The sequence below is a fragment of the Astatotilapia calliptera genome, chromosome 15 (genome assembly GCF_964374335.1).
Source record: "Astatotilapia calliptera chromosome 15, fAstCal68.1, whole genome shotgun sequence".
NCBI classification, from domain to species: Eukaryota; Metazoa; Chordata; class Actinopteri; order Cichliformes; family Cichlidae; genus Astatotilapia; species Astatotilapia calliptera.
Window position 1 is genome coordinate 8,592,411 of NC_137436.1, and position 71,456 is coordinate 8,663,866.

At 40.0% G+C, this 71,456-nt stretch overlaps 5 protein-coding genes across 6 annotated transcripts in view; 2 read left to right on the forward strand and 3 right to left on the reverse strand.

The window, feature by feature from the left end:
- Nucleotides 1-1,228: 1,228 nt before the first annotated feature.
- Nucleotides 1,229-10,047, reverse strand: sh3bgrl2 (SH3 domain binding glutamate-rich protein like 2). The gene is made up of 4 exons (XM_026143087.2): nt 9,687-10,047; nt 5,625-5,810; nt 3,723-3,803; nt 1,229-3,009 (listed from the first exon to the last, which is right to left on the reverse strand). The coding sequence occupies exons 1-4, from the start codon at nt 9,729-9,731 to the stop codon at nt 2,995-2,997; spliced, it is 327 nt and encodes a 108-aa protein (XP_025998872.2). The 5' UTR covers nt 9,732-10,047; the 3' UTR covers nt 1,229-2,994.
- Nucleotides 10,048-10,588: 541 nt separating this feature from the next.
- Nucleotides 10,589-16,598, forward strand: lca5 (lebercilin LCA5). The gene is made up of 9 exons (XM_026142882.2): nt 10,589-10,874; nt 12,146-12,551; nt 12,760-13,001; nt 13,175-13,480; nt 13,787-13,924; nt 14,063-14,159; nt 14,482-14,618; nt 14,711-14,885; nt 14,995-16,598. The coding sequence occupies exons 2-9, from the start codon at nt 12,164-12,166 to the stop codon at nt 15,897-15,899; spliced, it is 2,388 nt and encodes a 795-aa protein (XP_025998667.1). The 5' UTR covers nt 10,589-10,874; nt 12,146-12,163; the 3' UTR covers nt 15,900-16,598.
- A 1,051-nt stretch (nt 16,599-17,649) lies between these two features.
- fam167ab (family with sequence similarity 167 member Ab) lies at nt 17,650-23,764 on the forward strand. The gene is made up of 3 exons (XM_026142886.2): nt 17,650-17,783; nt 19,866-20,396; nt 22,742-23,764. Exons 2-3 carry the CDS (start codon nt 20,052-20,054, stop codon nt 23,003-23,005), a joined length of 609 nt encoding a protein of 202 aa, XP_025998671.1. The 5' UTR covers nt 17,650-17,783; nt 19,866-20,051; the 3' UTR covers nt 23,006-23,764.
- Nucleotides 23,765-28,885: 5,121 nt separating this feature from the next.
- On the reverse strand, nt 28,886-43,543 carry ccm2 (CCM2 scaffold protein). Of its 2 annotated transcripts, none has more exons than XM_026142542.2 (10): nt 43,149-43,543; nt 35,182-35,355; nt 34,898-34,981; nt 33,859-34,042; nt 33,574-33,710; nt 33,085-33,220; nt 32,836-32,893; nt 32,600-32,726; nt 32,332-32,470; nt 28,886-30,139 (listed from the first exon to the last, which is right to left on the reverse strand). In XM_026142542.2, the coding sequence occupies exons 1-10, from the start codon at nt 43,176-43,178 to the stop codon at nt 29,835-29,837; spliced, it is 1,374 nt and encodes a 457-aa protein (XP_025998327.1). In that variant the 5' UTR covers nt 43,179-43,543; the 3' UTR covers nt 28,886-29,834. The 2 variants fall into 2 exon arrangements, with proteins under 2 accessions (XP_025998327.1, XP_025998328.1); XM_026142543.2 differs by lacking the exon at nt 43,149-43,543 and adding an exon at nt 35,982-36,133.
- A 1,727-nt stretch (nt 43,544-45,270) lies between these two features.
- Nucleotides 45,271-71,456, reverse strand: part of xkr6b (XK, Kell blood group complex subunit-related family, member 6b) — a 73,000-nt gene continuing 46,814 nt past the window's right edge. Inside the window, exons 2-3 of the mRNA XM_026194570.2 lie at nt 53,077-53,273; nt 45,271-52,308 (exon numbers count right to left, since the gene is read on the reverse strand). Coding sequence (XP_026050355.1) covers nt 51,338-52,308; nt 53,077-53,273 — 1,168 coding nt within the window. The 3' untranslated portion in view covers nt 45,271-51,337. The remainder of the gene's footprint in view (nt 52,309-53,076; nt 53,274-71,456) is intronic.

Here is a 71,456-nt window from a genome sequence, read left to right on the forward strand (position 1 = left end):
CACCGTGGGTGGTCTGAAAAACAGGCCGATCATGTCACAAACAGGATAATAGTCTAATAAGTAGAAAGGCGTGTATATACCAGGGTTACAACTACAACAGCAATTTCAGCACTAGCAGTATATTATCATGTTGTTGGCTCATATTTGTGCTAACATTAGCCTTTTGTTCTTCCTTAAAAAAGTACTTTATTGGAATACATAGTGGGAGTCACAACTTAATGAAATTGAAGAAACTGGTACCTTTGATGCTGTGAAATTAGGCCTACAAACATCCCTTCACCCGTGGACACAAATTTATACATTTCTGTTTTTAATTTAAGGCATTTTGACCATTTCTTTTACATATTTTATAGACAACACTGTATCGTCAACACTTTTAACGTCCAACTGTTCACCCTGCTTCAGCTTGAATTGTTCTGCCATTCTTCACAGGTCCACTAGTGGCCACTCCTGTTTCCCCACTGAAAAAAAGCCAGATAAACTTTCCCTCCACTACATTAGATACACCAGTTCGGCTTCTGGTCCATCCAAATGTCCAATCAGCCAATAACATGACAATATCTCAGTGCATTTAGGCATGTAGACAAGATAAAAGCAACAGAATGGGGAAGAAAGATGATTTAAAGGACTATAAATGTGGTATGGTTAATGGTGTCAGACAAGTTGGTTTTCTGGGAATTTTCTCACACAACCATCTCTAGAATTTTTGGAAAAAATATCCAGTGAGTGGTTGTTCTCTGCATGGATCCATTCTTGTATCAAGGCTGGTGCTGGTGGTGTAATCGTGTATGGGATTTTCTGTAGTTAGCTTTGGGCCTCTGGGTGTCAATCAACAAGTCTGCAGAACTGTGTGATGTTATCATGTCACATGTGCCAGAATCTCAGAGGAATGTTTCCAGCACATTGTTGAATCCTTGCTATGACAAATTTAGGCAGTTCTGAAGGCAAACATGGTCCAACTTGGTGCTATTCATTCTCTGCCTGAGTTTGCAATATGTCATCTTATATTTCCATTAAGTTCCTGTTTGAGAAACCTTACAGGAAATGTATCTCTGATACCTATCAGCAGAAAGCTGAATTCAAAGGGCAGTTCATACAATTTGCATTATTGGCATAACACAAGAAAAGACATACAGAGCCATTGAAAATGGATTTTCTAAATGTTCTCTTCAGTTGTCAGTTTGCTATTCTCAGTTTGATTTGCTTTTAAATCAATACTGACTCTATGGTAATTCTCTTATTTTAATTGTTTTAAATTGTAATAGAATAATAACATGCATATGAAAAACAGAGATGCAAATTAACTGACAATATTATAATCAGCATTGTTGTGCAAAATATGCTTTACAGTAATGTGTCACATGAGTACAAATCTAAAAAGCTTCTTACAAGCAGTCACAGGGAAAGTTGAAACACAGTACATGCAGTGACTTTGTTATTTAACATATTCTTCACAAAAATTTACAAGCTTCACAATTTTCTTTCACATAAATCAGCAAAACGGGAATGTTGTGATCGTCATGAGTGATGAAAGTATAAGATCAACGCCGTTTGACTGATATATGTGCAACTCAGACATCCTTTTACACACAATGGCACAACATTTAGGGGAAAAAAATGGCGTGTCTGGTTTTTCCTTCATCTGTAAACCTAAAATCAGCTACCATCCAAATCCATCTGACTGGGGGGAGTCATGTAAATAATATAATCAGCGTTGGTGTTGGGGAGCGGTAACACAGAATATAGATGAATAGGAAAGGACAAAGAGCTGGACCTGATACGCTAACGCTACATATATCAAATTTAAACACACAGAGGGTAGTTTGCTCACATTTCACATTTATAAATATAGAAAGAAGGGGAGGCACAGGTTGTCATTACAAATTCTCAAACTTTCACCAATAACTAGATGATCAATGATCAATCTTGTGTAGTAATAGGATGATACACACTGTCACGGCTCAGTTATTGGTAATTGTGTTTTAGCAATAGCAAAATTTGATTAAAGAACAGAATTAATCCAGATTGTGACACAGCTTAATTGTGTCTAATATGGACTTTAGTGTTAATGACTATTTTAAAAAATGCACTGGTGAGCCACAGAACTGCAGATTAACAAAACCCACATCATCCTGCTGTAAATACTCACTAGCACCAAATGTTTATTAATCAACAGCTTAAAAAAGAATACGTACACTTGTACAACAACTGAAGACTGCTGGAGCTGAGCGTCACACAGTGTAGGGAGGTCACAAAGCACTGAGAAACTTGTCATTTTGATTTATTTTTTTTTAAAACAATGCCAAGTAAAATAATACCAGGCAAATTATTTGCAGAAACTTTGGCAGTGGATTAATATAAGAGCAAGATCAAGGTGATTCAGCATAAAAATATTTAGAATTATTATTAATTCTTAATATGCATTATGATTCTTGGGTCTTATCTGCTACGTTGTCAGCTGCAGTCTTTTGTTTAGATGGCTGCTATCACTCTCACAGGTACACACAGGCTTAGGTTGTTTCAGGTTGTCATTAACAGCTGCTGATTGAGACAGAAACACAAAGACACACCGCAGCGGTATATTCAGATGATCTGTTTTACACTGCTGCACATGATCTTTCCCTTCCCTACTCACTGCATTTAGGTTATCCAAAGGGCAGAAGTTGCTACATCGTCTACTAGCTCAGAATATTTGCTACTTTATTCAGAAACAGTGTTTGCCGCCACAGTGTGTTAAACAAAAAGGAAAGAAACTGATTCATCAAGCTAATCTCCTGTGTCAGTGAGTAAGTCTCTGACTTCTTCAGAGTCAGACACTTGGAAACTTGGTGATGGTGGAAAAGAGTTTAAGGAGTTTTTCAAGTCAGAAGAGGTCACACGAGGTAAGTCCACATGTAACAGCTTTTGGCAAAATGCTGTAAAGAGAAGTGTGGAAAAGGAAGCAGCAAGATCCAGGAAGAGATACTAATTCTGGACAAGTACCAGCAGTCTGATCTATGACTCTGAATCCTGTTGGGGGGGGGAAAGAGAGAGAGCACAATAGTCAGTTTGCTTAGTGTGAAAAAATATTTCTTATATCTGCTGCACCAGTTTTTTTGTACTCCAAAACCAGACAAAAGAAACAAACAAACAAACAAAAAAAAACTGCTGGTCTAATCAAATCACTTCTAACTCAGTTATCCAATCAAGATCTAGGCGAGGAACAGAGATGGGTGTGACTTGGAGAAATCAAATACATGCTTTTTAGTGAGGTTTCAAAATAGGTCTCTTTCATATTTGATACATAGGTCCTGTAATTCTGCATTCTTTCAAAAGAACCAGTATAGCTGGTCTTGTATGTAAGGACTGACTTTTCTTGCAACTCTTAGCACAAAAGCTAACTCTTTCTGAAGAAGCATTGGAACTATCATTACATAATAAATTCTAAGAGGATATCTAAGTGAAAGACATAAAAGATTAATATTGAGGAGAGGAGATATGCTCACTGAATCCACAACTACGGGATTTCATGATTTTTCTGAATTCTCTATTTTCAACTCCTCAAAAAAGCTGATGTGCATGAAATTAAAAGTATGTAGTACATAAGCGACAAACCAAAGTTTGCAGAGAGTAAAGATGCTGATGAAGCAGTAACACCGGGGGTTAAATGTGACTGGAAACCATGTCAGCGGTTTGAGTTACAGTTAGAACAATGTGGTTCGTGTGTATGCACATTCACTTACTTTAACAGAGGGTTGGGAACTGAGCCCAAGGAATGCAAATACAGTGTTGTTCTCTTTAGACAGGAAGAAGTCTTCATAGTCCTGTCGGAGGAGAGGAGGATGTTAGGTTTTGACCAATTGGAAGATTGAAAGGTGGTTATACGCTTCCCTGAAAACCAGGCCTTCTGAGTCTCCTTTTAAAATATTTGTTTGACATTGTAGATCAGTGTTGAGAGCCTTGGCCAGTCAGAGTGATGTCAAGCAGAGCAGATAATCTGCCCCATCCGTGAAACCGGATTACGACAGGATTACAGAGCAGCCTGCAATCTCAATGGAGGATGTAAACTGGCAACTGATCAAAATCACCATCATGTAGATTGCTTAAATTGATGTATTGACACATATCAGTGTAAACTAATGGCATACACTTAAAATTGGCGAAATCCATGCATCAAGCATTCTGTAAGTATACCTCAGCAGATGTGTATATATATATATATATATATATATACACACATACATACATACATACATACATATATATATATATTTATTTATATTTGTGGGCCGATATATTGGCTGCTATTAACGATTTGGTGATATAAAAGTATGGTTTGTTTGTATGTTCTATAAACTTGGAAAAAATACAAAATGAAAAGTAATAACAAAAAAAAGTCTGGTGAACCATAAATCATGTTATGAACATTCATTTTGTGTTTGCTGATCCACGTAGAGTCAAGCTGTCCATGACTTATATAAAATAAGAATAATGTTTTATTCTTGAGGTTTCAGAATACTAGCCCACAAAGCATTGGTTGTCTCTGGCAAATGGCAAATTTAGCTAGTTCTCATTCTTTTCTGATTAGAGCCATTTCTCACTTAGACTTAGGGAGTAGTACACACTGAACTGTGAAATCATTTGCTTTTGTTGGCAGTTGCTTGCTTCATTTATATAAAAGGTTTCATCTGAAACTGAGTACAGGAGAAAGAAAAAGCCATGTGTTTTGGGTGATTCTGAGATATAAGCCAAAGCACTCAACTAGCCAAATTTCCCTTTTGATATTTCAGCTATTTTAAACTTTTGACTGTATTTTCACACGTTTTACAGCTTTTCCTAGTGATAAAAACCTAACCTCAAATGGCCATTCATACTACACAAAAGTAATTAAGTGACAGATTAACAGTTAAATGAGAGATTTCGCACAACCTGCTACAGAAATGTCTGTTTTCTAGTGTGGGTTCACTGTTAAAAATGAATTAATGAAAACTTTTTATTTTATAATTAAAGGGCATAATGAGCAATGAGCTACCTGAACCTATCATGCTTGAACAACTCAGACGTACTGTTGAAATTACACTTCTTTTTCTTAAAAATGGAAATTGTGTCCAAGACAGCAAAACTGCATTATGCTGCTAACACTGATATCAATAACGCAATTGGAATCAATTCCCCTCCCTAATTAAGACATGGTTAAATGTTCAGGTAAATGTCTTTACACGGACAGAAAGGAGAGTTTCACTGATCTGTAGATGGAGGGCAACAGTCCTCTAAGCTTTGTAGTGCAGATTTTCTTTCATTTGCTTTTAACCTGGAACAACTCACCCACCACCACAACCTGCAAAGTACAAGGTCAAGGCATAATTTCAAGGCTTGAGCTGGAGATAATTATTTTCATAGATTAATCCATACTGCATTATGCAAGTATGCCTCTGGGGGCAGAGGGCAGTTTTTAGGTGATTCCAGTGTAATCAGTAGATATCTAACCAAGATAAGTCATCATCAGACCATTGCCAATGTTTATCAGATACAACAGGAAAGAAATACAACTGAGAGTCTTGTTAAACACTGGAATGGAAAATGTGGTCAAAATATATGTCTGGTTATAAAAATGTGATAAACATAACCCCATCACCACCACGTACACCACAGTAGCGATCATCGTTGAAAATCTGCGGAGGCAGCGGGTTGCACTTCTCTGGTTGCTTATCCCTGGGGATGTTGCGGTACATCCAGAGCCGTTGCTCCTCCAGCATCGTAATGTCTACTTCCTGGAAGTCGATTCGGTTGGCCTCCAGGAAACCAACTACTGCCTGCTGATGTTTCTTTACCTAGATGGCAATTGATAAAAAGAAAGAAAAGGGCAGAGAAAGATAGAAAAATTCTTAAAAGAATCCAAAAAAGAGAAGTCACAAGAATAGAGGATTTTATAAAACCAAAAAGCTCAAGCTCAACTACACTACACTACTTTCCCTCTGCCATAGTTAAAATGCCCCATATCTGTGTTGTTAAGTACAGTTAGAAATGGTAGTTTCTATGTGTGTGTTTCATATCCATTGCCTCTGAGCACTGGCACCTGGCCAAGCAGTCAGGTATTTAATGCAGTCTCTCTCTCTCTCTCTCTCTCTCTCTCTCTCTCTCTCTCTCTCTCTCTCTCTCTCTCTCTCTCTCTCTCTCTCTCTCTCTCTCTCTCTCTCTCTCTCTCACACACACACACACACAAACTTTGTTGGTAATAAGCAGGATTATTGATTAGATTAGTAAAGGGCGTTGCATTTGAAATCCAATACGCAACATCCTTTTCTACTGTACGTCTTGTCTTATATCAATACGATTGCCAAATTACAAGATTTGGATTTAAGGATAATTATTCATCAATTAACCTATCAGTTACAATCATTATTATTCCATTATTAAAGTAACAAATCTGAATATTTCTCATCATTTAGACACGACTCAATCATTACTGCAACAGATAGTACAGAAAGTATGTTCGCCTGTTTAACTGTGGAAGTACATTTAAAGCGACACTCACATTATATAGGCAAGCTACAACTACAGCTGTATGCAGGACTTTCTTAAAAGTGCCCTATGGAGCAAACTTTTTCAGCTATGGTCTAGGATGGACGCAACTACTCCCTATAGTAGTGACCCAAGTACTCTGGGACAGAGTGTGTTTGTGAATTGTGGGAAAGAAAAGTCCAAGGATATTTTTAGAAGACAGAACACTCCCACACTTGGTCATAAACACACTTTAGATGCATGGTCCAAATGTCTCAGACCCGCAACTGTTGGCGAGTGTTTGTCTCTTTGTCCTCCAATCCTTTATGGACGGCCTTTTCTTGTTTCAGAATATGCAATCATTCAGAGTTTGAAGCCGTTTAGGTAGCAACATCAATCGTAATGTAATACTAAATTCTATTTGCCACTTCCAATTTGTTTATACATTCATGCAGGCCATTGTTGTTTATGCAAGCATAACAATGGACTGCATGCTTGAGCACTCATTATCATCATAAAAAACAGATTAATTAAAACAATTTGGGCAGAAGACCCCCCCCCCCCTAAAAAAACAACAACAAAAAAAAAACGATGAATTGGCTTTCTTGTGACCAAATGTACCATCAATTATCCATTTCCTTATTTTTCCCCCCAAAAAATCTGTCTTAATGCAAAATATTTTTGCTGTGTTTTTACATTTACTCAACATTAAGGAGCCACAATGATCCTTTTGTTCCAACTTAAAAGACAGCAAGGGATTGTTCCGCTCACTTGGTCAAAAACATACACCCAAACAAAGATTCAAGTCATCTATTGTCTCGCTCTAAAAGCTCCTCTGTGTGTGGTCATAAAACAGCTTTATCTGGACTGATAGGATACTTATAGGACAGTAAATGATGGTTACTGGCAATCTTTAAAAGAGACAAATTGGGTTTTTTTTGTCCAGGTCACAGGTTTAACCTTCACTTCACTTTTACTCCTAAAAGCATACAGTTTGTCACAGTGCTAGTAAACAGCACGGCATATATGAGACGGTTGGTCGTCCTTTGAGGTGAAAGACAGGCAGCGTGGGCCTAAATAATGAAAGAGGTGCCCCCTGTGAGTGCGAGCGAAAGAGTGCATCAGTGGAATGGGTGAGTTCAGATTTTGTGTGTGTGCGTGCATACATGTAGGATTTAAGACAAACAATCAAGCACACAAGAGTAAACGCGCTGTGTTTGAGAGGACTTAATGAAACATGGGGATTAGTTTAAGAGAGAATTAATCCTTCAGTCACAAACAGGGAATATAAATGACATGTGATAGAAAAGCACTGCTACTGATAATTAATTACACCTATGTTGGGGATTGGAAATTTTTTTAATTCTAAAAAAACATGCATGTTTTAGGTTTTGTGTTTTTGGTTAAGATAAAGATCAGGAGGTTATGTGCATTTTTTTTAACCTTCACACTATGCCTAAAATCATGTGGCACACAATGATTTTTCCTAAGAGAATGGTTGCCCATGCGTGCCCAAAGCCAACATTTCAACAGTTATTAGGCTACATAATGCAAAGAGTTTTAATTAATAGAAACTATGATCATAGTAGGTCATTTGGGTGAGACTTAACACATAACACATCTACTAAAGAGTGGGGGGGATAACCTGATCTACATCTCATTCATTCTGTGCTCATTAGATTCCGCCCCACTAATTTGCTGAGATTAAACCATGAGCTGCACCCCCCACCCAATGAGGACACACACACCGTTTTTCCTAAGCATTTGTATTTTGCGTTCTCCAGATGTATTAAAACTGCAGCTTTTCATGTCATCTTCCACCATCTCCATCTTTCATTGCCATTATCTACTATATTTTTCCAGCACACACATACATACGCCTCACCTTTCATCTTTATTCAATCACATGTAACTCAATTGAAGAGCATTCAAAGTGGATTAGATTCACATGAGCTCAATACTGGTTCAATGGTGGACCTATTCCACCGAGCATGGCTCTTTCTTGTCTCTGGGGGAGAAAAAAAAAAGGGAGTCTGTCTGTTTTGAATGTATGTGTCATAGGGTTAAAAATAACTCCTTTGTAAACGTTCAAAGATTGGCCTGCCCTCTTCAAGAGACGAAGCATGATAACATAAATATTACTCATTTGTCCCATTACCTAACTCTTTTAGCATTCTTGCAGGAGTGTTGTATGATGGTTTTTCTGCCCACGCTCAATATCAGCTGGACTTTCTCTATGGCAGGCAACTGCAGTTTGCCAAAAGGGGCAGCAGGACTGCAGCTGCATCTGGTTCATCTGATTGTGCACTACATTACAGACTAATAAAAATCTGTGAAAACCTGTCAAATGTTAGAAACAAATCATATTTACAATAGAAAACTGTGAGGAAAAAGAAACTGAAAAAGTACTCCGACTAAACTTACACTGGACATGAACCACAGTTCAACATCTCACTGGGAAGAATCACATTCTAGCTGCCAGCAGGTCTACTATTTGTTTATCCCATAAAAACCAGACTGTTCTTTGTGTTTATACATCAACCTGATCTGATAATAGTTTTAATATCCGCTCTAATATATTCTGGGATGCCACTTAATCACATGGACTTAAATGCCCTTTATATTTATGCTGGGTCAATCAGACAAAACTAGATATTTACAGGAATTTCTGAGGGTATAGTTAACGTAAGAATAAGAAGTAGGGTGTTTCTGTTATTTTGTCAGTACATTTAGAGGAAGCCTAACGGGAACATCATGCTTGTTTATGCCCACAGAAGAGACAGGCTTGTTTGTTTCAGCTTCGCTGTGTTCCTTAAACCTCATACGAGGCCACAAGCCAGACTAATTGTAATACAATTGAGATGCAAGTGCATATACAGTGCTTTTAGAGAATTAAAAATGAATAAATAAATAAATAAGTAAAGCTTTTAACAGGATCTGTCCACAGCACAGACGAAGACTTCAAAGTCCACCTAACCAGAAATGCGCACCTTAACTACCGAGCAGCCTTCTCACCTGTCTAAATGATACCGACTGATTTCAGCGCCTGTCTGAAGTGGCTGAGCGCGAACAGGCGCACTCCTAGTCCCATTACATAATTGAGTTCAAACGATAAAGTGGCAGTGAAAATTTACGTACGGCGTTTCTGAATGCACTGTTTCCAAGCACCTGTCAACAAGTTCTGTGGCACATTAGCAAACACTCACCGCGAGAGAGCCAGTTGAGGAGGCGACGTAAACCTTGATGACCATTTTAATCCCGAATTACTGTCAGACGATCAGCAAAACAGTTTGGTGGCAGCGAGCCTCGTTTATTGCCACCCTTTAAAAAATAAAAATAAAAAGAACAAAAAACGCTAAATTTGTGAAAACTATGCAAATGTGCTTTAGATGAGCGAAGACACCTGGCTCCAATATTCAAACTGAGCCATCACAAAAACACAGCGTGCCCTTCTGCTGACTGTTACACCCACACCACTCACAGCTCAGCTCAACGCACGTCATTACATTAAAAGGAATATATAAACAACATCCATTTCCGGTCTCACTTTCAAATTAAAACAACCATGTCGTTAAGTTACTGAAGTTAATACCGAAGTATTTTTGATTTGTATATCTTTTGTAAATATACTCCCGAGTCATATTGAGGTGGATCCACCATAAAAGAAATTTATTATTTTATAATGGTCAGGACTTTTCTGGTGAAGGCATTGCTTTTATGGATCAAGTATATTTTATGAGCATTTCCATTTTAAAACCATTTTTTATGCAGCTATAGGCCCAAATACTCAAAATGCAAATAATATTGTGTTAATTGAGAGAATTCTTGATTAAATTAGGCGTGTTTTGTGCTTTTGTCGTCTGGTATGCACGCACCTGCAAATAAAAAAGTTTTTATATTCATATAAAAACACATATAGTTTTTGTTCAATAACCCCCCCCCCCCCCAACCCAGCGCACACACACACACACACACACACACACAAAACTGCGATAAATCCTTAATAGTTCTTTTTCGGTCATTTTTAATGATCACGACCATCCATAACATGTACAACAGCGCCACTCTGGTGGTAGGGTAGTATTGCAGTGAGAGCTGCGGTTGCCATGGTACGGCGTCAGCAGCTACTCTGAAGCAAACGTCTAGGCGTGGACTGGAAAAAATGCTATTAGAAATTCTATGGCACTAAAGAGAAGGACTACTTTTAGCCGACGACGTGCTGTTTTTCTCTTGTTATTGATAAAGCGACAGCCATGACAGTTTATTTCAAAAACGGGTGTACAACCCATAGTCTTTATTTTATATCTAACGGCAGCTAAGTTAGCTAAAGTTCAAGCTACCTTGCTAATAGCTCTTTAGCTTGCAGTAGCCGATCCAATCAAAACAAGAAACGGGTAAGTGTTGCACATTCAGGCGGAAACTGAGCAACATTAACATACATTTGTAAGTTAGCGCAGTTTAGTGCTGAAAGATTCCGAACGCTACAGCACACTCCACCTGTTGATGATGGTGGTGATTTTGTGTTGCTATGCTAATATTAAGTGGCTGTTGTTAGCTGTTATTCACCTAGCGGCACCGTTAGCTTTACAGTGACACTGATATTATGTCGTCGAAGAGCTTTTTAAAGTTTCGTTTGCCTTTTGCTTGCACATAATTGAAATGTGCAAGATACATAAACTAACAGAGGGTTCGGTGAGTTATGTGATAAAGTCCAGGTGATACATTTCGTTGTTTTTAATTGACAGGCAATCTGTCAACAACAGAGTACCTGGAACAGCACACGCTTTACTTTAATCCCGTCAGTTCGATCCACAAAGTGCAGGGCAGTGCCGCTGCTGTAAGCCAGGGCATCCTTTGTCTTCACTTAATATTGAGACTCGATTTTATTAGACTGACCAGGAATCTAGAGGAAATGGCAATGATGGGCTGCTATTTCCTCCAGGTTCCTCCTGAGGCAAAAGATGCGATGAAGACATGAGGACAAAGTCGACTAGAATTTGATATATAAAGTGACCCTCACAGATACTTGCTTCTGTTTTCTGGCGATTCTTAATGTCCTGTCAGCAAGTATACTTTAATAGCAGTGAGAATTCCCTAAATTTTACTCGATATTGACTTTCTTCACAGAAATATATTCCTTTTCCAACATTTTAGCAAGATTTTATTTTCTAAGAGAATATTATATATACAATATATGTGAATATGTAAAATCACATCTTCTTAATAAAGGTGTGAATAAAGGATACCCTTATTCACATCACTTTAATTCTACTTTTTCTTTTCTTTTATCTTTTTTTATTTATTTAATTGATAAGCTTTGTGCACTGTGCTACATTCAGTCGTTAATAAGTCACCAGGGCAGATGGAGGCAATGTACCGTTTAGTTTTCTACTGCAGAGACCACTCATATCATACGGGATTCAGTCTCATGGAAAATTCTGCCTCACACATCTTGTTGCTTGGTGACCAAGACACATAAAACTAAAAACCTAAACGAAACCAGTTAGCTTAGCTTCTTTTAGCTTTAAGAATATTCTTTTTGATTGAACATTACTCATTATAAATGTAGAGCTCAGTTCAAAGGTAACAACCTAAATTTTAAAGAGCAAAATTCACTACACTTCATAATCTGTTTTGTTTCTCTGTTCTTGTTTTTTAAATCCAGCATGTCTTAAGTGACGACATGGAATCTGAAAAAGTAGCTCACCCATATGAAGACAACCGGGATTTAAGTCGCCAGTCCTGCCGTAGTACAAAGAAAGATTCTCGGGCTTCATCCGTCCAGGAACACAAACAGAACTTCTGGGACAAGATGCACAGCGAGGATACAAAAGTTGACTCAGGTGATGTCAGATCTATAACCAGAACTTGGCATTCAGATCCTGATCGGGATCGGATGTCAGAAGGAGAGGGAAGCAAAAGTGGTGGGTCATTTTATTCTGAGAATTATGAAAACGAGTCTCATTCAGAGTGCTCTGTCTCACCGTACTCCCGGTCCCGGACTCCTTCACCCACCCCACATAGAGGGGTGCGGGCAAAGAGGATCTCTGGCAGCCCTCTCCACAAGACAGGTATGTGAAGAAGGAACGAAGTGGATAAACAGTTAAACTGATGAATGAGGCTAAAATCTCATTCATTCGACGATTAAATTGACTGTTTAGATAATGGCAGTGTAAGGCACATTCTGACTGCCTGATTGACTTAGAAAAAATCTTTTCATAGGAGCTTTTGTCATCATGTTTTTAGATTTTACATGATATGTCTTTCTCTGCTTTGCAGGTGGTTTGGGGCGCCGGGGCTTGTCTCGCCCACAGCGACCAGGTGGTCACCCCCTGACCCAGCAGTATCAAAGGGGGGTGCGTTCTCACAGCAAGGAGTCCACACCACCTAAAGACCTGGACCTGGTGACCAAGCGGATGCTCTCGGCCCGCCTCCTAAAAATCAATGAATTGCGCAATGCTCTTTCTGAGCTGCAGCAGCGCACGGACGAACTGCAGAAAGAAAATCGAATTCTTCGACAGGTAGGCCTGTTTCAATATTTGGTTTAAATGCTTTGAAGGAAGAGTGTTCTTAAATAATTTTATGGCTTTTATTCATGTTTGTAGTAAAAAAGAAACAGACTTTTTTACAGGAAAATCAATTACAATTCTCCTTCTTCTTCACCACTCTCAATGCAACCTTTGCCATGCTTCAGCTTCAGGTGCGTCAAGAGAAAGCCCTGCAGCGGTACGATGATACAGAAAGCGAAATCTCCCAGCTCTTATCCCGGCACTCCAACGAGATCCACGTGCTGCGTGAACGTCTCAGGCGCACCCAAGAACGGGAACGGAAAGCTGAGCGCCAGCTGAGGGACACCGAGGAGCGGTTTCAGAGGGGTCAAGCTACCATTTCACGGCTGAAGAAGCTGGTCGAGCAGCGGGATTTAGGAGCCAGAGAGGAGCTCAGCCACAGGCTAGAGGAAGAGAAGTTGCGGGCCCAAGAAGCTGAACGTAAGCTTAAGGTAAATAGACAGTGGAATAAAAGATCTAACCTTCTTCTGGATTCCGATTAAATACTTATTGACCTGAAATTAAGTCTTATTAACCCTGATTTCTAGAGCCCCACATACTGCTTTGTAGCATGAATGATTAACCTGGAACATGTTGAATGTTGGGTTTCTGGTTTACAATATAACAAACTGATGCACATTTATGTGCAATCTCTTGTCAGTGAACACTCAAAATTGTAATTCTCATTTATTGTTTTTATCCTAAACCATGGGTTCCCTTTCAATGCAGCAACTTTCAATGAGTGTTTGTGTTTGAAGGAGGTGGAGCGTAGCATGGAGCTAAGAAATAGCAGTTATCAGAGACAGCTTGTCGCAGAGAAGAAGAAGACACTTAGTACCCAGGAAGAGATCAGGGCTCTCCAGGAGGAACTTGAACGACTGAACAATAAACTCAAGGTACATGTACAAAAAATAACCTTAAAAAGTAGCCGCTGCCATCGAAAGCAGGACTGTGCATCAAAAGCAGATTGCTCATTGTGTAAAACAGTATTTTTTGTTGTTGTTTTTTTTTAAATTTCTTCTTAAAATGTTCAGGAAAAGGAGAGAGAACTCGATGCGAAGAATATTTATGCCAATCGCATGGTGAAACCCTCACAAAAAAAAGAGACTGAAAGTGACACAAAGCACAAAGGTAACAATTAACTTGCTGAGGCTTATTGTGTAGTTCATTTGACTTTATATCAAAAAGTGGATGCCAGATGGTATCATGAGTCACAAAATTCACTTTTTATGTCGGATAGAATCCTTTGGAAAACCTGAATTTTTTTCCCACATTGATATTTGATACATGTTTTTGCTGTAACTTCATTGGCTGTGTCTGAATCCATACTAATAAATATGCATGGTGGCTAAAAAGCAATCAGGATTGCTTATAAGTAATGATAGTGCTTTGTGTAATGGGATGGTCAGAAATATGTTGAGTAAAAGTGATTTTATACTTTTCCCACACATAGTTCCCAGCAGGAGCAGCTCTAAGGCGATACAGACTGAAGGCAGGATGCTGAGTCTGGATTTTCCCACACCTCCCCCTGCTATCACAGATGCCAGCGAGTACAGGGAACATCCACCTGATGAATATTTATCACTTAAGGTGTTATGTCTACTCTTTCCTTGTACTTACTTTGTCCACATCTTTTACCACTAATTGTTGTCATTCATCACTTTTCAAATTTCTGCTATCAGGAGCTTAACAGAGCGGTCAATCAAGCAGAGGCAGAAGACAGGGGACCAAACTGGGAACAAAAGAGTAGAGAAAGACATGAGGAGAAGGAGTTGACGAAGGAAGAGAAAGAGGCCAAAAAGTACCTTGATCAGGAACAGAAAGCGCTTGAAGTTAAGGCAAAGTTTTTAAGAAACGGTAAGCCAAAGATTAGTTAAGAGTAGTTGTAGAGCATATACTTCACTTATAAAAAGCTTGTCGAAGCAGCATTGTTTGTACTTTAATCTGAGGAACGCTATCCCAACAGGCTCGGAGAAAGAAAAGGATGAAGAGGGCCAAAAGTGGACGAGTTTCCTGTTCAACCAGAATGGGGATGATAACTACAAGAAGCACGGTCATGTCCAGGGAGAGGTGGAGAGATGGAATCAGGAGGCGCTGGCCTGTCAGCAAGCATCAGAAGAAGCGCGGCGCAAAAAAGAGCAGCTGCTGGCAAAGATGCGGGAAATAGACAGTCAGAAACAGGGGGCCCAGGATTCCTTGTTTGCCTCGAGTCCTTCTGAGTCCAATAAGGGTCTCGGTGAACATTCTTCTCCACGCCCTCCTGAGCAAAGGAACCATAACTCTTCGATTTTCAGCCTAACTAATTCAGAGGAGCCGGATGATTTGCGTCCTGGGAGCAAAGAAGGTGGAAGGAGGAGACTAGGCACAGAGGGTGGAGCAGTTACAGCAGGGATAGGGAGGAGAGCGCTCCGGTCTCAAATCTCCAGCGATGACTTGGCATTTGGAGGTTACGCACCTTCATTTGTACATTCAACTTTCCGTGGTTCCTCTGGCTTCCCTCCACCTCCACCCAAAGAGGACAAGGAATCTGCGTTAGAAGCAATAGGGGTGTTTAATATCAGTGCGGCAGAGGAGAGGGAGACAGAAAAAGCTCAGGGAAAGGACAGGAAGTTAAGTCTAATGCACCAGCTGTTTGGTCCCCAAGCCACAGCTGTTGGTGATGGTGCGAATACCTCCAATAAACTGGAGCTTCTTAATAGTCCTCCAACAACCAATGGAGTGCGTTCAAGAAGGGATGGACTGCTCAACTTCAACTCAGGATCTCTCACTGCTCCAGCAGCCTCCTTTAGCACCCTCCATGTTGCAGATAGCAGACCTGCCATCCGTGCCATCACCTCCTTCGAAGACGAGATTGAGGAACTCACATTATGAAATTAATTTAGATTGAAAGTAGTCTGGGTCTTTGATGGCAAACCATCAAATCTGAGAGGTTATTTATGAAATATAAGAACAACCCAGCATTAAAAATATGAGAACATCAAAATAAGACGAAACTTGCAGAAACTGATTTGTTTCATCCATCAGTCCTTTTTAACTGCCTCTGTCCAGTTGGATCAGTCACTCAAAACACCCCTAAGGTGGACAAGCAGTTAAGAAAAAGGATCAATGGGTTAATGTGCAATTTGTACGTTTGTTACATTGTTTTTCTTAGACGTTCCTTTAAAACCAGCTTAACTCTCATAACAGTGATTTTTATTTGTAGCACCTGTGAAAATTAAAGAGTAGCTTTTCTGACAGACTATGACTGAAGCTCTTACTCCATTTAGATATTTTAGTGCTTTGCTGGGTTTTGTATAGTTTGGGATATTTTTTGTCTTTGTCAGATAGTTTGTAATCATAGATTTTCCCATAATCTGAAAGGGCTGCAGTAGGGAGGAAGAAATTACAATGCATGGTACATAATAGCACCCTTCCTACAGTTCCCCCTTCTCTGTTCAAAACGCCTCCTACCAGATGGCTTCACACTGGATTTAAACTCTACTGTATCAGGTGAATGTCCTCTGCTCAAGGCATTGAATCATCACTTTCTACACAGATTTGATTTCGTTTTAAATAAACCACTAGATCTGTCATTGGCCAGTTTTTTCAGTCATCAACTGAATTTATTTTTAAACAATACCTTGTGGAGATGCAGGAGTCTCTCCCTTTCAGATCACTTGAATTAAAATCCACTTGAAGGCCATAAGGGATGTGTTCTCCAGTGGTGCCAAAATATGTTTCCCACTCCTTTAATTCTTTTGCAGATATTTTGACATAAAAATGTACCCCTAAATGACAAGACAATCACACCATGTGTAGATCGCCTGTACAACATCTGACTGTTACTGTATGATAAACGAGTTTTCAATTTTATATGTAATCTTACCAGCACTCTAAGCACATGTAAGTCCCAGGTCTTCCTTTCGCCCAACCCATTTAGGGGTTGCCACAGCAAATCACCAGCCTCCATCTAACCCTAGAGCCACAGCAGTTCTCATTACCATTTTTGTTTAATTGGTTGTTTTTTTGTTTTTTACATTATGTTCACTAATCTACAAGATTGTGTAAATAATGATCTGTATTAAACCCACCAATACCAGCTTAGTCCATGCCCTGCACCAGAAAATGTAACATCAGCCTAAATGTTGCCAGATCCTTCTCTCTTTTCCTTTCTGCACTAAATGTCTTGTGATGGGAGCGCTTTACTTTCAAAAAGGCAATCAGCCCTGTAGTAAGCAATCTGATGGCTTTATTGAAATGAAATGAAGACACAAAATGCTCTTATTTTAATAATCATTTGTTATTACACTCGAGCTTCATTCAGAAAGCACTTTTTAAATGTGACACAAAGCTGTCTCTGCCCTCAGTCTAAAGTTGATACCTATTATTTACTTGTGAAACTCTTTGTATTTATTCTGTGAAGCTTATTTAATATGAAACATGTAACCAGTTACATTTCGTCTAATGTTTAAAATTGTTGAATGAATTAAAGGTTTGTACAATAGTGACGCTGTCTCCTGGTCATCAGACTGTGGCGCACTTGCAGTAATATTCATCTAGCGGGAAGTCGGATTCCTTGGACGTCTCCAAGCAACCACAACCTGACGCAACCTTCCCGCCCCTCCTCCGGTAGCTCCCTGCTCAAAAATAAGTGCACCGCAGAGCCATAGAGGGGATCTTATCAGGGAGCGAGAGACTGGCGGTGATGGTCTGCGCCGATGTGGCTGCCAGGATTCAGCGTGGTAAGTTGGACCGCTGCTGGGAGGTTCCTGAAAGGTAAACGAAGTCGTAGTCTACGTGCGTAGCCGAGTTTTCAGGTGATCCCCCCCCCCCCCCTCAGGGTATCACCTTGCAGCACGCTGCCAGAAAAGCAGGAATAGGCTGAAATGAATCACATGCAAAATAAATCATCGTGCAAGATGTTCCAGGGGATTTAGAAGGAAAAATGTTATCTTTACAGATGGTGTTTGTTCCCCAGTGAGCGCAATAGTAATCACAATTGTTTCTTTTATGCTGTGAGAACTATCAGTATGTTATTTTCTCATAAATAATAATTAATTTAAAAAACACTTTTTTATTACATGCCCGCTTTCACTGTCAGAACTAAATGGCACTTAAAATCATAATGGTTCTCTCCATTTCAGATACGACTTCAAGTTATATAATAACAAGTACTGTTTTACCTTTATTATTACTATTACTGTTATATGGATCTATATATTTCAAATGTTGTAACTCTCAAGAGTGTCTTTGTCACTTCCATTGTGCGTTATGATCAAGTTAATCGCTTCTTTTCTGAATACAGTCAGAACTGTAGAGCTTCGATGTCTACTTTAGGGTTACAAATGCAAAGATTGGTTCACTTTGAACTACAGACTGCTTTATTGGGCTTCTGTTGCCACAACACGGGGGAAAAAATCAATACGCTGCAGCAGTGTTTACACTACTAACACAAACCTGGAGATAATTTCTTTCGGTTATGCTCAGTATCAAAGATGAAATTGAAATCCCTGCAAATTACTCAGGGTCAGGTTCTATTATAGATTGGAGGACTATACGCTAAAGCTTCATTTAGTTACTCTGTGGTTGTGTTTCTTACGTAGACATGACCTCATGTTCCAGATAGGAGAGCCAGACTTCCTAAGCTGCTCAGCCAGACCAGGTTTTGGCATCTCACAGAAGTCCCAACACCACAAAATATATTTTATTAGTGTGGCAACTGGAGTTTAAACCAGAGGAATGTATGGGTGATGTGTGCTGATTCACTTAGGACATTTGGATAGGGACAGCTGGACTTCCCCCACTGCCACCCCCTCCCTGACATCTAACATTTGACAGTGTTTTTATATGCCCTGGGTGAATTTGATATTCAGGATGTAAAACTTGGCTTCCTAGAGAGGCAGAGTTCCTGCTGGCCTATTCAAAAAAGTCACTGACTTCACCAGACCAGCCAGTAAAGAGGGGTTTAAAAAAAAAAAACAACAACAAAAACCTCTCTATTTCTTTATAATTGTGATCACAGCTCATTATGTGATACAGACACACTTTTCCACATCCTTTCTAAGTGTTCTGGATAAGCAGTCCCTATTCACAATCTAACCAGTTCCTCACTGTACACGAACGGTCCTTACAAAGTTAAAAATGCCTGCCTCCAGCTTTAATGCTCTCTCTACACAGTGCGGACTTCAGCAATGCACTGATTCATGCAGATAACGAAGACAGCATCCATTCCCAGGCTACTAAAAAGTCAGCTACTCATCACAGTCTATTTTCCATTGCAAAGCAGCCAAGCCGGCTGTATCATTAGATCCAGGGGCAGGGACTTCACTGCTGCTATTATAGAATAACAGCACACCCCAACCACTTATTGAGATCTTATGGACTCAGTAGGAAGACACTGAGCAGTAAGAGTGCTTTTGCTATTGCTGCCCCTTTTACCAGTTGTAACTGGTCTTGCATTCCAACTCAACAGGTCCTGAGAAGGTTTTTATTTTATTTATTTTATTTTTTAAAAAAGCACATTCACATTCATTGTGGCTTTGGGTTTATTGAGGCAATAAGCCTCGTGGACAGGAGGTCGGAAATTGCTGATTCATTTATAGCACCTCTGTTGTTGCTATGGAAACAGTTTGTTTCTGTTAAATGAAAATCCAGGAGGTGTTTTATCCCCCTCTGTGTGCTGTCCCCTAATTTCTGATATTAGAGAGGCCACATGCTTCATCCAGATCAGTTTATAGAAATACAATGAAGGTCTTTCTAGAGTGTAATCTCATTTTTTTTCTCTATGTTGGCACATTAGGTTTGTCCTTTGTTATTCTCAGCAAATGTTTCATAACCTGTGTCTTTTTTCTTCTACAGATCTACAGATATTCTGCATTTGAAGCATCTGATTCCACTAAAGACTGAAGACTGGGTCTCCTGAAGAATATAAAGGGCAGAAAAGTGAATGCTGGACAGACAGAATGGAAGCCTGATAGCCTTATAGCGACGAAAGAGGCCAGATAGCTTTTGTTTTGTTTTGTTTTTGTATTTAACAGGTTAAAAATGAATTCGCACTCAGCTCCACAGATCGTGGTTAACAGGACAAATGTCCAGGACGAGGCAGACTGTGGGGAAGGTGTAGATTTGCCTACAGATGACCATCTGATGACTTTGAAGGCCTTAACAGAGAAACTAAGACTGGAGACCAGGAGACCCTCCTACCTGGAGTGGCAAGCCCGGCTTGAGGCAGATCGCTTCAGAGACTCAGAAACTGGGACTAAAGGGAAAGTAGTTAGACACAAGGAGACTTCAGTGGACCCAGATGTGAGTCAGCCCAAGTTGCCATCAGGTGGACTTAAGGGATTTGAAAACATTGATGAAGCTCTAACCTGGCTCAGAAGAGAACTGGTGAGGCACTGTCTAAATTATCACCACCATCTAATCTTTATTTTGTTCTAATTTCTCATAGATTTTCAGAAATGTTTTGGGTTACAGTGTAATCAGCTTGCAGCATGTTTTTGTACTAACACTTCATAAAAGGAATTAAGGAAACAGGGAACATGGCCATAATGAGGGATTTAATATTGGCTACACGTGTTCAAAAGAGGAACACATGGGTCTTTTGATAAGTTCAGGCTGCTTAGTTGAAAATCCTTCGCAGTCAGTAATTGCCTGAAATCTAGAACCCATGGACATCACCACACACTTTGTTTCCTCTCAATGAGGTGCTCTGTCAGCCCCATTCTGAACCCACCTTCAGTCGCTGCTTATTTGTGGGTCTTTCTGCATTCAGGTTTGTCTTCAGTAACATGAAAAGCATGCTCTATTAAGTTGAGATCAGTTGGTTGACTTGGCCATTGAACAATCTCATTTCTTTCTCTTGAGAAACTAATGGTTGCTTCAGCAGTTTGCCTTGGGTCATTATCTGGTTGCACTGTGAAGTGCTGTCTGATCAGTTCTGAAGCATTTGGCTGAATCTGAGCAGAGAGTGTAGCCCTGTACACTTCACGATGCATTCTGCTCCTTCTATCAGTAGACACATTAGCAATATGGGCATGTATGGACCATGCCCATGAACCATGCCATAGCAATGCCTCCATCTATATTCTGCTGTAGTCTGCTTTACGCCATGAGCAAAGTCTAATCTGACCTTCTTGTTGCATCTGTATTTCCATTTATGAAGTTGTGTCTTGATTATAGACCTCTACCATGGAAATAATTCTGCCATCACGCAGCCCTGACTTGGCCTGACATTTCTTCAGACGTCATGTTGCAATCAAAAGCTATAAAATACAAACAGAACACACTGAATCAACTTCAGATATTGTGTCTGCTTCGGCAGTCAAAATCACCTGACCATGAAGATGCTGGGCATTTAATTGTCAAATTAATTTTAATTTGAAATTTATTTATTTTTTGTTAAAGCCATTGAATGAAAGCTTGCACTTCAATCACACCCTTATTGCTTGATTTAATTCAAAGAGTTGGGAGTTTGCCTTGTAATTGGAAGGTTGCCGGTTCAAGCCCCGGCTTGGACAGGCTCGGTCGTTGTGTCCTTGGGCAAGACACTTCACCTGTTGCCTACTGGTGGTGGTCAGAGGGCCCGGTGGCGCCAGTGTTCGGCAGCCTTGCCTCTGTCAGTGCGCCCCAGGGTGGCTGTGGCTACAATGTAGCTTGCCATCACCAGTGTGTGAATGTGTGTGTGAATGGGTAGATGACTGAATGTGTAAAGCGCTTTGGGGTCCTTAGGGACTAGTAAAGCGCTATACAAATACAGACCATTTACAGGCCATTTTTGTTCTAGTAATATTTTGTTCCACAAATTAGTGTAGTGTGAATTGTAGTAATTATTCTCCCTTTGTGACCATGTTTGATCAGCATAGCAGTCCCAAGATGTGCAGAACTTTCATTCCTATACAAAACAGAAAATACAGCATGCTTCCCCTTTGTCCTCGTGATTACATATAAAGGGGGAATAGTTCTTGTTCCCTTGTACCTACTGCTTTCTGTTGTCCTGTAATTAGTACAGTACAGTTAGGATAGAGTCTTATACTATACTTGGATTAATTCAATTGTATGATTATGACTGCAATTGATTTATTTTTCCTTATATTTTTCTTTTGGTTGTGTAATTTAGGAGGCATTGTTCCACACTCAAAGTTCAAGTAGAAAAGTTCACGCTTCTTAGCTAATTAGAGTTTAACAGTGCACGCGATGTTTAATCACCAGGCAGAAGAATCCCATTCATTCTTATTGGTGAGTGAGACTGATTGTGACCCCAGGCAGCAGAATCTGGCATTTGTTGCGAGCAATTTCTGCAACTGTAATCATTTTTACTCTGCTCAATTACTCTGCACATTCAGCCATAGCTCATATGCTTGGACTGTGCGCACAAAGAAGCACTGATAAAAGGCAGACTCACAGTACGTGGCTACAAACAATAAAGATGATTGTCATCTTTGTGTAGATGTTTGGACACAAACAAAGAAGAGCACCACGGTATCCCACCGTGAGTCTTCTTTTGACAAAAAAGGACCTCACAGAAGCACCTCTGGTCAAGCTCCACAGGTGGACTATACACAGTATGTTGGTGTGATTGAGTCCTCCATAAATGAAAAGAATAATTAAGCTTAGAATAGATTAGTTTTAGCTTTCAATCTTTTAGAAAATGACACTTTGACGCGTCCATTCGGCTTCGTATAAAATGAACAAATTCATCTTCCATCCCGACACCTTTGTCTTCTCTTTTGCAGACAGATATGCGCTTGCAGGACCAGCAGCTGGCGAGGCAGCTCATGCGGCTTCGGAGTGACATCAACAAGCTGAAGATTGAACAGACGTGCCATCTGCATCGCCGAATGCTCAACGACGCCACCTTTGGCCTCGAGGAACGGGATGAGCTGTCGGACCTGTTGTGTGAATGCCCGGTCACCCCGGGCCTCGGCCTCTCTGCCCCGCTGAGACTGATCGGAGTCACCAAGATGAACATTAACTCTCGCCGATTCTCCCTCTGCTAGTGGTAACGACGGAAGAAGAAAAAAATCCTGAATACAAAAGACCCTTTATATACTTACTTCTCTTGAGTGCAGCCGGCCAGCCGCAGTGATTAGATAATGATCAGATCTTTTCTGTTTTCAGAGATAAAACCACATCACACCCATTTTTATGCTCACTGAAATCAAAGAGAGAGATTTAAGAGATTAGGAAGAGTTTTAGTAAGTGTGGTGTTTTTGCCACTAAACTCAGCCCTGGAGCAGATTTCATACTTTTAGCCTTCCACGACTTGAAACAGAGTACATGCAGTTTTTGAATCAGTGCAAAAGCAGTGTTAGGCATGCTTCTGTTGTTTTTTAAACCATATTAGTACTGATTACCTTAAGTATTACCATCTACTTTCTGCCATACTTTATCACGCACAGATTAAATGTTTATATATATATTTTCACCACATTCAGACCTCTTTAGGACATTTTCAGTGACAATCACAGTTAGTAGATTTGTTTCTACCTTGTAAGTTTTGTTGTTGTTGTTTTCAAAGTGATGCCTTAATATTATAGAGACTGAGCGCTGTATGCTCATTTGTGTTTGTAGAATATCATGGATATAATGGTTTATTCGGTGTAATGATTGTCAAATTACACTCCTTTCTGAGCTTAGTCTCTGGAGCTTTGCCTTTTGCTCTAATAGTAATCATGTGAGTTGCCCTTGTCAGTCTGAAACAAAAACATGCTTTGTTTTCGCGGATGAACACTAAATTATAACTCATGTAGATCACTGTGAGCGCCCATTGACATGATTATGTGCGTCTTGCTATGACCCCTTTTTTATGCTGGAATCACAGTTATAATTGACTATAATTGAAGGCAACCTTTTCTTTACAAGACACTGACTTCGGGTTTGCATCTATAGTACAGTACTGTGCAGATGTTTTTCTTTAGACATTGGATTTTTTCACGTGTTTTTTGTCCAACTACTTGTACCTTGCCCACAAGGTGATTCCCAAAGAGCTAAAACTTGGCGTGTCTCTGCATTGTGTGGAGTGTGTTCTTAAAAAATTAGGACACTGGACAAGTGAAGGACAAAAGAAGTCTTAGGTCTAAAAATTATCAGCAGCTGATGAACAGTCTCTGAAAGTCATGTCTTTAAGAAATAGGAAAACAAATCTAGCAAAGATCTGACGCAAAACCTAAGAGATGAATCTGGCCCTTAGGCCTTTGCATCTACTGTCCATCAGAAATAGTCTCAGTGGAAGGGTGGCTGTCAAGAAGCTACTCTTAAGGAAGGGAAACATGAAGAAAAGGCCGTTGTGTGCCAAACAGGTCTTCTGGAATGATTAATCCAAAATTAAAATTTTCGGTTCAGTTGGTTTGAGCAGTTGTTATCAATATGTATGGAGGAGGTCAGGATAGAGGTACAACAGTGAGTGTCTACAGGCAGGTCTTGGGCTGCATTTCAGGTAGTGATGCTGGAGGTCTTGTTAAAACTGCTGGAATTCTGAATGCACCACCAGATTTTGATCTATGCATTACCCTCTGGAAAGTGTTTGATTGGCAGCAGCTTCATTTGTGAGCATGATGATCCCAAAAAACACTGCAGATACAGTAAAAGCATACCTGGATAGAAAAACACACAATGGATTACTCTCCTTCATGGATTGGCCTCCCCAGAACCCGGAGTCCAACATTATTGAAGCAGTGTGGGATCATTTTTAGAAAGAATGGAACAAATAGCAGCCAACAACCAAAGAGGAGTTTTGAATGTCATTCAAGATGCCTGGAGAACTATTCCTGAAGACTCCTTAAAAGAAATGTTTGCATAAGAGAGTTCAGTCTGTGTTGAAGACTAAGAGTCACACCAAATATTGATTTTCATGCTCATTAGAATTGTACAAACTCTGCTCTTTCCTACTATACTGTATTTCCATCTATCCATCTAGCCAGGTTACAGATGTGGGTTGGTCAAAGACTTTTACATATTACTGTATAAGTGCATGGAATTTGTTTAGTCATGTTTAGTCCAAGGGAAATGAATGCACAATGAAAAAGAGCTTGTCTCATGGTTTTGATATATAACAAATGCAATATCAGAGATTTAAAGCTTTCCCACATGCCTTGGATTTTATTTGTTTTCAGCAGTGGTATTAGCAGAACAGATTACCTCCTGTAACACCCTCTGAAATAATAAAAAAGACCACAGTGTCTACTATAGCTTAGATTATCTTAATACTTAGCCTTTGCCCCATTTAACAGTGTTCTCAAAAGATGTAAAGGAAAGAAGTAGTCCATCAAGAGATGGATGCACTAAATGCACTAAATTACTTTCTCACTGTCTAATTTGCTGCCTTTAAAGGAAAATCATTACCAGTAGCATCTTATATTTTCCCTATAAAGCCTGTCTCCCAAACACAGTGAACCAGATGGAGGTAGGATGGTGTTTACATCACTAATGCTCTTATTTAAACACCAGTGGTAAGTGTGTTGGAGGGGTTTGGTTCTTGACTCAAGACAATATCAGAACTCTTTGTTCTGATACAACCCTACTCATATCAAGCCTTAATTAAAAAATAAATACTTAAAAAAACAGTTGGGAGAAAGTGGAGAAAATTAGGCCTTCTCACCTCATTACTTCATCTAACATGTTGGATTGATTTAGTTCATTCACGAGGTGTAAAAATTTCTTTCCAAAAGGGGCAGGCTGCTGATTCGTCTGCTTGTGCTAACAGGTTGCTTTGAGAATAGCATCCGCTTTCTCATCTATCACTGTCAGAAAATGTATTTCTGTTTCTTTCAAGCGAGTGAAACTGCCACCTAACAGTGCATGTGAAGACAACGGTCAGCTTTGCATGCTAGAGTTGATTTACGCCGTTTCCTGGTCCCCGTGTCTCTCTCCTTATGAAGCGGTTGAAGCGGCCTGAGTCGTGAATGATTATGCTGAGACTGGATTTTCATGCATGAGCTCCAGCTTTATTTGGGATTATTGCAGATGAAAGCCACAACTCGTTCTACATGAAAGGCTGCCAGTGGGGCCATTACATGCATTTTCTAAAACGTTCCAGGCCATCAAGGTGTAGTTACCATGATTTTTTATGTTTTTAAAGTAAAATACTGGAAACAAATCAATGCAGTTGGAGCCAGATATTTTTAAAAAACGGTTTAGATTCCAGTGTTGGAGTCTAGCAGCATCGCATCAGTGCAGGAAGGTCTTGGGTTTGAATCCACCAGCTGGTGGAAGCTTTTTACTCTGGAGTTTGCGTGTTCTCCCAAGTACTCCAGCTTCCACCCATAGTCCAAAGACATGCATGTTAAAAATAAAGCAATTTAAAAAAGGTGACGTTAAATGGGGCATCAGTGTGCAACCTTGCCTCTTGCCCTCAACAACTGGGATAGGTTATATCCCAACCATGACCCTCGACTGGACATGTGGAAGGAAATGGATGGATTCCCGCTCCGTTCAACAGCTGTCCCTAGAGTTGGTTATTTTAATAATTTCATACCTAAACCATCTCATTTACATGACAAAAAGCACCTTGAGGCAACTGTTGTTGTGATTTGGTGCTATCTTTAAAAAATGAATTGAAATTGAATTGAACTGAATTGAAAATGACATGCATACAGTCATTCACTGTCAGTTTGAGAAGCATAAAATCTCAAGAATAAAGGCCCAGTGTGGTATGCAATAAAAAGTAGGCCACACTGAGGGTTAAATAATCTGCTGTTTTGGGAGAGAGAGAGTGAGAGATGTTTGATCTCCGTTCTGTTTCAAGAAAGTTGTGATACTGTCTTCCACTTCGATTTTATGTATACTGCATACTGAAGAGGAGTTAATCTAGCAAAAATGGATGTAGCAGATGTAACACCACAGAGCGGCACTGCGCGCTCGAACACAAACAGCTAACAGAGATCTCACCAAGGTGAACCACAGGGTGAGACTGGCGCAGATCCCAGACTGCATCTCATGCTGAGCCTTTGTGTAGGAGTGTCTGAGCACATCTCATCTCAAAGATTTACTGCTAGAGTGAGATGGTTTCAAACCACCACAGTTTGGAGAAGAATGTAGTTTTAACAGGACATATAGTCTTGGAAATTGATGGGTTACCCATCAAATTGACTGTCCTTGGATGCTGACTTACACAATGTGATGACAACAAGTCCTACTCGGTCACTTTGACTCTTTGTAAAAAATTTTCTTTAACAGATTTACTGGAAATATCTAGCAAGTAGTGACATTTTTAGTATCAACTGGTTCCAAAATAAGATCTAAAGCAGGTGGATTTGATGCGTAAGAAGGCACATGATGAATTCAAAAGGTTTTAAGTTTGACCACACTAATAAATCCATGGAGTGCTAAACTGATTCTGACTGTGCTGGTGTTTGGAAAATGGATTTTGAACTAAGGTATGAGTAAAACATAACCCGGAGCTTAAACATTCAGCAGTTTCCTTTGTGAAATATCAATTTTGGAAGTTTTTTTTATTCTTTGGATTAGATTTAAGCATTCACGAAGTTTCGGATCAGTACTCAGTGAGCTAATCAATCGTTAATATATTAATATTTTTAAAAAGAAAAGAAAAATATTCAATGATCAAGCAGCCCCAAACTGAAAAGTGAAGGAGACTTGTCTACAAACAAGCAGCTGCACACATCTCATCTTCTATATGTGACTCATGCAGTGTTGATGAGGAACTGCAGGAGCTTCTGTCATTGTGTGCAGTTAATTGGTAAACTCTTTATAAAACAGCATGGGATCTCTTAATGACTTAATTAGTCCAACTGATCTATTTAATAATTACTTGCTTCAGTGAGGTGCTGCTCAGTCCAAATTGGATTAAGATGAGAATTTATAGGCGGCCAATTAGTATTCCTCCAAGTACTGCCGGGAAACAGTTCAATTACATCAAAAGGGGATGTAAAAAAACAGCATGTACTCCCTTTCTGCATGACATCATAGCACAGCTATACAGCGAACACTTGTTAGGACACAAGACTGAATGTGTACTTGTTATATCCCTCTTTTGTTCAAAGAAAACAGTGTCTAAAGCCAAAGATGTTATCTGAACCAAAGTGTAGTTTTACTATGGGTACCTCTACTCCAATACCATAAATGACACAGAATGACTCCAGAAATTAACATAGTACGGTGCAGAAATCTTTAGCCATTTTAACGGGAAAATGTGAAATAGGTGCAGCAATTTATTGAAACGTGCAAGGAAATAAAGTGAGTAAGGAAAGACATTCAGAGACATTCAAAACTCTTCTTTGGATGTTGGCCATCTCTTGTTACATTCTCTGTCAAGATGATCCAACACTGCTTCAATAAAGTTGAGTTCCAGGCTCTGGGGAGGCCAATCCATGACTGATTCAACTAAAGAAATGTGAACAAATTGTGTTTTTTTGGCAGGCTGCTCGTAGCAAAGTGTCTAAAGAAACAATTTAAAAGATAGTTGGTTCTTTGGCAAGTTACTTGTTAAGTGGAGACAATACTGGTTCATCCCTTGAGTTGGGCATCCCTTTTTACACTTGAAGGATTTGTGGCTCAGTGTTGAGTAGCTTGAAGAACAAAGATATTCCTGTGAAAATGGTCAGGTTCAAGGACTGAGGGGTGAGAAAAGCCGAGTTAAAGTCTGCTGATGGGCTTTTACGGAACGGAATGTGCTCAACTCGTGCTGTCCTCAAAATTTCCCGTCCCCAAGACTCACAAAACTAATCCCTGACTTTGTGGGCATTCAGCAGCATCCAGCCTGGCTGCTTTGATGAAGCTCTGAATGAAATTCCACTGCAGCTTAGGTGCATCCAAGCAAATGATCATATTTGGACTACAAAACTTCCCCTTGTGTCAGTTCTTATGTATAGAGGTCAAATGAAGAGCTAGTGAACATTGATAACGCAGCAGACAGGTGGTAAGGGATAATACTATATTGTTTTTATGCAACATCAAGATGCGTGTAAATTTTGCAATAAGATACAATCAGTGTAAAATAGCTGTTATTTAATAACCATGTTTTGCTGAACAACTGTAGTTACAGTTCATAATTATCTGTCTGTGAGTGACAGACAGCAGGCAGCAGTACTGCAGTGTGAAGGCACAACATAACAAGATGACCTGCATGTGAAGAACGACTTTAAACGTTATAAATTTACATCAGCCATCAACTAACTGGCTTTGTCAAATACAGTCCTCACTCACTAAATGAATGAGAATTTGTTTTTACAGCATTTCATCGGTCAGTTTGAGTAAGGCAAAAATATGTAAATAAGTAAACAATGATAACAAATGATAGTGTAAAACAAAGCAGTACACAAACCTTACTGGAAAAAAATGGCGCAAAATGTTACACACACCGTAACACACAATGTGAATGAAGAAAACCAAAGTTCTCTTTGTGGATGAAGCTGACTGATCTATAGCAAACACAAAACAGCCCCATGCTTCACCTTCTAAAATGTGTACACAGTCCTCTGATGGATTATCCACAATTTTCAAAATTACAGATTTCAAAGACTGAAGATATTCGCTACATTGCTCATAGCAGTGGCAGATACTGCCAATAAATGAGCACAAAGTAAAAATTTTAAAATAAATCAGTCTATAAAACCAACAATCCAACCCACTGCGTTTCATCTACAGGGTCTGCATAAGTGCATTTGTTGACTTAATAGTAACAACTTAAGGCTTTCCTTGAGTGTGTAGGGACTATGGAACGTCCTCTTGACAATTAGAGGAAAATACAATAAATCAAATCTTAGGTCAGTGCTGAACAACCACCTTCATCTCATCCACTCACATCATGCCTGCTGGCCATCAGTTCATGTCCACAGCTCCCCAAACTACCCCCCTCTGTTCCCCATGTCAAGGTGTCACTGGATCCTGGTCCATACTACAGCCGAGAGCTTCAATGTCATTGCTGATATCGGTGATCATACGGTCCCATTCATCCCCCTCAGAGGGCTCGTGGCCTTCGTCCGAGGCAACACTGTCACCACTTCCTCCTGCTGCTCCGTTGCCATTGGTGGTGGAATCTGAGGCAGAGCTTGCTGTGCGCTTGTAACGACCAAAGCTGTCAGTGATGATGCCTCGGCCGTCCTTCACACCGATGGTCTCAAGGAAGTTCTCAAAGTGTTGGCTGTCCTTCTCTGGTATGAAGGGCCGCAGGCCTGCAAGAGGAAGAAAAAGCTCTGAATTACTGCACATTTTATTACGTGAAGCATTTAAGTTACTTTAAAACACTGACAGGGACTAGAAAGAGAGACCATATTTCTTTATATTGGCTTCTCTTCATTTGCTCTGTTAAATCCAGAATTTAATTCAAAAATCCTTGAACTTGAATAATTAGGCTCCATCTTAATGACCTCATAGTACAGCCACTGGTATTGCCCCATCAGAGCTCTTGGACTGTGTGCTTACTTGTGGTTCCTAGAGTATTTAAAAGTAGAATGAGAGGCAGAGCCTTCAGTTTTCAGGCCCCTCTTCTGTGGAACCAGCTTGAAATTTGGATTCGGCAGACAGACACAGTCTTTACTTTTAAGCTCAGGCTTAAAACTTTCCCTTTTGCTAAAGCATATAGTTGGGGCTGGATCAGGTGACCCTGAAGCCTCCCTTAGTTATGCTGCAATAGGCGTAGGCTACTGGGGGATTCCCATGATGCAGGGGAGGAGTATTTCTTCTTCAGTCCCTGTTCTCACTCACTATGTATTAATAGACCTCTCTGCATTGAATCATTACTTGTTATTAATATCTGGTTCTCTTCTACAGCATGTTTTTTTTTATCCTGTCTTCCTTCTCTCACCCCAACCAGTTGCGACTAATGGCCGCCCCTCCCTGAGCCTGGTTCTGTTGGAGGTTTCTTCCTGTTAAAAGGGAGTTTTTCCATCCCACTATCGCCAAAGTGCTTGCTCATAGGGGGTTGTATGATTGTTGGCTTTACTCTGTTGTATTATTGTAGGGTCTACCTTACAATATAAAGCACCTTGAGGTGACTGTTGTTGTGATTTGATGCTGTCTAAATAAAACTGTATTGAAAATTGAATTGAATACACAAGATCTGTTACACCCGTCTTAGGACACACACACACACACACGCACACGCGCACACACACACACACACACACACACACACACACACACACACACACACACACACACACACACACACACACACACACACACACACACACACACACACACACACACACACACACACACACACACACACACACACACCTTCAGTCCCACCATGCCCTGAGACCAGTCTATTGGCGTGTATGTCTGAGGTGTTGCTGTAGCCTTACATAAGCGCACCATCTGTGATCTGACTGATCTTGGTGAAAATCTCACCAGAAACAGGTACTAAGATGAGCACTCTAATAAGTGCTTGTTCAATTCATGTAGCAGCTCCCTGTCCTTAGCCAACAAAGCTGCAGGCTGTCCTCCAGGAGTGGAAAGAAAAAAAAGAAAATCCTGATACTTGCAGTCTATGTGAACACAGGTGACTGTTTGATACATGCCCACAGGAGGCAGTCCTTCCATTAAAGATCTCATTTCTTTTTTTTCATGTCACACTTTCCCCTTAAACCTAATAACTGGTTGTGCAACCTCTGGCAACAAGAACTGCAATCAAGCTTTTATGATAACTGGCAAGTCTTTCACATCACTTCAGAATCTTGATCCTTTGCAGAATTGTTTTAATTAAGACAATTAGCCATGGGTTAGCCATTCAGAGGTAGCTTTTCTGGTATGTCCTGCTGCAAAACCCACGTGATCTCCTTCAGGATTTTCTAGTAGAGAGGGTTCCATCGATTACTGCAAGTCATTGAGGTCTTGAAGCAGCAAAGCAGCCCCAGGCCATCACACAACCATGTTTGACTGTTGGTATGACGTTATTTTTACACCAGAGCTATTTTTGTCTATTAAAAATGTTTGATGATCTGAAACATCAAAGTGTGACAAATATGAAAAAAAAAGAAAAAAAAAAGATGAGAAATCAGGAACGGGGATACTTAAAACCACAAACTACTTTTTTCTTTTTACAAGTATATATGTACGTTCATACCATCAATATTAGAGTACCATAAAAATGTTGTTGCTTGAAGTTGGTATTTTACTTTTTAGGATATTTTCTGTGCTCTTCTCCAAGATGTACCATTTAAAATATTGCTGTAATTAGATCAGTGGATGTAACTACTGTTACATAAACTGTGACTACTATATTAATCGCACAGACACCTAAAAAGAATAACACATAGCAAACTAAGACTTCAGCAAAAGTACAAAAGCTAACTGCTAACACTTTACACTTGATGATATGAAGTTTAAAATAATTGAATCTTCAGTTGTAGTGTGGGCTTACCGAGCAGAAGAAATTTCCTGCTGTCCCCATAAAGTTGTCGCAAATTAATGCAGAACTCATGAATGGAGGCACCATTACGGTATTCATGGAGCAAAGTAGCAAACTGCTGGATCTCCTGTGATGAGAGCTTTGTCCGCAGCTAGAAAGGGAGGGGGGAAATTAAAAAATAAAAACAAGAATGATTACAGTTTCGTATCAACATAGCTTTCAATATTCTTATTCTCACAAACAGAATTGGACAAAGAAAAGAGTGAAGTGAAAGCCATACTGTGGTCATGTAGTCCTGCAGCAGCTCTGCAGCTGTGGTGCTCAGCTCGCCTTCGCTTGCAGTTTTGGTCTGAGGAGATGCAGGAGTGGAAGCAGATGGAGAGCTTCCTTCTGTAACCAGGAACTGACTGAGAGACCGCAACACACTTAAGTGATGAGCAAAACTTTCACAGATGTGACAAAACTTTGAAAAGAAAAATGGAACTGCACTGTAGCTGGACTGAGCTGTGTACTCACAGTGGGCTGGGTTCCTCTTCAAAAGAGTCTTTAACATCTACTTTGCTCGAAGAGTCATCTTTAAGGTTAACAAAAGGAAATATTAACAGACTAACAATTGATGGAAAATCTTAAATTTCATTAGCTTAAAAAGCTACAAAACAGCACCAACCTACATTTTTAAGCTTCTTATCAAGTAAACCAAATATTTAAAAGTCTGTTAATTTTCCCATCACTTTTGTCCATATGGAAAACAATTTTCTGCTTTACCACTGTACTGAGAAAGGTGTCTGGTTGGTGTAGTTGCGCCATCAAAAATGGCTCTGTCTAAGAAGTCGATGGTTGATTCTGTGTAAACAATCTGGAAAACTTGGCTAAGCAAAAGACACAACTCCTCAGCTGCTGCCTAAAAAAAAGAAAACGAAAGAATAATACAGTTAGTAAACAGTTTTTATCATGCAAAACACATCAAAACTAAAATGATCTCTTAGAGATTGATGAATGCATCATAAAAAAAATTACAGTTTGTAGATTAACATACACTTGTTTCATCTTTTTAAATTACCAGGATTAAAAAAACAAAAAAAAAACAAAAAAAAACCAAAAAAAAAACAAAAAAAAAAACAGGGTTTTTGCTGGTTCCCATTCAGGTTCAACAGTGCTGCAGGTGGCTCGAAGCCAACACTTCAATTTAGATCTTTAAACCCTGTCTAGCATTTCAAAAGGAGTCTGCAGTTTGCCTCACATGCAAAATGTTACCTTATTATCAACTGCCAGCACAAGCAGACAGCAGACTTCAACAAGCACAGTTCCACTTTCTGACAAGGAGCTCCGAGTTTGAGACTTATTGAGATCAGGACATGAACTGGGACAGGGCGAGCCCCCTGACTCCTGGGCTGAAAACAAACAAACAAAAAAAACAACCCACATTTAAAATGAACATATAGTCAAAACTTTACTTATTCAGTTTTTATGCATGGATTCTGATCCTTAATAGCCATAATACTTTTAGCAAAAGTCAAACCTGAAAAGCTTTGTTTTTACCTGTTTTTATCACTACAAGGTGTAATGAGTCATCCCTGATGTAGGAGACAGCAGCAATATCATGGATGGGCACTCTTAAAATGATGTCTTCTCCATCTCGCCGTACCAGCTTGATGTTGTATGCTGACAAGCTCACGACTGCATCCTGCTCTGATGTCAGCTGGCCTACCAACTGATGTGACTTCTGAAATACCGGGAGAGAAATATTTAAGAAATATGCTTTCATTTGTCACTTTGTGATATACAACTATTCACCACCCAGTTAGCACAAACATCTCATGTTAGATATGCAGACAAGCCTGCTGAAGTTCAAACAGAGCATTAGAATGGGGAAGAAAGGCGATATAAGTGACTAAATGTAACCCGAGTTTTCCAGAAACTGTTGACTTACTGGGATTTTTCCACACAACCATCTTTAGGATTTACAGAGAATGGTCTAAAATCTGGCACTTCTCTGTATGACAAATGCTTTGTTGATGTCAAGTGGAAAATGTTCTGCCTGCTTTGAGTTCTTGGAAGGGAACAGTAACTCAAATAAGCACGTGTTAAAACCACGGTACGCAGAAGAGCATCTTTGAATGCACAACAAACCTTGAAGAAGTTGGGCTACAACAGCAGAGGACCACATTGGATACCACTCATATCAGCTAAGAACGGGAAACTGAGGCTAGAATTCACACACAACATATTGTAACATATTCTACTTAAATGGCCTCCAAAAATCACCAGATCTCAGTCCAATAGAGCACAGAAGATTTGCATTATGCACCAACTGTGTGCTGTCATGTCAAAATGGATCAAAATCTCTGAGGAATGTTTTCAGCACCTTGATGAATCTATGCCTTGAACAATTAAAGTAGTTCAAAAGGCAAAAAGGAGTCCAATCCAATTCTTGCAAGGTGTACTTAATATATTGTCCACTGAGTATATGCGAGTTATGTAGGAATAACTCTTCAACAGTTTTGAAAGAAAAATCAGGAGACGGGGGGGAGTAATCGCATTTAAAGATTCCGATAAATCCTCTTACTCAGGTACTTACTCTCGCATTGTCAATTAGCTGCAGGACCTCTGTCCTACTTGATGGGTTCAAGTATCCTGGAACTGATGTCAGCTGCCCCAAGTACTGAAAATGATAGAGGAAAAAAAACACTTCATATTAGAGAAAGTTGCACCAAAATCTAAATTAAAAAAAATAATAATCATTATTTAAAAGCAAAAAACCCCCCAAGAAAAAACCAAAAAAACCCCCCCCAAAAAGACCAAACCTGATATAAGTGAACAAAACGACTAGACCTTCAAAGAAAACATCCTTATCACACTCACTTTGACTTCCTTCTCAATGTAGTCATTGAGCAGGATGTCTGGGTCGATGCGGTGGTCAGGCTGAGAGAGTGAGAAGGTGTGTAGGGCCCTGCGCTCTGTGGCCTTCTCCTGGGCTTTCTTGTCCCTCCCCTTCTCTCCTTTCAGGAAGACTCGCTTGAACGGAGAGATACCAGGCTATTGAATAAAGAAAGAAAGGTGAGTGAAGTAAGAGGACAGCAGTCTGTGTAACAGTAACTTGAACTCGCCTTTTAAGTTTGAGTAAATACAAGTAGTAATTCCCTATAAGACCATATAAGAAAAAAATACATGTGTGACAATCTAACACTTGCAAGTGGAATTACGAGTTCAGTATGAAAAAGGGAAGCTACGTTAAATTTTGTTGACAGTTCTTCTCGCCTGGCCTATAATTTCTGCTGAGCCCATTTCCCCTCACTGTTCTGCTAGTTCCAAAATAAGACACCACAGAATTACAAACCTCAATGTTGTGCAATACGTTATGCTACAATACTAACAAAAGCACATGTAAACAATACGTTTTGTGATTTTGATGACCTTTTTCAGGTTTCCCTAACTGGAGCATGCATTCTCTCTCAAACATCTTTGTTTTTAAGTCTGTTTATTTCACTTCATTCCTTTGTCTGCATATAGGTAGTACAACATTACACACCAGTGTTGATCTCGTATATGTTTGAAACCCAAAAACAGTTACTTAACATAACATAACTAACTCCGACTTTGGAAAATGTTTCAAAAGCATAAAAAAGATAAAGCGTGTAAAAATAATAATAATAAAATCATACCTCGTTCTCCATGAACCCGCACTTTGGGGATACGCCTATGCAACAAGCTCGCAGCCTGGCCACAAATGCTCAGACACTGCCTAAACTAAAGATCACCTGATGCCTCCACTCACATGCAATGACAGCTGCCAACTGGCGAGAGACACTCAGTATAGCACACGGGGTATAGATGTCAGGGGTGTGTTCCCCACAAAGGAAGGGAAGTGTCTCTGACTTTATACTCAAGCACAAGAACAGGAAGGAGAGCAACCACAGCTTCCTGCAATGACACGTGTATTGATGCTTTGAATATTTAGACACTTCTCTGCAGGAAACTTGTCATGTAGTTTTGAGAACTGTTTGGCAGATGCTGAATGCAATTTTAGTAAATGTGATTCAAAAGGTACACTTTTACCTCAAAACTAATAACATTTCAATGCGATTGCTTGTTTCTATCACAGTCACAGGACTCTGCAAGACTCTGAAAGCACATTTATACATACTGCTGCTAAACCACAGAATTAGACAACTTTGTCTCTTTCTCCTCAGCTAACCACAGCTATGACATCTGCAACGCTGTTAACAGTGCAGATTTCAGAAGGTGAAAAGTGCAGGCAATCTAAAGACAGATGTTCATTTTTTTAATTAAACAGGCAAATTATAAATAGTAAAAACTTTTCTCTGCAACAATAAAAGCAAATCAAGAGCAGACATTTAGAAGTTTGCAAACACCATCTACAACAGAAGGACTACTTTAGTCATTTGTAGTTCCCAAATTTGTAGCTAGAATTTTTTAAAACAGATTTCTATATCTTTTCTCGTGATCTGAGAAGATAATGTCATTAATTTCATTATATTAGTTTATTGCTTTTGGAGAATTTCAGTGACAGTGACAGTTGTGTTTTTTTCGTCATATGTCCCTGTGACAGCCACACCCTGTGTGAGAGTGTGTGTGTATGTATGGAGGTATGTGAGTGTATGTATGTCTTTGCTAATTGAAGTTAAGCATTTTTGCCATAGTCTCTGGCAGAAATAAGTAATTAAAGGAAAAATCTATTACGGAGTCAGTTACATGCTGGTAAAGGAGGACTTTAAAGAACTGGTTAAGAAGTAGGGTTGGGCAATTGGACGAATATATCGACTATTGACGATAGACTGAGCCCATCAGCGATCGTTTTTACAAGGGCGATTTATTTATTCATTTGCCCATGACTAAGTTTGCTAATAATGATGGAGCTAACAGAAGCAGTCAACAGAAAATAATAATAATAATAGCACTGTTTTAGCAACATGCTTTTTCATCTGCGAGCCTCAGAATGTGCCCAAATGCTTTTTAATGGAGCTGCATTAACACTGACAGCCTTAATTTTTTGGGGGGGAAATTAGTTCGCCCACAACATGTTGTGTTATAAACATGCAAATCAGTCCATGCTACATTGCTCCACCCATCAAAAAGTCTGCGCATGTGCGAATGTCGCCCAACGTCCATTAATGGACTGATGATTGTTGGAAAATTTTTACATATCGCCCAACCCTATTAAGAAGGCTGACCCAAGAAACAACATTCCAGGTAAAATATAATTTTCAGTTTCATATTTGACAATATTGTGCAGGCTCAGATTAAGTTACAAGGCTAGTTATTATTATAGAGATTGAAAATGTGACGTCATTCCGGGGTAAAACCGCAAAGAATTCTGGGAACGAGTGTCAAGCGGTACTAGTGCACGCAGGCTTTCACATGAAAACAGTCACACAGCAATAAAAAGAAACACAAAAAATGGCAAGAAGCTGTTGTATTATTAACTGCAATAGCCGGTTGAATGACAGCCACAGGAAGCCAATGGGTAAAGAGATCGGTTTTTATCGGATTACGTCGTGGAAGAGAAATTGTTCAAGCAGTGTTTCCGAAGTAACAAAGAGCCGACGGATGGCCTGGATTGCAGCCATTCGAAGACCAAATATAATGTTCCAGAACACTCCAGCTCATATGTTAGTCTGCTCCAAGCATTTCCACAAAGGTAAGTCTTCTGTTGTAGTTATTACGTAATTTATCATAACATAATTGTTGATGTAGGTTACAAATAAGTCTTATATTGATTTGAATTGAATTCGTTGCGCTATGCTGCTTTGTTCACTGTGGCTTTGCGGGCTAATGTTTGTTGTGTTTTGTAGGAAAACCAGTCTACAAAATGTTAGAATGCGATCCAGACTGGGCACCCTCTATCAACCGGGGTCATACTGAGTTTAAAGCTACTACCACAGCAAGATTTGATCGGTTAAGAGAGCGTGATATCATTACAGCCACGAAACGTCCTGTATATATGTGCCCAAGGGTTGTACTGAAGCACTCAAGTGATGAATAACTGTTTTCCAGTATGTTGTTTTGCAATGTTTTTTGGGGTTTTTTTGCATTGTTGATTTGTTTTTTTACCGAAGCAGCTAATAAAGCATAATGGAATACAATTTTGCGTCTTTCCTGTAAGATTCTATAATAGAATGAGACAATAATGCCAGTTATAAATAAAGACAATGAATTGAATGAATTACGAAACACTCATTTGATTTCTATTAGATCTGAAAATGCTCGTACCCAACATGCAATGCGCGAAAGTCGCATGGTCTGTCAATCTCTATAGTTAAGCATTAAGCAGTTATGTTATCTTTTTACTGAAAATCTCCAAGGAACACACTACCTAGGCTACGTTTATGCTTTACCATTGACTTATGCTGTTCGTATTCTTGCACTTTAACGCTGCTGCTGGTGACTTGTGGTAATAACAGTCACACTTTGAAAGGGTTAGTCTGTCATCGGTGACACTTGAAAAGGATGGAAATCCCCTTGATTTTGTTTGCAGCAATAAATAAATGCTGCTACCGGTGAGCTGCAGTCACTGATTCAATGTTATTCAGCATCTTGTTTTCTATATAATCAGAAATATCATCACAAATTTTCTTGAAATATTATAACAATATTTTGATGCCATCTCACCCACTCCCAACTGTGCCACTCAAAAACTCATGTTACAAACCTGGCTTTTTTTTTTATATCTATGCTAAGAAATATCAGCACATAAGAGACAAACTAAATGCAAATTTAAAAGCCATACATTCACTCAGACACACATACGTGTGTGTGTGTGTGTTAATGTATGTTGTTTCTTACGTGCTGATATTTCTTAGCCTTCAGTCACTATAGAACTCGAGCTCCATCACCCACTGCATTATTTAATAGTATGCAACTATTGAAGTACATTAACATTTTATGGCCTTTACTTGTGAAATGTGAGACTATAGTTGACCCCAGTAAATGGCCACAAGCTGATGTGTGTTTTTTATTCATAAAATACATGAAGAAACTGCATAGTTTCTGTGGGGTGTGACAATAATGAGTATAGATAAGACTTTCACATTTACTTCAAAACAATGCAAGAAAACCTAGACCAGCTGTAAGAGAAGCCAGCATTCTCAATTCACTGAGACCTATTCAGAAACGCGGCCTAAGAATAACAATTAAATCCTACAAATAATCATTCACAGTAAAGTATTCAAGAACATTACCATATACAGTTGTAGGAAAAAGTTCGAGGACCCTTGAGGTTTACTAGAATTTCTGCATGAAATATTCATAAAAGGTGTAATCTTCATCGTGTCCCCTTTAGAATCATAAGGTCCAATCTGACACTTCTGTCAAACTTGACTTATTCTAATATTCTTATTCCCTGACAACTTAAAAATAATGCAAGTATTTCATTTTTAACTTTTCAATTGCACCTTTGGAAAAAAAAAAGTCTCTCCATAAGGATTCTTTAACTTTGCATTAAAAGGTGCCATCTATGAGCCAATAAGAACTTGATGACATGTTGAAACCAGAAAGGAAGCCTCCCTGCTGCTGTGGAGTCGGGGCGGTCTGCCTCTCCCCACCGCAGGGAAAAGGGTAACACCACCTGGGTCTGGGTGCAGTTCCCCCCTCCAGGGGCAAGGGTACCTAGTCCCGGTTCGTAGAGTACGCTTGGGGAGTGTGATCGTGTTTACAGCGTCTCTTTATGTCTGTCTCCACGTTGGTTGAGTGTGGAGTAAGTGCATATGAGAGCATGAGGGTGGGAATGGATGTTTGTGTCTGTGTGTGCCTGTATGTCTGTGTCTATATGTCAGGTTTGGTATCAGACGCCACCTCCCTGGGGACATCTCAGGCCCTCCAAGGTTTGGAGGCCTATCTCCACCCACCACCACTTCCCCTGCCAGTGGCGGACTCCCTCAGACATCGGTGCGTTGGTGGTTCTTTGTGTCTGGGGATGGGCGTCCAGGTACACACCGGCTCACTCCTTGGCGGCCGCTTATCGGGGCCTGGAGCCTGGGGCTCGCTCGGGCCACTTCGGAGGTGGGGTGCCCCCGGCCTCTCGGCCTGGGGCTCGGTCACTCAGGCACAGCTGGCTGCCGGCGGAGCTCACAGGCGCGTCACTGCAACTCTCCCTGGCTTTTGCTCCGTGGCTGCTGAGTGAACCCTCATCTGGGACTCTCCTCAGCTCTTTCTGGGACAGTGGCGCGGCTGCCCCTCTGTTAGTCTTCCTTGGTCTCTTGTGTTCTGGGGGCCTCTGGATGTCTGGAGTTTTGATCTCCTCCATACCTGCTTCATGCCCTGGAGGACGGGGCAGTGGCCCCCCCACACCCTCTAGCAGATCATTACATGAAGGAACCTTTTAAAAAAAAAAAAACAAGCGCGTCCATGCTCACAGGTGTACACACAGGTGATCACACCCACAAACTACACCCTTTTTGGCTCCTACCTCAAAGCACACTGTGTTCTGTTGAGCTTATGTGCTGCACAATAATGTTTAATATTTAGTATTTACTGTCATATTCGTTATGGAAAAGCTGTTTCTCTTTCCCTCTTTCTTTCTCCCCTTCTTTCCTCCAGTCAAGTCTGTCCCGTATTCAGCAAGTGAAAATAAAATAAACAATAAAAGGTGAATCAAATGGACCATTACGGCAAGGCTGGGATGGTCAATTTGGTAAAGTAAATCCGTTGAGCATCTTTCTTCGCCTTTAGACAATAATTCTGATGGCAAAAGAGCCAAACGGGACAGGCAAAAAAATAAAAATAAAAAGAAACCAGAAAGGAAGCGAAATGAGTCTGGTGCTCAGTTGGCTAGCATGAGGGTATTGAAATGTGCCATTTTGTTTTGTTTTTTTTACAATTTGTATTCAATCATTCATTTATTTATTGAAAAGATGCCACTCTTTTAAGCATCGTCTTGTCACAGAATGCATTACATTTGATTTAATCATACTTGTGGAGACAGTTACATTACTAATTGTATATTTTAAAACTAATTATAATTATGGTTTTAAATGGTTAACTTAATTATAAGTTAACCATTTATAATTACTTGAAAATCTGATTTCACATTTTGTAAAACGAACCTAATGTTTCCAAAGAAAAATAAGTTTGTAGAATTAAAAGGTTTATCTGCATTTCACTTGTTCAAAAGCTATACACTTGACAGGGTTCAAGACTATAGATTTAAAAGACATATAGGGTGTGTGTCATAATCATATGGGAGTAAGACTTATTCCACATGTAATTTTTGCGATGTGGACTGCAAAAACCTGAAAACATAATATCTCAAAACTGGTCAGAATCCATAAAAAAAACGTATAATTCTAAGGGGATGAAACAGCAGTTCATCCAATCAGGGATGACAGAAACTCAAAACAATGCATATTCACACTATAATGTTCCTCTAAGGGACATACCGGTAATTTTTAACCAAGACTTTGCTTGCAGAATACCTGCCTTAATGCCTCACTATCTGACAAATATACTAACAAGGAGGATCCATTAATGAATCAGTCAGAAGAATAATAGCAACACTTTATCGATTTAGGCAACTGAGCTTTTCCATAAAATAAATCTCAGCCAAATGTAATCCACAGTCAGCACCAAGTGGTACAAACAGGAACTGCACAACTCATGTTTAAATTTTTAAACCCTAGTAACATTGCACCACATGGTAAATAGGTGATCAGCTGTTTGAACACTGTCCACTCATAATGCAGATTTGCAATGAGAAGTAAAAGGAACTTCCACATAATGACAATCCAAAATTGTGGTTAAAAAGCATCCTACTGGAGTCTGGACAATCATTAGTGATCAGATATTTTGGGTGTAAGGTTCAGTGGAAATTATGTCTTATCGGGCTATGTGCACATTCTGGTATGTTATCATTGCTGGAAAACCATGTCCTTGAGAAAACAAACCATCTAGGGCAACACTGGATTTCTTCCCAAATTTCCCCTTGCATCAAGAGGAAGCTGAATTAGATAGGAAGATGCATTAGTGTCCCTTTCGTGGAAAAAACGGCTGAATGACTAACACAATCATAACAAAGCGTCAGACATCTCAGTTTTCATTATACTTCTTTTTCATGTCCTGCCATCCCGTTTCTTCCTGTTCCAGCCAACAGAACAGGAGCAAAAGCCCTCCCTGTGTCTGCTCTAATGAACAGGATAAAAGGAGTGTCTCCCAAACAACTATCTGCTGCGTGTGTTTACTGTAACGACCTGCCTCCATATCAAACGGGAGCATGTACTGTATCAGTGTATCACTGTGTGAGGGCAGGTTTGTTGGCACGACCAAGTGGTGCTTCTTCCTTTTAGAATGACTGACACTGATAACAGCTGCCTTTGACAGCAGACCCATGCCTGCCATATCAACGAGCTATTGCTTTGGGAAACTCGGTTGTGCTTTCGTTAGCTTTTTGGTGAACAATATCACTGAGGTATACCAGCATCAAGCTCGCTGTTTAAAGCCCAATATCCAATAATATATTCGCCTAATTGTTAATACACCATATTTTCCATAGCGAACATCCACTACATTTAAGCGCACGAAAATATAAAGCGAACAAATCCTTTACAACTTCCCAAACTTTACTTGTTTCTTACTATAATCCTTTCGGTACGTTGCACATTCTATTCTTTTATAAGTGACGCCGGCTGATTGGAAGCACAGTCTATCAGTCCGAGTGGTATTGGGATTGATTCCCGGGTCCGCTGGCCAGCTAACGTAAGCTAAACTTTACTTGATAGTTTGCTACTTATCTTAGCCAGTTACCAGCTCAGCTAGCTTAGGTAATAAGGTAGCAGGTAGTCAACCTGCTATAAAAGTGCGCAAATTGTCCAACTTACCTTTTTTACTTTTTTCACATCATCCTCCATTTCTATGGGAAGAATTTCATCTTCATATTCACTTCAGCTTATAGACGCAGGTGAGACGTGAAGGTTTTAGCCAAGCACTCATCTAAGACCAGTTAGCTTGCTAGCCTAGCTTAGCCAAGCCTAGCATTGGCAAAGTGATGCCCGATTTTGAGCTGATACCAAAACGCCATGCTAATTCTTGTGTAACTCTTCAACCATTAGAAAAAATCCCGGTGCTCCACCATTGTGGAAAAAATGAAGCCGATTCCGTACAGTTTAAACAGTCAAAGAAATAGTTTGTGAAGAAGACAAACTCCAACAAAACAGTCAAAACTTTTCAACCGTGCCGCCATTTTGGGCGTTTAACTGTAATCCAGGCCCAGCATGCCTTGCTTTGCTTTGCACAAACCAAAACAGGGCAGCTGTTGTGCTTTACAGCTGTCAATGCTGCCGGCTGATGGGAGAAACCAACTTCATGAACGGAGTAATTTGCTATTAACTGCAGTGAAAAATGAATTATGGAAACATGATCTCAGCTCAGCTTAGAGGGTGTTTGCGTTTTATATAACTGGTAGGTTTCTTCATTGTTTTAATGCTTTACGTTTACTGCTTCATATAGTACTCCTCTTTGCCCGGGATTTATTAAATTATTTAAAATCGAGTTTGAGCCTTCTTTGTCAAAAACAAATCTCACTGGATTTTTAAACAATAGCCCACTGACGTGAAGTCATCAGAGATTAGATTGACTAACAGCTGATGACTCTGAGAGCTTTTAGTTATCCGAAAATGAGAGTGCGGACATGGGGTGGAGGTGAGTGTCAGGGGTGATTTGTCACGCAGCCTTAAGACCAGCTATGATGCATCGTTTACAGAGGCAGAGGTGTAGGTTGCAAAGTTAAAGATGCTAAAGTTTTTGCTGTGAGTGATGAGGAGGAGCAGGATTAGAAAGGATTGTAACAGAGGGACAGCTCAATGGTGGTACTTAGGCTCTGTTTTCCCAAACACGTGAATAAAGCAGGTGATGGCTATTCTTTGCTGTATGTTATTTCACACTATGAGGAACTGGTCATCAGTGATTTGTTTCTCTAATTAAATTTTCAGCTGTTTCTTCTCTTTGACCCTCACTGTGCAGAATTATGTATGTATTAAGAGTGTTAAACAATTGTAAATCAAACATTTCTGTGTGCACAGAGTTAAACCTGTGCATGAGCTATGACTTCATGCTACAGGCAACTTACGCAAGTGTCTGTGAATGGGCTGTCATTCATGTAGGAAACGTCTTGACTCCAGTAGTTTAATATTTACATATTGATCGATTTTGGGGTTTTTAAAATGAAACATTTAAAAATTACTGAATTTATTTAGAAACCTAGAGGATTTAGAGAGTTTCTGTGAAGAGGAGTGGGCCAGAATTCCCCCTGAGTGACCAGCTATACAAGAAATGTCTTACCGCCATCCTTCCCAAAAAGGGTTTCCCCACCAAGTAAGCCATGTTTTGCTTAGCTCCTTAAGGGAAACTCAAGGTTGATGTGATTTTGCACAATATAAATAAAATGGAATTGGATTGCTTGGGGATCAAATACTTATTTAACTCAATAACATACAAATCAATTTTTAACTTTTTTGTAATGTGTTTTTTTTTTTTTCTGGAGTGTTAGTTGATATTTTGTGTATCTCCTTAAAAATTAGAGACTGTTCACTCATTTATAAGTGAGCTAACTTACAAATTCCACTTCCGCTCCCTCTCTCTATTTTTTTTACCAGTTGTCTTTAGCAGTCTATGTTCAAATATGAAAATACACTTACTTAATTCAGTTGCAGTGGATCTGCAAAACTATTGCATTTTGTCTTGTATTCTGGAGAGCCAATGTGTATGTGTGTGCATGTGTGTGCAGGGTTTAAACAAGCTCAACTAAAGGATGTACATTTCTATTGTGAAGCATTTCTCGAACATACAGTTGTGCTTACTTTTACTTACTAATCCCAACCTATATGGGTCACATTCAGAAACAGCTTTTCCCTTCTTACCCCAGCTGGTAAAAAAGTCCGACTGCAGTCACAGTCATCTGACAAAAATGTGAGACATGCATGTGAAGACATTACAGATATATAGTGCACTTTCAAATACTATATTTATTTTTCTCTTCTGGGATGAACAGTCTGATATATGAATCTACAGTAAGGCTTAACATTACATTTTCAGCATAATATTTCTCTTTTCATCTAAAAACCAAAACATACAAAAAAAACTTTAGCACCATATGTTATTAATAATATTCATATTGTTCCCAAAAATAGGGTGTAGGTACAATACTGGACATCAGTTTTGCTTCTTTTGTTTTTTTTTAAAGAATGGGGATTCCATGAAACAATTTACTTACATTTTATATTTAACAACAACAAAGAAATCATTCCTTATATGTACTCAATCACAACATGGGTCGTACGGGTCCACTTTCATAAACATGCTACATTTGTAGCAATTTTTGAGTACTAACATTGTGCCAACTTTTGGAATACCCCGGATATACCATATAGCCTACGGAGTATCCTGATAGATTTGTGAAATACACCAACAAGCTAACACAACCTATAAATTGATTGAATATAAACAAAGCAATATTTCCCAACACCTTTGATAACGATTCCAAAAAATCAGCAGCAATTAATATGACAACCATAGTCGCTTCGTTGGAATATCAAATCCATTTTCAAACAAAATATTACAGCCAATTCTACAATAACAACAAAATTAGATACACACAGATTAAGGACATATAGATGACAGGAATTTACAACACAGCAATCACGTTCTATATATATATATATTTTACCCAAATTCCATTAGCAGAAGTACATTTGTGCTCCTGTGTATTTGCTAAAAAGATGCATTTTGTCATCTGCCATTTTCATTCTGTCCGAAAAGAAAAAATCCTAGTGCAGACTGAATTATAGTAAAACAAAAACGTACCGTATGCGGAACCCAGTAGAATAAATCTTATATGAGCAGTAGAGTAACTATTGGGTTTTTTTTGTTTTTTTTTGTGCAGACTGGGAAATCAAAATGGCACCACTGAGAGCTGAGTTCTGCTGTAAACTGTGTGGATTTGAGGTGCTGGCTGTAGAGCATTTTGAGACTGCACGTTTGTGGTATGCAGGATCTCTCAGTCAACTGGAAGGCTAAAGCCAAAGAGTGGACTCTTAGTCCACAGCGGTAGCACCTTTTTAAATGTATTTATTCAGCACCAGGTTATGAACAAAAACGTAAAGAAGGAATAAAAGTAAAAAAAAAGAAAACAAAAATGCACCGTTTTTTAACATCTGAACATTCTGCCCCTGTGGTCAAACGGATGGTCATGACACAAAGGTATAGACTCGAACCAGGTCAAACACTACAATGGCCTGTTGCTACACATTAATGCAAAAATCAGAGGGTTTCTTGTGCAGTCGAGAGCACTTGCATGCTAAATGCTGAGGGTCACCTCACGATGAGTCATAAAGGCATGCTGGGAGGTGGTAGAAAAATCCAGAAAATGAGGTTATTCAAAAGAGAAGCAGTGATTGGGCCTGTTTCGTGATCATTCCACAGTAAGAAGACGTAACAACTGATTTTTTGCGCTTTTTGTCGTCAGTTTCTTCCATGTTGTATTCTAAACGCAGGCATTTTTGTTTTGGCTAGAGGACGTATTGTTCACACAAGACACAGAAAACGACACAGAAAGTTTACGCCTTAGCACTACAAATCATTCATAACTGCAAGACAGAAGAAGATGTAAAGGCATAGACGAAAGTACAAAAACAATCATTGGCCAAATCTTTCGGTAACTTGGCTGGTTATCTGCGACCGTGACTCTCCATCAAACACTTCAGAACTAACGCTTTTAAACGGACTATTAACTGTTATATTGTTACTCGCCGAATCAGCTGGGGTTGGCGTCATACTCGAAAAGATGAGGAACCCTGGGTTCAAGTACAGAAGATGTTCAGTATTGCCGTACTTTTTCTCCTATGTCTTTGACATAACCAATTACTGGGTTTCACACAATACCCATCACTTGATTCTGTCACACAGTAAAGTCCAGATGTAACACCATAATGAGGAAACAGCGCAGTCCTCGAGATGACATCTTAGATGAAACTGTAAGACTAAATAGCACTGTCAACGGAGGTGTTAGCTCACAGAATTGAGAACCTGGCTTGATCTGGTTTAGGGTGGGAAAGGGGTCACAGACAGGAAGAATATTGTTTGGTGTTATCATCTTGGTGGGTGTGCTGGCACATGAAACAAGTAAAGAAAGACATTGGCATTTGTTTGCGGACCTGGCTGCCATGGCTGGTTCGAAGCACCCAAAGTAACAAGGCACAACAAGGACTGAGAAGAGCAAGCTTTGCTGTTCAAATCCTCTTGCTGTGTTTTGTGGCTCTCGGACGATGTGGTGTTTGGAAGGTAACCTAACAGAAACTGTCCTGTGCGAGGGATTTCTCTGTGACCTTGTTTATGGTATAAAGTGTGGCAGCCTGAATGCTACACGAAATAGTATACTTCCTACTCCCGCTTAAACCTGTGTGTAGCTTAGCTCTTGAAACCCGTGTATAATTTAAAGAACACAAGAAAAATACATAAAACGTAAAATCCGCTTATTATCTGGCTTCTAGCTAATCATTGTTACTAGTTACAGATTGCGAGAAAGTGGTGATTGCTCTGTAGAAATATTTAAAATATACTGCATGTTCTATAAAAATCCAGAATTGTACATATAGACTCTTTGTAATTACTTTAACTGTCATTACTAGGGATGCACCAACGTAATGAACACTGGTATCAGTAGCAACTAATATCGGCATATCTGCAAAAAGAATTATCTTTACCAGTTGGAGTGGTCAATATTCACCTGTTCTGTGATGACTAAATGAAAATAAATTGTAAGTATAGATATCTTTGACTCTCTGGCGTAAAAGTGATAATAAATAACAACAACATGGAAAACATTGGTATCGGCATTAACGATCAGTGCATCCCTAGCCATTATTATGCTTATTTTAATGACACGGTTACGCAGGCGTAAATATTCTGCGTCACGTGTCAAGCACCACTAAATGAAATGCAGCCCAGTTGTACATAATCTTGTTTTTGAATCTATACAATACTGTCATTCCACACACAACCACACATGCACACAAAAATGAATGAGTCACAGTGTATTTGCACCTGATTTGGACATGTGTCCACTTCTGGAAAAGGTCAGCAGTGTTTAGAAAGGATGCACTATATGCCAGGCAGCCAACTACCACAAAAAACTGCCCCTACGCCCGTTAATCACAATGAATAATCATTCCCACGAAGGAAATGAATAAATAAAAATGTGCAAACCATAATTTAGTGGTACAGTCCCAGCCGAGGAGTCGTCTAGGATGCAGTATGTTAAGGAAAAAAAATGGAGACCCTTGAGGACATGCCTGGAGATGAGAACTGCATTGAGACACCCCTGAGTCAGCTGGTTCAGTGGTCTTGTTTTTTTGGTCCTGAGGAACCCCTGTATTGGCTGTTTTAAGTGTTTTTTTAATTGTTTTTTAGATTTTTTTTAGTTTAACAATACTTATTATTCATTATTTACTTATTAATGAACTATTAACATGGCTGTTCATTCACTACAACATAGAGGAACTATACTCTGGCTACTGTGGTAAACAGTGAACAAGTTGGTTATTTGCATACACATGTATATCTATACATATGGTGTGTCGGATGTTTGCTCCAGCCTAGCTGACCCAACAGCTCTCAATTACTCAGGGCTGAACATCGCTTTTACGCTGAAGGGTAGCAGACCCTGGATGTTGAAGCTCTTGGTCATGGCAGTGTACCTCATTGCATGTTCTCATGTCAGGATCTCAGTTTGTTTCAGCCTCAACTACGCTGTTCAGTTACCAGAGAGTGTGAGAGTGTTTTCACGGGAGCGCACCAAGGCCCAGCACCGCAGAGACGGGGAAGAGGGCGAAGCAGCAACCGAGGATGGAGCCGAACAATCGGCAGGAGAACAGAATCGTGGGAAAGGGCTGAGGACACACACATGCACCCAGAACCGTTCAAGCATACTTGATAACACTTCAGCACACGCCGGGCCAAACATTCACCTTTTCACACGATCATTCAAGGAATCATACGTAACTTCAATCAGGCCCTTTGCCACGATCTGCCCTCGTGTTCTTTTCCAACCCTGGCAAAAACCCTCTTTCACCTTTAGCCCTGAGTCACATGGTGTCTGCCTTTTACAGTACGATGTTAGCAGGCACGTGAGGCCACAGCAAAGCAGAAAGCCAGTGAGCCAGGGGGAAAAGGAATCTCTGTGTTGCGTAGAGCTCTTGGGCATCCCTTGTTGGGTGCATTTGTACTAATGCCTCATACTAAAGTCATGCCAAACACTACAATGTAAAAAACACACATTATATACGTATTCAGATGAGTCATCGAGTAAATAGATACAATTGAAGTATGAAAAGCATTCTTTTTTTTTTTCTCATGAATTGTAGCCCTCTCTAGAAATGTTAGTCGAGCTCCTTTGACTTCGAAGGATCACTGCGTTCACTTCTTCGAGTGAATTCAGTGTCTTCCCTTGGGTATCGGTTTTGGAGAGCTCCTGCAGATTCAGCAGGAGATGTATTTAAGTGTATAATTGCTGTACAGCAGGCCTTTAGATGGCACACGTTTCGCACAGACTCATTCAACTGGTTCAAGGGGGGAGGGCAGAATAAATTGGAAAGACAGTACTGTAAGATACGATTTGGCTTTGTTTCAACTGCGATATAGCAGGTGTCAGCACAGTTGCCCTGTACACCCATATAAGAGCATCATCTCTTTTAGGGCACACTGATGTTGAGGAGAATATACCTTTAAACATGGCGATGTTAAAAAAGTGTGTGTGGCAAAATATAAAGCTATGTCAGTAACTATCAATGTGGACACAAATATGCACTGAAGTATAATAGCACAGAAATATCTTCTCAGACCTCTTTTTTCCCCCCAATAACCTATTACAGGGCTTTGCAGCCAATAAGTGTGTATTACCTAAACCATTTTTTTTAAATATAAAAACAACATAGGGAGGTTGAAAAAGGATTCAAAAGGGAATGGTGGAGGATTCCTTGAAGGCTGTCTCTGCACTTTGCTCCTTCAGTCTTTGTTAAACACCTCTAATCTTTTTTGTGTTTGGAATGTTTTTCATATGATTTTCTACTTCCTCACAAATTTAGAAAACGTTGTGCTCATTTCTACTACAGTCCCTTCATTGTGTTTTGTTATCTCAAGTGCTGTCACAACCATATGGGGAAAAAAATACAATTATAAGTTAAGGCATGCTGTTGGAGCTTGCCTCCACTGGAGGGCAGTCTGTACTATAAAAATGGATTGTGTGGGTAAAACTGATTGAAGGTCAGTGTGCTTTTTTTTTTTCTTCCACGCAGGCTGTAGTTTTGATTTGAAATTTGTAACAAAAGTGGCATAGCTGGGACGCTCTTGTGCCATATAAGCTTGCTGAAGGGAGATATATTCAGAACTGTGTCTTTTGGAAAAATTTGTGATTGTGTGCATTGTTAGAATTTACAGAATCATTAAAGGAATTTTAGGCTGAGGACTTCGTAAACATTATCATATAGTTCAATGAGTTACATAAAGAATGGTGGTAAATGTGGGCATATGCAAAGACCTGCCCCCTCTCCTCCATCATTCCCAGCAGGCTTTGCGCAAGTCCCGGGGACATACAGTATGCCCTTCACAAGTATTCACAGGTTCAATCACCAATACAGTATAATGCATTAAACACATTTCATAATGAAACATTCATATGTTATCTACACTCTCATACATAATCCCCCTATATCAGTGCAGAGGGATTTGTTTATATCACATAACATATTTTAGGTTCATAATTTTCTCTCTGTACTGTATGTTTATTTCCAAAAATAAATCATGACTGTGTGTTTAGACTGTCTTAACAGATTTCCGGTTGACAAAACACACATCTCCTGCAGGAAATTGAGTGACCACAGATGAGAGAAGGAAAGAGTCGAAATGCGGGATGGAAAGAGATCATATCTGGGGAGAAGGAAAGGGGAGAAGTGAAAGAAAATAAGAGCATGTTTATCATATTGTGGATGAGGGGATGACAGAGCTGTGGGAGAAGCCTTCAGAGGGAGGATTCATACTGCAGGAGTTCATAAAGAAGTGGACCGTCCCTGTACCTGATGCCCACCGCATTAGGGCTGACATACTGAAGCACATTTATGGTCCTGCGCAGGCGCCGATCCACAAAGTGCGCATCCCAGGCTGGGTAACGTTTTCTGGGCATGTCTATCTTGATGAGTGGACCCTCAGGTCGGATGGGCCTACCAGCTGCATCCACAGGCTCTGTGGACCTCACCTGGAAAACTGGAAGGCAGGTGTCTGTGGCTGTTTCGTCTGAGTCCACATGTTCCCCTGCCAGACCCCGTGTTGGAGTGGCCTGGGAGCCACGGGGCCCTGGTGTGGGAGCCATTGGCTCAGCTTCAGGGGGTAACGGAAGGCCCCACAACAGCTCAGCACAGCAGGAGCTGGCCAGCACCCTCAGTCGGGGGCCCATGGGGTGTAGGACCCCGTAGTAGAGAACCATACAGGCCACACCTGAGGCAAAGCACAGGAAGACGCCGCAGAGGGCAAAAGAGGCATAGGCGTCAGTGGTGGCTGGGTCGCGATACGCATACCAAAGGGAGCTGAGGATGGCATTTTCTAACAGTACTACTGTGTAATAGGCCACCATTCTGTACCGTGTCCGGCCCTCTCGTACATTGAACCAACAGAAGACATAGACCACGGCCACCACCATGTTGAACAGTACCTCCTCCCACTTGGACATGCAGAAATCAGTGCCGCCATGGATGACCCAGAAAGCCATGGCACACCAATGGAGCACCACAAAAATGCCAAAGTAGATGTGGAAAACAGAGGCAAAGAGGGCAAAGGAGAGCACCCGTGAAGAGATGGTAAAAAGGCGCCAGAACAGATGCACCAGGGCACCTCTGTAACTCATGCTCTTCTTGTCGTCACGTGAATCACGCAGAAGCTTGTGGTAAGAGGCTAGCACCCATGCCAGGGACAGGAGGGAGGACACGGCAGAAAGACCTAGAGAAAATGAAAGGAGAGAGGAAACAAAAGCAGAGGAAAGCTAAGAATTAAAAAGATACTGACACCTACCGACAGATGGTTCTAAAAACATCCGAGAGAAGTTTCCAGTTTCATCTTTAAGCATGAATCATAACCTGAAGATTTATGGTTTTATCCTGGACTTGCTGCTGTTCCTAGCAAACAGTATGTTTTATTACATCCAAAGCAATCCATCACATTTTTTCAAAGGCATATTATTACCAGGATGATCCCACGTCATCCAGTCAACACAGTCTCCGTTTAGTGCACCAATTCAGTTTCCTTAAGACATATAATTGTACAGACAGCAGATATGTCGGAGCAGTAACCTGCTGCATGAAAAATGATAGAGTATTATCTGCAGAGCAGAAACATACTGCCTCTCTGCAAATGTATTGATGGCGTTTCTAAAGACACCCCAGCGGAGAAGGGTATCACTTGTTATGATTGAATTGCCTTCCTTGGGGAACTGTATTCCAAGAGAAAACTAGAATTGCAAAAGAGGTTTCAGTAACAAGAGTGGTGAGTGTTGGAAACCTGATACAAGTGGTGAAGACTGCTGGTAACACTAAATAAGCTGATATGTGAACTCCACAAAAAATGGACTGTCGCTTGGAGATTATGGAGGCATGTGACGACCTCGGTACGTGTTTGATGCATTACACACAAAAAAAGAAAATGTCTTGAACTGTCAGCAAAATATCAGAATCAAATGTTCCTCATGCACAGCCTTAGAGAAGCCCTTACACTGCAGCCACTCAGTCTTGTTGCTCTGGATCATGATGCAGAGCTGCAGCACCAGCTGAGGGGCGCTTTCTAAGAAAGTCTCCAGCAGCCGCAACATGTTGACATCGGCATACTCGTACATCATAGCCCAGTAAAAACGCCGCTGGTTCTCCTTCTGCCGGTGGCTTTGAATGCCGAGGTACATCGTGCGGATGTATCTGCAGAGAGAGAGAGAGAGAGACAGAGAGAGAGGTGGAGGAGGTGAAGAATTAGACAGTTCCAGCGTTCAAGTCTTTTACGGTTTACACAATAATAAATACTTTACATTATTTATGCAAAACAGGCAAAAATGTAAGTATGAAATCACTTTTTTTGTCAACACTAGAGGGCATTCTTAGCAGCACTAAAAAAGGGAAACATATCTACATGCTTTACCAGCAATATATTGATGAGTTCTGTGCCTCAAGCTAACTTTTGCTAGTCTTTCTCAGAGCAGTGCGCTGTAGAGTTAAAACTGATAAAACAGAAAAAAAGAAGGAAAATAACCATGGTAACCTATCCTAACAGTCTAAGAAATTCATTGCTTATTTTATTAGGCACAACTGTTAAATCTAATACACCACAATCCAATACAACATTAATACAACTTTATGAAGTTCCTTCAATTTCAGTTTTTGTAGATATGATAGTTTGTTTTTTATTATTGAGGTCATATTGGGTTTATATTTATATTACACAGAGAATATGTTAATGGGGTGGACCCAATATCACAAACACATTTAAAGATAATGCAGGTAAGAACCGCTCGCTGTGATCTAATAATAAACAAAGTAACATTATCACTTTTTGACAATTACAGCAAAAAATAGAATCACAGGTGCATCTAAATACATTTTTGGGTGACTATGCTGTATATCCAACTGTGTAATCACATAATCAGCTCTTAATGTGGAAAATTCGATTTTCAGATTGCTAACAGATTAAGTAGACTTTAATGGTTCAAATATTTAATGGATCTTGCAAAACCTTGTGAATTTTCAGTGATAAAATTGTGATAAAACAAATAATCAAACAAAAAGAATGATTTGTAGCATAGACGGAGCCCTGTCTAAAGCAGAAAAACACACCACTAGTATGATCGCATTGAAAACGCATGATCATCTCTCTGGCCTTCAATGGTGCGGTGATCGAACTTGTTATGAAAGTAGGACAGGATAGTAAGCAAGGCAATAATAATAATAATTCTATGTCTGCACATGACTCATATTGTCAGCTGGTGCAGTGGCTACTTTCATGACTGAAGGGGTTTCATAATAGTGAAGTGACTCTGATGAAGCCGGAGAATTAGGTAATGCAGCTGAGATGTGGAAGGTAACTGAATCTCACTTCTGGTGCAATCATACCATGCCACGTTCAAATTATAATGAGATTTCAGAAAGTTTTCCAAGTTCAGCCTTGTATGAGCTCACTGACATCCCTACTGTGGTCAGGAACGTCTCACAACATGCTTAAAAATCCTCTGTGGAAATATCAATCCACCCAACAGAACAAAAAAAATGTAAAACAACAAAATCAAAGCAGGGCTGTTTCTTCTTTCTAGAAAAAACTGTTATCATAAATGACTTTGACAGTTATAGTGGTTTATAGTTATCTTAACAGTCACTTCCTCTATTGCATATTGGGTGGTAGCTGCAGGGTCTATCTGCCTGAGCTGGCAGAGTGGCCAGATAAATCCAGCACTTGATGTGAAGGCAGTCAACCGAGGACAATAGTGTAGCAAGGACAGAAATAGACTAGACAGTAGCACTCCCCCAAACAAACAGAGAACCAAAGGATCTAAATGCAGCTCCTAAAAGTGAGACCCAAATTCACTGCAGCGTAACAAACACAACCAGAAAATGCTTATGAGTGGTTTTCAGCATAATTAGCTTTTGCATTTGGGTACTGGGTAAGAGATTGCTGTTTAATTTGAAATGCGGCTGAGAACAGTGCACTGTAAAGAATGCGTTTGTCAAATAGAGTCTGACTGATTTTGGTCACTGTTTTGAAGGAGATTCCTCCTTACCATAAAACTCCAATTAAGAGACAAGACTTTCAGTTAAATGTGAGAACACTTAATATACATATGGTACATAATTACTTGTGCTCAAGCTATAATTGATGACCTCTATATATGCTTTGTTTCCCCGAAATGACAATATGATTATCCTCCAGCATAAGGATCTGTGTAGCAAAATGAGGGTGTAGATACACAACTTTATATCTCAGGATAGGGGTCTTTGGCCCATCAAATGTAGCAATGTAGCAATATTTTAACATTCCTTTAGTAAAACCTGACTTCTTAGTGGACGTCTTGACTCGCTCTTTCACTACATGACACAGTTTCCATTTTTTTTCAGGTCTTGCTGTTTTAACACAGCATAATCACTGTCTTACTGTAGGCCATCCCAAATTGTGCTGCAATTGTATGGCCAGTACTTTGTTATATTACCTTATTCCACTTTATAAATCTGACATATGTACATGACATTAGACAGCTAATAATGCTACACTATTTAATCTGCAAAGAGGAGATAAGGAGGAGTTCAGTATGCATATTATGCATATTAAAACCAGTGTATGAGAAATGTATGAGAAACATTAAAAATGTCTGCTTTTTCTGCTATTTTTGGTCTTTTAAAAATGAAAATATTAGGAATATTTAATCATATTTTGTAATTTATACCCCAATAAACAAAACTTTTAATGATATATTAATGATGCATTTTCACTTTGGCTAAAACATAACTGACAGCGCAGGACAGAAAATCTTAATCTGCAGACTTTAGACACTAGCTGTATAATGAGGTACATGTTCATGGTTCAACAGTAGGTTTCTATAGGTAGCTCATACTGTCATTAGCAGAATTGAAAATGTGGTTGATAAATAGAATAAAAATGGCATAAAACATACATAACCATGAAATACGCATACAGTATAAAGTTTTTGAACTTACTGTAATAGATCTGTTCTGTTCTTAAAGTTGTTATATAAAGCCCTTCCATGCAGTGGGATTGCATGGAGTAATGGAGTAAAGCAGAGCTAGATCTGGCTTGGCAAGGAAATTAGGAGCACAGGGATGAAGGTTTTTCTCAGGACAGTGGATAAGAGGAACAACAGAGGGGCAAAATGGGCAAGTTTTTTGGCATCAATAGCTCTGGGCTGCAAGAGGCACCATTATATTCAGAGGTAAAGGCTGGCATTCCGTGACATTTTCTGTGAGACTGGTAAATGTCAGATGGAACAAGTCAACCCCACTCCCTCACTAATGACATGCCACAGAGACCTACACAGGCCCTTTGTCTCCATCCCCCAGTTTCCATTAGCCTGTGTTCCATAGATACGTCTCACTAGTTTGTAGTGCCACCATCAGAAACAGTAATCTTCATGGCCTTCATAGCTTGTGCACTTAAAAAAATCTAGAAATGAGCAGCTGTGGTTAGCCACAGCAGTGTTTTAGCTAAATGCTACTGCCAGCATGCTAACATGAGTGAAATAATGCTAGCAGGCTGATGCTAAACAGGGTCACCATCACAATTTAGCATTGGCACTTTAATACTAGTGGCACTAGTCATTAAGGTTGTGGTTTTCCTTTTTTCTGTGAGACATATTGTGGCACCACAGTGGTGCAGTGATTAACACTATCAGCAAGACTCCGCTGGAGCCTCCCTGTGTTGGGTTTACTTGTCTGCGTGGGTTCTCTCCAGGTGACCTGGCTTCCTCCTACAGTCCAAAGACATGCATATTATGTTAACTAGCGATTCTAAATGGACAATATGTTTGAGTGCTTGTCTGTCTCTCTGTTTTAGCCCTGCAATGGACTGCCAACCGTCCACTGTGTACCCCAGATCTTGCACTGTGAGAGCTTGGGTAAGTTCCTGGCTAAAAATGGAGGTCAAAACTCCAGTCCCTGAGAAACAGCTTAATTACGCATGCTAGTTGAGCTTCAGTTTTTGAAAAATGACCAAAACTGAGGAAAATCTGGGTCAACAAAACAAAACATGTCAAAGTAAATATTTAATGAAAAGGTTAAAAAAAAAAAAAAAAGTATGACACATTTTAATGCCCAAGGACAACAGTTGACAGGTGACAAAGTACAGGTAGAAATAATCACTTAGAGCAGACACTCACAGGGGTGAGAAAACAAAGCAAAATTGGAAGCAAAAATGTTAAAAGAAAGTGATTATCTAACTAAACTAAGTGACAATAAAAATTAAAGATTGGACCTATAAAAAGCCACAGACAGGATGTGTAGGAAACAAAGAAATGGAAGAAAAACTACAATAATGGGACAGGAACTAAAAAGAAACTAAATGACAATATTTTAGCCCTTAATTTATTTTTAGACTGCTTCAGCACGTCTAAGGACACAAAACTAAACCACATCTGTCATTTACTCTCGTCTGCTGTTTTCGTTTCTCAGAATAAACTCATACTGCCTCGGATTCAGCAAAAAAACTTGTAGAGTTAAACACTTTGGGTTTCAGGGCTGTCAGAAAAATCCAAGCTCACTTCATCATGTATCCAACACACACACACACACACAAACACATAGCACGTTCCCTTCCTACAATCTCACACACATCCTGCGATTGTGATGCATACTGTTAACACTCCCACTGTGCCTTTTCAGATGTAGTAACACACAAACGTCTTCTGAGAAAAAAGCGTGCGCATACACACAAAGATGGATACATGATTGCGCACACATACTTGTCAGCACGGTAGGTAATAGGGGGGATTTCCTTTCTTTTTCCAGGCACATTTGTCAGACGGATCTATCTCTGCCCCTCTCTCCTCGTCCCCTTCCCTTCCTGACCCTCTCTCCACTTACGCTGGGGTACTCCTCGAGTCCCTGATGCGTTTTCCTCTCCCCTCCTTTCCCTTTTAGGTCCATAGCTCCTCTACAGGGCTCCTCATGAATTATTTGTGGTGAGATCATAGCGATCACTCATGGCTCGTTAGGCAGCGTACGCATGGCCTAACAGCTCAATGCGAAGCCGGGGTCATGTTCCAAGACCAGCTGTCTGCTATTGCTGTCAGAGTGCAGGCAGCCATTAAAAGCTCCCATCACCATGGCACGTTGCACCCATGTATACAATCACAACCACGAGGTCTTTCTACCTTTTAAATATACTAACCAAACCAAGACGGGAGCGCTAAAGGACAAATCCAGACACTGAACTGTATTATTTGTATGACATCTTGAGATCAGAGCATGAGCTGCTGTAAGAGATGGGTGGAATGACAAACCCACACCATGTGGAAGACTTGGCTGCGTTTTTCCTCCTTCTCCTCCAAAGTCATTGACCACTGAGTCATCCAACCACCCTTACACTAATCTCTCGAGAGTGCGGTTAAAAGGATCACACACAAACACACACGCACCTTGCCAAGTTTAACAGCATCTGTCTTCTCAGTCATGCTCGTGGGAAGGCTCAGCAGCTCAGGCTGTATTCATATCTTGTCATAGGCTGATTCATAAGACAATCACAAGCAGCATGAAGCAGAGCTCATGCATCAGCTGAAACAGGTGGGATTCTTGCAGAACACTAAGCACAGGGGACATGTAACATACGCAAAGTCTGTGGGTATATAAAAAAGTGTGTGTGTGTGTGTGTGTGTGTGTGTGTGTGTGTGTGTGTGTGTGTGTGTGTGTGTGTGTGTGTGTGTGTGTGTGCGTGTGTGTGTGTGTGCTGCAATGAGTCACACCCTGAGTCACTCCATGGGGCCACACATCGACTCTCAATGAGGCTTAAACCTCCTTTATCAGAGAGTTTTACACCTCTATTCCTCTTGCTTAATATCTTTACTTTTTATGCCTTTATCTCTTTTCAGAACACTTATACACTTTCTTCTGGGATGGGATTAAGTTTTCTTCTGTTCTAGGCAAAGTGGTTATAACACGTACTACTTCTTCCAGCACCAGCCTTCATGAATTTAACTGTAGAAAACGTCCCATTGCGAGTCCATACTTTCACAATATTACCACAACCTTGAAAATTCAGTGTATGTTGAGACCTGTTATAACAACCTCAGTAAAACTCTCAAATAGCACTTGCAACAATTATTTAATAATTAATCTATTAATTAGCCGACTGACAGAAAATGAACAAAGCCTAATCACTGTACTGACTAATTATTATTAGATAAAAATGGTCTTTAAAAAAACAACAACAACAAAAAGAAAAAAATGCCAGACATTGCAGTTTTTTGAAAGGAAGATTTACTGATTTTTTTTTCTCTTTTTCCATTTCAGGCTTGCAGAAGGTGCTGGAGGTAATCCCAGCTGTTATAGGGTGAGAGGCACTGTACACCCTGGTACACCCAGGTCACCAGCCTGTCACACCACTACTACAGAGAGACAGACAGCCACTGTCACTCACATTCACACCTACAGCCAACTTAGAATCACCAATTAACCTGAAAGTACCTGCAGAGAACCCACACAGGCAGAGAGAGAACATGCAAAGAAAGAAAGGTCCACATAGATTCAAAGCCCTTAAACAAACAAAGAAACAAAAAACAAGGGGGCTTTAGACTAAAACTTGGTTTTGGATGATGGTGATGTTGTTTACTGTTAGATAAAAAAGTACTATAACATCCATCCATCCATCCATCCATCCATCTTCTTCCGCTTTATCCGGGGCCGGGACACGGGGGCAGCAGCCTAAGCAGAGAAGCCCAGATCTGCCTCTCCCCAGCCACCTCCTCTAGCTTATCCGGGGGAACACCAAGGTGTTCCCAGGCCAGCCGGGAGATATAATCTCTCCAGCGTGTCCTGGGTCTGCCCCGGGGCCTCCTCCCATTGGGACATGCCCGGAACACCTCACCCAGGAGGCGCCCAGGAGGCATCCTTGTCAGATGCCCGAATCACCTCAGCTGGCTCCTTTCGATGTACTATAACATAACAATTTATTTTTTTGTTCAGTTTATCTCTTTCAGCTTGTACATCCTTCTGGCCTTTCTAACTTTACTGGACAACCTTTCCTATCATACAGAAAACTGAATATTGTAACTGAAGACTCAAAGTCACACTCAGACTTTCACAGAATTTTCTCGTGTGTGTGTTTGTATATGTATGTGTGTGCAAAAAAAATTGTGGGCCTCATTATGAACACATATACCAACACTAACTCCAGAAAAATAGTTTTGGGAATGCACAAAGTGATGTAACACACACACAATCTCTTCTTTACCACAGTCGCATACCGTATGTGAGCACAGGGATGGATGCTTCTGTCTTGCACAACATCTCACGGAGATGTCAGCAGGGGCAACAAACAGATAGCTGTCTATGTATGATTGGCTACATAGCATTAGCATTACTTCTAGTCAAGCATCAGAAGTAATGCTTGACTTCTGAAGGAAAACATTATGCTTTCACTCTACCAGTTAGGTCAGTACGGGTCTGCTCGTTGCTCAAGGACATTTAAGGAGGCTGTCTTCTGAATCAGTCAGTTTTCTTTTTCTTTTTGCCCTTTCCAGTCAATGGAAGTGTCACAACTCTGGCAGGAGCTTAACAGTGATGTCAGTGTTGTGTTATTCATCAGTTACCAATTTGTAGCATGCCAGTGAAAACTGTTACAGCAAACATCTCTTCCAGTCAACATTTTAGCTTCCAGTAGGGAAAAAAGAAAAGGGGTCAAAATGTTGTTGTTTTTTAAATGTTAACATTTCCAGCACTTATAGGATTTTTGCACTTTCCAGAAACACTTTGTGGTTCAGTGCGGCTCAACTTTACAGCATACACTGATCCTATATCAGATATGTATTTATCCTCCTTAGGGTGAAGAATAGCCCTGGATGAAAAGCTGGTAGAGTTGAGTAGAGATGAGTCCCACAAGCGAGTCAGATACACTTACATACAAACACACACCGATGTGTGACCAGTGTCTTCGGGTGATTCTGACACTGAGAGGTGCTGGAATTTTGAATGGAGACCAGGTTGACATGATGCAAGCTGAAAGCGACGGGGAGCGGCAGGCTGAGATGCGAGACGCTTTGTCAACTCTGCTCCGGCTTGTCAGTTCTTAGAGTTTCTAATGGTTAACCAGCTCTGACGTTTCGACTAAATGTTATCGCTGTAATTGTAACACGTCTCACACACACACAATGTTTCATGTGGTCCGTTTGTGATTTACGAGGAATTTCTTTGATTTTTGAATTCATTTTGTTGGATCAAAACTGGCTTTAGTTGTCTGAGTTTAGTCATGAAACTGAAGACAAAAACAGCGGATGCTCACAACAAATCATTCTTACTGTTTTTTCAGTCCAGTGAGAGCAAATGTTCAGCATCCAGCAATTGGCCACCACCATCATATCTGTCATTCATTATTACAAGTATTGAAACCTGGCAATAAATTCTCAACAAACTTTACGTGACGGCTACATAAAGTCCAGTTCCAGCAGTAATATAATCAGTTTGAGCTCTTTGTCTTTGTATCTGGATTAATTAGCCAACAAAATATTTAACAATACAGTTACTTGTTGTAAATTACAGAAGGTTTGTGTTTTACAATTATGGCATGTAGCCTCACGGTTAACTCTGGGTTTTCTATACTGCACAGGTAGCTCACTTTTTAATGAGATGCATCGCCATGGTAACTAATGCTACAAACCTAGTTCCAGATTAGAGGTCAGCACTAAATCACCACCTACTGACCAATAAGTGCTCAAGAAAATACCATTACCATTCATCCATGGATACCATACCATCCATTCCTGGATCATCCCTTGGACCTCTGGGCGTGAAGTTTTTAAATAGCGACTTATGTCTTTGTCTTTCCCTGATAACCATCAGTAATAAATATATATACTTTTCCTATTAGCTCCAAACTATTTTACAACAATATTATTGTTCTATAAACATTAAACAGGACATGTACACTGTACTTGTTGAGCTTATATCATATTTGCACACAAACATATGATAACACAAACATGAATATTCACAAAAGTGTATATTTGAATACAGTTTTTATATTTAATCTTTACTTTTAGACTGTTAAACACTAATGAGTGAGCAGCTGAGAGAATAAAAAGTAAAATAAATTAAAATTATTTAATCATTATAATTTCTAAATATTTACTATATATTATAATTAATCAGATTTTCATTTGTGTTAATGACAGTCTTTTAAATGAGAAAGTCAGTATTTTTGCTTAGGTTTTAGTCCTAGATTCTAGGACTACATTAAAGACATAGGATGTAAGTTTCTAGTTTCTAGTTAGCTTGTTAGCATTCATGTAGCTAATGACTCCAGCTCATTAACCTGCCCTTGTTCTGTAATAAATTGGTATTGCTATAAAAACCCAAACTGAAACTTAGCACCCTCAAAACTATTAATGAAAATGTATTATATTGTGGTTCTTTACTTGTTTTCCAGTTGTGAGTCCAAAATAAAAAAATCTGCATCTTCTGGTCCTCTTAGTAAGACGTAAGTTCTATTTTGTCATGATGCCATCTGACAACTGAGGAAGCCTAAGGTGATGTACCAGAGATATACATAAAATAAATAAATAAAAAATTGGTCAGATAAGCATATTATCTACTGCAGCTCAAGTTTAGTCCGTTAACTTTATAATTTATATGTTTTAATCAACCTAATGAGCAAGCAATTCTGCACATCATAAACACTAATTGTTACGTTTAACCATCAGAGCTTTGCTATTTTTTGGTGGTACCTTTGTGCCATTTTGCGTAGGTTTGGAGGGGGCATGCAGCTAATGCTAAGGTTGACGTGGATTTTGCTATGCAGAGGTCAACCGAACATCACAAATGGGAGACGCATGGAAAAACATCGAAGATAAAAACATATAGCCTAAAGGTACAGATGGTTGCTGCACTGAATGTTTTTATTTGTTTCTAACAATGGAAGATAAACCTACTCAGTCTCATTTCAGCTCTTTCCACGTTATAGACTATGTGCACGTTAGCATATGCTACTTCCGGTGCGGAAACTCATGTGGGGAGCTTTGTTTCCGGTGTCCTATTCGCGCCCTGTTTACGGTCCAAAACAAGTTAAGCAAATGAATGAATCAAGCGGCAATTCACATTTCTATAGATGTCTCGGGCATTTACCCAATATATCTGTAAATGATGTTCATCGACTTGTCGATATTTTCCCCCGTGCCTCAGAGCAAAAGAGAAAAGGGATTCAAATGTTATATTTCTCAGTATCTGTAAACAGCGGTCCCTCGTTTATTGCGGGTGTTATGTTCTAAAAATAACCAGCGATAGGTGAAGTCAAGTAGCCAATTTTATTTTTTGACGGTGCAAATCGTGGACATACAGCACTGCATTTCAGAGTCACACTGCTAGCGATCGATGCAGCAATTCTGTACTGTATAGTGTACAGGAGAGACGTCACGGAAGAGATCGTCTGCAGCAATCAGGACGCAGGACACAATGTGATGTAAAAAAAAAAAAAGCATGCAAACTTGCACTAAAAAATCCACAAAACAGCGAGGTGAAAGGTGAACCGCGTTATAGCGAGGGACCGCTGTAATTTTGAAGGTAAGTCACAACATACGCTTCATAAATACTAATGTACAGAAACCAGCAATCGTTCATTTTTTGTGTGGCTTTTTTTCACGGTTTGTTAACATGCTGTGTAGGTGTGTACTTGACTAGCTGATATCGACATAACGGGGAAACATCTGGTTTGACTATTCTTCACCTGTAGTTTGAATGCTGAACATTTGCTTGTTTAAATCATAATAACTGTCACTATACAGAGATGTGCTTCTGAATGTGGACGATGTGTCTTCTGCATGCAGTGATGCAGATCTGCTTGTGTTGAGTGATGTAAACAACTGATCGATCTAAACTCTTTAAACGTCAAAACTGATCATTAGATTTTTTATGACACAACATTGGCGAGTGTTCCCACCTTCTCCTCTTTGTAACTTAACGCGATCTTTCCGTTTTCGAGTTTTGGACATGATTTTGGAGTATATCTTCGCAGTAGTGATTGACCGCAAAGTAAAGCTACCGGAAATGTACAACCCCACATCCGGTCTCAAACCAGGAAGTTAGCATTTTCTCGTGCACAGGGTCCATAAGTTCGCCATTCTCCCTGGCTTTGCCGATGGATCAACAACACCACAAGAATGTCCCACAAACCACCTGTTTGTGACACTGCCCCCTGGTGACAATAAAAAGCAAAAACATGTAAATGTTCAACCAATTAAGAACTTCTTGGCTTAATATAATAGCTCCCCCTTCTGATAATGCAACGTCTGCATGAATGTCCATTTCATGCTTTGGAGAGGCAAAGCATGAAACAGACAAGGTGGACTGGCATGTCTATTACACATTTTGACGTGACACTGGATTGAAATGTTGGTCCGTACAGCTGTTTGTAGGTGACCACTATAAAACCACATTGGATCCTTTAGTAGTAGAGTGATTTACCAGATATAGTTTACAAGGTGAAAAATCTTCTTTCTGTTGTCTCTTAGGCATCCTCCACAACAGAAATAGAGGTAGTTAGCATTGCTCAGATGTAACCCAGCACAGACTTCTATTAGAAACACAGAAGTACAGTTGTTACATGGTGACAGTATCGCGGGTGTACGAATAAATTCATCATATGCCACATGATAAGATATGAATGTTTCACCAGCCCTCCCCCTTCTATCTTTCCCATACTGTCTTAGATGTCTACATTACTTTCTGTGCTAAAAGTTAGACACCATCTGAAATATGAAACCAGGGGATGCTTGGTTTATTCTAGCTTTAAGAACTGGCTGCAAATCTTCTAAACAAACACTAAAATGTGAAGAAAAATCTTTCTTACAACGTTAAACCCTTGGAACAAAACCAACTTTGCGCTGACTTTAATCATGTATATTAGCGTTCCCCTCTGCTATACACATTCTCTTTTCCTTTCTGTGCAGCCAGTCATTTGTCACCATTAGCAACAGTCCTCAGGTACCCCAACCCAATAAGCTGTGATCATGTGACATGGTGCAGCCACTTAGATTAAAGGAAAGCAGAGAGAAGGGGGTAAAATAAGAAACAAGACAAAGGGTTATAAGGTGACCATGTTTGGCAGACGAGGAGGCGAAAAAGGAGCAATAGGAGAGATAAGAGGAGGAAAGGTAAGAGAAGAGAAAGAGATTTGGTCACCTTGCCTTCAGGATGGATGCCAGCCAGAGATTCAGAGTGATAATTTGAGGTCAGTAATGGACGAAAGCATGACAAGGATAAGGATGTGCAGATTCAGCTACTGATTGCTTCAGCATCCATCAACAGCACCAGGGCTCTTCAGCATTCAGATGGTTGATCAAATGAAAGGAAGGCTTAATTAAATCAATTAGTTAATTCAATCAAACTACATATTTCAGCTTTAAAAATGATCCAATGCAGATTAGAAAAAGACTAAAAGCGTACAACAAATGTGCATCCTTGAAGCAGCGTGAAGTGCCAAATCTAGAAGTTCTATAATTTATCCATAATTCCTCAGAAACATGGTGATAATCGGTCCAAAAGCTGCCACACATGCTGTTAAAAGATAAATAAAGAAATAGACATGAATGCTCACTATTAATTAGTGAATCATTGGGATTTTTTTTCCAGTACTGCCTTAAAATAGCAACAAATACAAAATTTTGCATTTTTACCCCTAGCAAAACCATTTAGCTCATCCATAGTTGCTTTTTCATTTGTTTTTGACCTCTTAAAGATGAAAGCGTGAGCTGCAGGGATATTTCAGAAAGACCTCAAACTCATTACAAATTGCAGCTGATATCACAGCTCTTCATGTCAAAGGTCCTGTTGAATTTTAAAATAAGGCGCACACACACTCACACGTGTTGCTATATGAGATCCACATCAACTGATGACAATTTTGATGTTAGGAGCTTAAATAGTAGGACAGGGAGTTCTTTGAGTACAGTAGTTTGTTACTCTGTATCATTTTCCTACCTCAAACTGCCTTTTTAGTGGGAAGCACCCTGACAGCTTAAAGCGAAATCCCGCTTTACTCTCCCTTTCCCGCGGTCTGTATTTCAGTCTCCTCGCCCCTCCTGCACTGTTCTTGTGGCTGATCTACAACTAGAGGACAAGCGAGATTATGTACGGATTAAGAAGAAAGGCCTGTCCCACTTGCTTTTCAGGGACCCAAAAAAGGCCCATGTGGAGGCTGGCTTTCATTCAGCATCTGTGCCTCTGACACTTGAAGTTCACGTGTATTGCTCTTAAGACTATAATTAGCAGGGCTGGCTTATGGTGTTTAAATGCTTCCTTGACTTACTGACTGATTGAGAGTTCCCCATGTAAATCTACCAGTACTATCCCATACTCAAGAAATAGACTTCACAGCAGTTTTTAAAAAAAAAAAATTTAATTTTTTTTTTTTATTATTATTCTGGGCTTGCTTGCAGTTTAGGTGGCATTTTGCATTTTTCGAGCCCCAAAGATAATGCAAGAATGAAGGCGAGAGTCAAGTCAGCATGCAAAGAGGAAAAGAGGGGTGGACACGGGGGCTGAGGCCGTGGAGATAACACCGAGCGAATGGAAAGAGAGCGGCCAAGAGGAAGGGAGAGGATAGAGAGAAGTGACAGTGTGATGTAGTGACAGAGGAAGTGCAAGAAGGCGAGCAGCAGCCAAAGTGGCAAGACAAAGACACAAGGAAAAGCTACATGAGGTAGAAAAGAACCTGGGGAGTGAGAGGACAGTGAGAGGAGAGGAGTGAGAGAGAATGAGACCCAGGAGGTAAACTAATCACTGAGCACGCAATGCAATTTTCTGGCTCTGTGCCTCCACCCCGTCATACTCCTCCCTCCTTTGCACTCCCTCCCACCATGCACCCCCCCCCCCCCCCCCCCCCCATCTCGGGGGCTCTTTTTACTATTCCGCTCACACACGCTGTCTCTCGCTCCTCTATCTATCAGGCTGTACCATTTCACTGTCCCCCCTCCCCTCTCTTTTCTGTAGTACTGCTCTGTAATTCCCTTTGGCTCCCAAAAATGGATTGATCCACTCTGGCCATCAGCATTTCAAAAAATATGCTGTGGATGAAGGAAGAGGGGCTTCTAATGGAGCGACTTGGGTGATTCTGTATCATGTTTAAATGGCAAAATGTATTATTTAGTGCTAAATAAGGTTTGGGGGGTTTTTAGGTGAGGGCTGTTTTCTTCTTTCTGTGATACGGCTTGTTTGTGATAAATCGAGTGATTGTGGAAAATACAACAACAGGAGAAGGGAAAAAAATGATGTAAAACAGCATCTGTGCATGTGTGTGCGTAGAGTGTGTTTTCCCCCAGGCGAAGGAATTTAGGAAACGTTTGATATCGCAGCAGTAAAGGTTTAAAGTGTCTCGAGTCTCTCTCCCGAGAGCGGCGGCGGGCGGCTGCCTGCCTCACTGTTTTGCAGCGCCTTGATGATGATGATAGATGTTCACTCCAGACATGCAAATACAGCAGGCAGCTCCATAGAACCGCGCACATGCTCCCACTCACAAACACACACACACGCACACAGGCACACACATACCAGCTCATATGAATGCTTAACTATAATCAAGTCATCCATTTATATATTAATCTTCCATTTATGTGGAAATAACCCAGAGAAAATGCAGAAAGCTCCCGCTCACAGCAGTCTCAAACCTGCCTTTTTTTCAAAGTCGCGCGGGATGAAAAGCAATATTAGTCATATAACGTGTTAATTTGAGAGATAGGAATGCTTTCTCAAGGAGAAAGGTGTAAATGTGTGAGGAAAGAGCAACTCATTATTGACATGCACTATGTCACCTCATTCATCACAAATGAAACTGCTCTCACACTGCTGAGGCACACAGGGACACACAGCCATACAGGTATAATGTTTATCATAACGCAACAAAATGTAGACATTGTCTGTTTCGCAGACAAATGCACAAAAAAACGCGTTCATATTCAGACAAATTCAACTTCAACTTCGGCACAGATCCACATATCCTTCCCTGAAACATGTAATTAAACCCTTAAAAAGCCACCTAAATACTTGCACAGCTACCATCCTTACTTTCAAGCAATAAAAAGCCCAAACGTACACACACAGACACAGTAACACACACACACACGCGCGCGTTCACACGCGATCAGATTTTTACACCAGGCTTCACACCATCACACAGCGCCACTATGGGAAAGCCCTGAGCCCCATTGCTAACCTGAGGGGATCTGGTGACACAAAGCATATGTGTTAGCCTCAACTGCTACTCTGTGACAGGCCCATTGAGTATAACTTGTTGTGACAGATCAAAATATCTGCCTTGCAGGTGCAGGGAAAAAGACAGACAGACAGAGAGAGAGAAAGTGAAAGAGAAAGCATATTACATTGTCATCAAAACAAAAAAGGTGTTTTAGTCATACTGGAGCGCTTTCAGGTTACCAGTAGGTACTATTGCAGTTGGGCACAGCAGACTGCGATGCAAATAGCTACTGACAATGAGGAAAAAATTATAAGTCATCACAGTTCCCACAGAGCTGCAGTGGGGAAAAAAATCTCTCCTGCCTTTTGCAGCATTTTCTCCCCTCATAAACAGCTTCCTCCCATCACCCAAAATTTTTCTAACACAATATGATATAAATCCTCTGAGACAGTGGACTAGATTCATGGTGTCAGCTTTTCCAGCTCTTAAAAACGCTTGCACACAAACACACACAGGGAGGCAGTCATAACACGCATGTACAGCTGAGATTGGGAACTCCTGGGTGCCTTTGCATTTCTGGGCTATTGGGGGATGTAGATGGATGATAGGAGGAAAAAGGTGTGTGTGTGTGGTGGGGGGGATGGGCCAAAATCGATAGTGGTATCCTGAGAACCCATCCTTTCCTCAATGAATCTATGCAGGGGAGAGTGGATGCTGACAGGACAAAGCCACCTCCAGACGCTAGAGCGAGGCCTCATCCCCATCTAAGGTTCTTTTCATCAGTGCACTGGAGTTACTGATTGGCCGTTTGAGGAGACGCAAACATCCCTTGCAGTCAATAAAAGCAGTGTCTGTGATTGCAGCTGTATCTGCTTGTCTCTGCCTCAGAGCTAAAAAGGGCTGAGATGTGCGATAAGACACACACACTGTGATGAAAATCGTGCACAAATAGTGAAGCTTCGCCGATGCGTTGATGATATGACAAGAATGATCTGTGTGTGTTTTTTTTAATTGGGTACAGTAGCTTGATAACAGTGGTTTAACTTCACCGGGATATAAAAAACAAATTCTGACAAGTAAAATGTTTGGACATTGTAGAATAAAACATGCAACACAGCTGTGAGCTGGTTGACTATCAAGGTGTGTTTGAGTTGGAGCCGAGTATTCTGTACACTGCTCGACCTTTTATTCGAGGTTTCATTTTACAACGGATGTTTAATAAACCTATAAACACCACCTTGAAAAAGATCATTATTCAAATTACACCGGTAACATGGCATCTGTGTAAGTGAAGGTCAATGAGTTTTTGCAGATTTTTTGGTCGCAACCTTGAAAGATTGTTGAAGTATTTACAGTTGGATCCATAATTATTTGGACAGAGAAGACCTTTTTCTAATGTTGGTTCTGCACGTTACCACAAGGAATTTTAAATGAACAATTGAGACGCAGTTGACGTGCAGACTTTCAGTTTTAATTCAGTGGGTTGAACAAAAACATTGTGTAAAAACGTGAGGAACTGAGCACTTTTAACACAATCCCTTCATTTCAGGGGCCCAAACGTAATTGGACAAACTTAATAACTGAAAAAAAGAAAACATTCATTTCTAATACTTGATTGAAAAACCTTTGCAGGCAATGACAGCCTGAAGTCTTAGACTCATGGACATCACCAGATGCTGGGTTTCCTCCTTTTTAATGCTCTTCCAGATCTTTAGTGCAGCAGCTTTCAGTTGCTGTTTGATTGGGGCCTTTCTGTCCAAAGCTGAGTGCACCAGAGCTTTCTTTGTTTCTGAGGATTTAGATTTTGCCACTCCTAATAATGTAGCAATTTCTTAGATGGGTTTTTAACAGATTAAGGATGGCTTGTTTCACCTGCAGAAGTCAATTGTCCAATTAATTTTGGTCCCTTTAAGAAGAGGGTGGCACAGGTTAAGGAGCTGAAGCTCCTAAATCTTTCATCCAATTTGAATGTGAATACCCTTAAATGAAAGTTGAGAGTCTACACATTATGTCAGTTATTTCCAGTAATTGCAATGTTTCAGTAAACAGGTGAAACAAACCCAAAACTTGTGTCAGTGTCCAAATATATAAACATAACTGTAAGCTCTGCTATTTGTCAATACTTCGCTTAAACTGGGATTAATTTTTTTTTTTTTCTGTTTTAATTATTCTGTTTATCAGCATTCATTCAAAGCCATGCTTTTGTCAGACTATGACCTGTGGCATACCACAGGGGTCTATTTTGGGCCCTATCCTCTTTTCAGTATACATTCCCATAATAGGAATCAAACTGCGCACTGTCAGGAAGCTTATTTCCGAAGTATTAGTTCATATCTCGGTTCTCTGGGTTCATAGTGTAACATCCGGGAAAAACGTTTGTTATATTTTTTCATTCTGCTATGAAATTAGATTTGGAGATGAAATTTGTTGTCAAAGCTAGATAATTCAATTAAAACTTTTAGCTAAAGTTAAATAGTTTCTTTCTTTTAATGACCCTGAGAAGGTGATCCATGCTTTCATCACTGTAATTCTTTGTATGCCAGATTGGGAAAGGCACTGTTATCGTGATTTCAGTTAGCAAAATCTGCTGCTGTTAGACTCCTGACTGCTAAATGACAACATGAACACTGGCCACCTGCGCGGTTTAGAATTCATTTTAAAATCATTTTGTTCACCTATAAATACTATAATAAAGTATTTCTCAGAGATCCTACAGTTTTATATTCCTTGTTGAATGCTTAGGTCAGCTGAGCAGGAGCAGTTTGTCATTCCTAACACCAGCTGCTGGTTTGTACAGCAGTTCTAAAACTCTGGAACAGCCTCCCTCTGCAGATCAGACAGTCTGTTTCACTAACAGTTTTCAAATCATAACTCTTCTCTGTAGCCTCTTCATTTTCATTAAAATTTTCAACTGTGTCACCCTTTGAGCAGTGCAGGCTGCTGTTTTTGATTATTTATAATCATGCTTTTAATTATGTTCTCTTATTGTTTTGTAATTTCATCTTTACAATTGTTTTATTGATTGTTGTGCAGCCCTATGGTTAATGTTTGCTGTGCTTAAATGTGCTACTATATATAAATGAACATAACCTGTGTACATACATACTGTATATATATATATATGTGTGTGTGTGTGTGTGTGTGTGTGTGTGTGTGTGTGTGTGTGTGTGTGTGTAGTATATATAGTGCGTGTAAAAAATCTACGTTTGCTTGGT

What these genes read in the sequence shown, in the direction of transcription:
- sh3bgrl2 (XM_026143087.2), bottom strand. Translation starts at nt 9,731, where the DNA reads ATGGTCATCAAGGTTTACGTCGCCTCCTCAACTGGCTCTCTCGCG. An exon ending in CCTCAACTGGCTCTCTCGCG is followed by an intron (nt 5,811 to 9,686) that starts GTGAGTGTTTGC and finishes ATTGCCATCTAG; the next exon opens with GTAAAGAAACATCAGCAGGC. An exon ending in ACGATGATCGCTACTGTGGT is followed by an intron (nt 3,804 to 5,624) that starts GTACGTGGTGGT and finishes CTCCTCCGACAG; the next exon opens with GACTATGAAGACTTCTTCCT.
- fam167ab (XM_026142886.2), top strand. Translation starts at nt 20,052, where the DNA reads ATGAATTCGCACTCAGCTCCACAGATCGTGGTTAACAGGACAAATGTC. An exon ending in CCTGGCTCAGAAGAGAACTG is followed by an intron (nt 20,397 to 22,741) that starts GTGAGGCACTGT and finishes TCTCTTTTGCAG; the next exon opens with ACAGATATGCGCTTGCAGGA.
- ccm2 (XM_026142542.2), bottom strand. Translation starts at nt 43,178, where the DNA reads ATGGAGGATGATGTGAAAAAAGTAAAAAAG. An exon ending in GAAGAGGAACCCAGCCCACT is followed by an intron (nt 32,727 to 32,835) that starts GTGAGTACACAG and finishes GCGGTCTCTCAG; the next exon opens with TCAGTTCCTGGTTACAGAAG. An exon ending in CAGGAAATTTCTTCTGCTCG is followed by an intron (nt 30,140 to 32,331) that starts GTAAGCCCACAC and finishes TTCCTCTTGCAG; the next exon opens with GCCTGCGGCCCTTCATACCA.
- lca5 (XM_026142882.2), top strand. Translation starts at nt 12,164, where the DNA reads ATGGAATCTGAAAAAGTAGCTCACCCATATGAAGACAACCGGGATTTA. An exon ending in CAGCCCTCTCCACAAGACAG is followed by an intron (nt 12,552 to 12,759) that starts GTATGTGAAGAA and finishes TCTGCTTTGCAG; the next exon opens with GTGGTTTGGGGCGCCGGGGC. An exon ending in AAGCTGAACGTAAGCTTAAG is followed by an intron (nt 13,481 to 13,786) that starts GTAAATAGACAG and finishes TTGTGTTTGAAG; the next exon opens with GAGGTGGAGCGTAGCATGGA.